This window comes from Equus asinus, chromosome 8 (assembly GCF_041296235.1).
Source record: "Equus asinus isolate D_3611 breed Donkey chromosome 8, EquAss-T2T_v2, whole genome shotgun sequence".
Lineage (NCBI taxonomy): Eukaryota > Metazoa > Chordata > Mammalia > Perissodactyla > Equidae > Equus > Equus asinus.
In genome coordinates, this window is record NC_091797.1 from 60,560,108 (window position 1) to 60,632,196 (window position 72,089).

Genomic DNA, 72,089 nt, shown 5'->3' on the forward strand with positions numbered 1-72,089 from the left:
TAAAATTAAAAATAGATCAAGAAACTAGTCAGCCCTGTTCCACTACTCCCTATATATGCACTAAGGTTGACATAGACAGCCAAGCGCTCTTAATAGGGAAAATTGTGCTCGTTCAGACTGTTTCAGTACGGAAATGGTGCTGCTTAGGTCTGAAATATTTTTTACATTTTCGGATTATTTTTAACTCAAAGAATATCCCTTTTATTTCTATTATATTTATCTGTCGGTATGTAAGAGATCTGTAACCATTCACCACTGCCTGCAAGCATGAGCTGCTGTTGGCGCTGCTGATCTCTTGGTATTGCTCCTTCTGTAGGGAACTACGTGACTGAGAAGGAGCAGTGTGAGCCATCAAGCACACCCAAGCCTCGGCAAGTCTGATCAGGAGCATTGTCTGGAAGAGGGCATGTCAGAGTTGGGAACTCTAAGAGGTTATTTAGTTCTTGTCTGCAGAACAGGAGCCCCTTGTATAAAAACACCCCAGAAAAAGACCATTCTAATCTCTGCTGTGCACTAAGACAGCCCACTTCATGTTGGAAGTTACTAAGCTTGAAGTCAAGGGCACAAGAAAGGATGCATTATACATCTCAGTTTGGTTCTAGTTCTGCCTTCAAGAATCATATAAGTCTAATTTCTTTTTGTAAAATAGACAATTACTTATTCTAGGACAGTAATTGCATGCTCATTTATTTCAATGATTCTTCATTATGTTGTAATTTCTACACCCTTTAATAACATAGTCCCTATGTTCTTCATTAAAATCTTTGTTTGAAGCCCAAAATTTAAACTTATACCATGCCTGCAAACACTTGTCCTATGCCTCCCTCCCCCACAATCAATTTGAAAGGAACAGTTGATCATACTGGACATGTCATGATTAAATGCACAATGACTGAATAGACCAAAAATATATATAATGTAAATGTACATGAATAACACATAAATATAAGAATAATAGATATAAATAAAATATAAATATACGTAAATAGACCAAAAAGAAATTGTATGTTTTATATAACATGAGGTCCTGTTTTGGCTAAATCTAGTTTTTTCAACCATTTCAACCTAAGAAATCCCTAATATATACCATTGGATGAAAAACACCAGATGCAGAAAATTATATATTATACAACCATCTTAAGCTTTTAAAAATGAAAAAATAGGTGTGAGTGTATATACTTCTCATGCACATAATATTGCTAGAAGTATACTAAGATACTGGTAACATTGGTTGTCTTACAAGAGGTGAACTAAGCGAATGAGGCCAGGAGAACGTGATCAACTTTTTATCAACATGCTTTTGCAACTTTTGAATTTTTAACTCTGTGGATACATTTCATAATCATAAATAACATCAAAACTTGAAGACAATAAAATTTGAAAACATATAGACATTTAAATAAAGAATTCCATGAATGCCAGAATAAAACTCGTCTGGGGCATTTTCTCTGACCAGTAGTCTGAAGCATAGCCTATCAATTAAACAAAAGGGAAAATGAAATAATCCCAGAGTTGAGTTCATCTCTGAATTGTTGACTCTCTTCCAAGGTTCGGATCCAGATGAAGACCCATCCCTACATACATGTGGAAATGGAAGAGTAAAGTAATCCTCTTATTCAAGTCTCAAAATCACATTTCCATATTAAGTATTAAATATTTCCATACTAAGTATTAAATATTTCCATATTAATCATTACCTTTAAATTTTCATGCCTTTGGATAGTTCAGCCATCCAGAATTACACTGCGCATGTAAGTCCCGATTGGACGTATCAAGAAAATTTAAAACTATGCCATCGCTGCCCATTTTAGCAATGCTGGTGACTAATGTGTTCAATGATCTGATGAGGTTATTAACCAGAAATACATTTTTTAAGGTATGGTAAAATAACCTTCAGATTGTACTGTTTGTTTCATGAACAGCTGTAAAAAAACATTCTTCCATTGATGAAGTTCAGAATGTGACTGAATGACCATAAAATATTCCAATTATTCTTAATAAGTCACAAACCAATGAATAACACATCTCGATGTCCATGGCAAACCCAGTCAATCCTGGAATTTGTAATCTGGAATAATCCACTACTACATTTGGGAATCCATTTGCTCAACTAAATTAATTACAAACCAACTGTATTAAATAACTGTACCAACTAAATATCAAGTTATAAGTAGAAATCTTTGAGTCATTAAAGATACTCTCTTCCAGCCCCTTCATATACTAATCTGTTCATTCGGGACATATTCACTGAGTGTCCCCTATGTGGCAAGCACTGTATTGGACAGTGAGGATAAATATGGTCACTGCCTTCTAAGAGCTCACAGCCCAGTAAAAGAGAGAGAAAGAGAGAGGGAGAGAGAGAGGCACAAAAACTGCCAAACACTGTGATTATTGCTCTAATAGAAGCTAACATAAGTGAGTATAAGAATTGCGGTGGCCCAAGAGAGGGAATTCTTAATCTACCTGGCAAAGAGGAGAATGGTGAGGATGCTACTGAAATGCTGTGATGCTACTTCTCACAATGAAAGAGCTTGATGGTGGGAGAGCCTTCGTTCAAATTCAGATCTCTGGATTTGCAGGTGGTATTCATTTGCTAACACTGTTCCCTTACAACTTGATCAAAGATCATCAATACTGTAGCTATAGCACACAAGCATATTAGTGAGAGTGAATTTAAGCAATGTTTTAAAGCCATGTCTTGCTATCACCTACTTCACAGAATGAAAAAAAGACCTTTTAAACAATTCTAACCTTGTACCAAAAGATTTCAGCACTCATGCACGTGCATAGTATGATATATATATGTGTGTGTATCTGTAGTTTCACATAGAAATTGAGATATGCATAGCTAGTGATAAGTGTCATTTCAAATCCACAAGTCCAATTCAGTTTATTTACAATCTCTTTGGTACCAAAAGCTTATTAACTAGCCAGCTGTCACACTGTGTTGCTAAAAAACTCTTATCCCAGCAGGATACTTAGATTGGAAGCAAGGATGAGTCTTTTCATTATTGCCGTCTCTCTTATTTAACAGAACATGTTTCAGAGGGATTACCTTATTTAACGTAGCTAACTCAATACAAAACTGAGCTGGCTACTTACATTGTCCAAATACCCTATCCTCTTCAAATGTGTGTAAAGTAATTAAAACCTCTGATGTCATGTTTAAAGCAAGCAAAGTGCTCGAGCACACCAATTGTCAATTCCCACAAGGAACAAAAGACTTAGCAGATTTCTCATCAGAAACAATGCAAGCAGGAAGACAGTGCAGCAACATCTTTAAAGTATTGAATAAAAAATATCTGTCATCCTAGAATTCAAAATCCAACAAAAATAACTTAAAAACAAAGTCAAACTAAAGACCTCATGACATAACCAAAAGTTAACTCAAAATAGATCATAGACCTACATGTAGAACCTAAACTCTACAATTTCTAAAAGAAAATAGAAGAAAAATCTTTGTGACACTGGGTCAGGCAAAGATTAATTAGCTATGACACAAAAAGCACAATTCACCAAAAAAAAGTAAATTACAAATTGAGCCACACCAAAATTAAGAACATCTCTTCTTCAAAAGACACTGTAAAGAGAATGATAAAGCAAGCCTCAACCTGGAGGAAAATATTTTAAAATTGCATTTCTGATAAGAGGACTTACATCTGGAATGTATAAGGAACTCTCAAAATGCAATAGTAAGAAAACAAGAAACCAATTTTTTTTAAATGGGCAAAATATTTGAGCAGACACTTCACCAAGATATAGAGAAGACAAATAACCATATGAAAAGATGCTCAATATCACTAGTCACTAGGGAATTGCAGATTAAAGCCACAGTGAGCTACTACTACACATCTATTGAAATGGCTAAAATTTAAAAGCCATACCAAGTGCTAGCAAAGCTGAGGAACAACTGGAATTCGCATCCGATTCCGATGGGAATGTAAAATGGTACAACTACTTTGGAAGACAGTTTAGTGGACCCAGCCATTCCACTTCTGGGTATTTATCCAAGATAAATGAAAACCTATGTCTACACAAAGACTTGCACATGAATGCTCAATGGCAGCTTGATGAATAACAGCCAAAACCTGGAAACAACCCAAATGCCATTAACAAGTGGGATGATAAATTGTGCAACCCATATGATTGAATATTACTCAGCAATAAAAAGGAATGAACTGTTAATAAGCATAAGATCATGGATGAACCACAAAATAATTTAGTTGAGTGGAAAAAGGTAGATCAAAAAAAGAGTACATAAGACACATTTCCACTTATTGACAAGTCTAAAAAATTCAAACTAATCTATAGTGACATGAAGCAAATTAACGGTTGCTTGCAGAAGAGGTAGAGGCAGGGATGGGTGGGAGCCATGGAATATAAAAGGACAGGAGGAATCTTAGGATGTACTAGATGTGTTCATTATCTTGATTTTGGAGATTTTTGTAAGGATATATCTATATATCTCAAAACTTAGAAATTGTACATTTTAAGTATGTGCAGTTTATGCAATTATTCCTCAATAAAGTTTTTAAAAACTGTATCATCAGTATTAAATTGGTTATAGCTCTTAATAGCTCTTATTCTTGCTTTATAGTTGTAAATTCTTTTGAATTTATCTTTGTTATTGACTTCATTGCTATGGATCTATTTAACCCTACTGCATATAATAATGAATATTTTTTCAACAGTTTGTTTGGGCTATACATGTTTTCAAATAATAACACAAGTACAAGCATACCTTGTTTATTGTGCTCAGACACGACATTTTTTACAAGACCCTCCACCGGCAAAAAGATTATGACTTGCTGCAGGCTCAGATGATGGTTAGCACTTTTTAGCAATAAAGTATTTTTTAGTTAAGGTATGTACATTGTTCTTTAAGACAAAACACTATTGCACGCTTAATAGACTACAACAGCGTAAACATAACTTTTATATGCACTCCGAAACCAAAAAACTCATGTGACTTGTTTTATTGCGATATTCCCTTTATTGTGGTGATCTGGAACCAAATCTGCGATATCTCCAAGGTATGCCTGCATGTGCATGCATAGCAATTCTAATATGAATCAGGCATATCCGTGGCTTAATCAGAACCCCCAGAAATGTGTCGTGCAGTGATCCTACAGCTTTATCACCAATTTCTTCAACAATTAAATAAGATCGGTATGTGAGCCCAGGGCTCTTCTGTCCATTCAAAGTAGGATGTGGTCGTTTGTGTTCGAGCCTTTCTCCTAGACCTAGGGAACAACAAGACAAAACAGCCTGGAATGTTAAGGATCCTATAAATTCTCTGTGGCTGGGGTTGAAGGATGTGAGGCTTCTGAGGAAATCACGGTCAGATCCTAGAAAGCCTTCTATGCTCTGCTAAGAAGAGAAGAAACAACGTGAGCTAAAGACAACACATGGGAGATTATAAACTGATTAGACTGGCTGAAGGAATGGGTCTCCAAAAATCAGAAGATGGGAGATAAATCTCCAGATTCTTGAGAGTCTTAAAAACCAGGATGAGAAAATCAAACTTTTCTTCACAGTTAAGGGAAAGCCATTTATGGTTTGAAATCATAATGTGGTAGGTAGAAATGTGAGATGACTCCCAATGACCCTCACCCTTAAGTGTGGGCAGAACCTATGCATACGATGGGATATCACCCCAGGGACTATGTTACATTATATGGCAAGAGGGATCTTGCAAATGTCGCTATGCTTACTAATCAGTTGACATTAAATTAGTCAAAAAGACCTCCTTGTGGGCATGAATTAATCACATGAGTCTTGAAAATCTAGGTCTAAATGTCGAAGACAGAGCAAATCAGATTTTGAAACATGAGAAAGATTTGACATGCCATTGCTGGCTTTGTACATGGAAGGAACTGCACAGCAAGAATGACAGATGGCCTCAGCTGATGGCCTGCAAGGAAATGGGACCTATGTCCCAAAACTGCAAGCAACTGGATTCTCCTAACAACCTAAATGAGCTTGAAGAAAGACCCCAAGCTCAGATAAAATAACATCTCTAGCCAGTACTTTGCTTTCAGTCTTTGTAAGACCCAGAGAACCCAGTAAACCCATACCCAGACTTCTGATCTACAGAACTGTGAGCTAATATATGGGTGTTGTTCAAGCTGCTAAATTTGCAATAATTTGCTTTACAGCAATAAAAAATGAACACACATGGTAAAGCTCTGATGAAAGAAGTCTTATAGAAATATCAATATTCATCTCATAGCAATTTGTAGGATGGGGTAAGTCAGGAGTAGCAGACGTTGTTGGTGTCTCACTGGTCTTGGCTTCACCATTCCAGTATGTGACCATAGTACTGAGAAATAGAAAAGCAGCCCCTGACAGCTGGGAGCTGGCCTGGGACCACCTACTAGGAAATGGTGTCCTCCTGTTGAACATAACCAATTTCACAGAACACTAACATCATACAAGGCCACTCAGTGATCACAATGGACCAGGACAAAAACAAGACTACTCAGCAATCATGTCTGAATTCAGACAAAAACAAGAACATTTTCTAAACTCCAAAAATGATCAAATATGCCCCTATCTGGGCTAATCTAAGTGACAGCTACTTCTTTACCAATTACAGCTTTAACTTTCCTTTGTTCCTCCATCCATCTAGGTAAGAATTATGAAGATACCCTATCACAGAGTGATCTCTGTTTCCTGGCAACAAATTTCTCCTGGAGTTCCCAGAGCAAGCGCCTGCTCTGTGGAACCCTCCCCCAGTCACCTGACTGATAACCCGAATCCTAAAAGTTCTTTCTAACATTCCCTTACTGAGATGCCCCACAGGTCCCCCTAACATTCATTCTCCCGCATTGCAATGAGTCAATAACAGAGTGTTGTTCAACTACACACACGTTCCTGGTGGCCTTTGGCTGGAGGGCACTGTCAGTATCCTACTGACCCTCTGCTGAGCACTTTCTCTTGGCTTTGCTTGTTGGCATGGGGAAGCTGGACGTGAAGTGCTAGGACATAACAGCCTTAGGAACGTCCTCGTCCAACGGGAGAGGGTTGGAGGATAAATATCCAAGCTTCCTCACCCTTTGAGGAAAATAACTCAGAAGTGTGTTCTATACTGTTTCTCAGAGGTCCCCAGGGGAATGGAGCCTCCAGTTGCCCACAGAGGTAACCTGCTTGATAACACACCCTTGATTGGTTTACTTCCCTTCCCTGTCTTACTTCCCCATTTCTCTACCAGTGTTTCCGGAACTACCTTGCAAATAACAACTTTCATGCAAACTCTTGTCTTGGGGACTCCTTCTGGGGAAACACAATCTAACGCAGTGGGTAAGATTGATGTCCAGAAGTCCAGTCAGGGCAAATGTACAGTTACTGTAGTAAGCGGAACAATAGCCCCTCAAAGATGCCTGCGTCCCAATCCCTGGGACCTGTGAATACATTATGTCACGTGGCAAAGGGGAATCGAGGTCACAGATGGAATTAAGGTGCTAATCAATTGACCCTAAAATAAATGATTATTAGGGTTAACATAGCAGTTAAGTTCGCACACTCCACTTCAGAGGCCCAGGGTTTGCTTGTTCAGATCCCAGGCGTGGACCTACGCATCGTTTATCAAGCCATGCTGTGGCAGGTGTCCCACATATAAAGTAGAGGAAGATGGGCAGAAATGTCAGCTCAGGGCTAATCTTCCTCAAATAAATAAATAAATAAAATAGTAAAATGATTATTCTGGATTATCTGGATGAGTCCAATGAAATCACAAGGGTCTTTAAATGTGGAACAGGATGCAGAAGAGTCAGTGTTAGAGAGATGTGATGTGAGAAAGACTCAACTGATCCTTGCTGGCTTTGAAGATGGAAGGGGACCATGAGCCAAAGAATTTGGACCACCTCTAGAAGCTAGAAGAGTCGAGAATATGAATTCTCCCCTGGAACCTCCAGAAAGGAATGCAGCCCTGTTGACAATTTGATTGTGGCCCCGTAAGACCCATTTCGAACTTCTGACCTCTAGAGAAAGATAAAAACTTTGTGTTGTTTAAGCCACTAAGTTTGTGATAATACATATGTTACAGCAGCAATGGGAAGCCAATACAGTTTCCTCTGCACAAAATGGACCAAAGTGTGCTGACAGTAAGTACAAAGAGAAAGAAATAGAGATGACAAAGAGAGTTTCATGGATAGCAATAGAGAAGCGAGGGGAAAAGGCTGTTTGCTGTGAGTTACTGCGAGGCTTAGGGTGATCACAGGCGATCTCACTCCACCCAATGTCTAACAAGCAATTTGAGAAATGAGTCTAAAGCATAGGTGAGCAGTTAACTGTACAGGGATAAAGATAGGAGACAAGTTTGTGGCCTTAAATTGAACTTATTTCGTGAACAGGAATTTATGCAAAGAACAGAGAGACAAAGACTGAAATACAGTATGTTTGGAGGCCAGAAGGCGGACAAGGAACAAGTGAGGTAGGAGAAGTGGAAGTACCATCCTATAGAAGTCAAGGAAGAAGAAGGTTTCAAAATGAAGCTGGTTCTCAACAGTTCTTGTTGCAGCCATCAGAAAAAGAACAGGCCCGAGAAAAGGTGTGTGGGTTGAACAATAGTGTCATCAACCCTTCAAGAACTACAGTGCTAGAGGTGTGGGGGGAGGGATGTGCTTATCTTGAGCAAAACAGGAGAGACCAGTTCCGCACCCACTTGCCCCTGAATCCCGAGGAGCAGTCTCTATTTTTACCTCCCACCAACCTGGCCACAGAATTTAGCCTCCTTTAAGCTCACCTGAAATAATCCACCTGCACAGAGGCATGAATGAGCAATGCAGACTTTCTAAATCTTTTTAAGAAGATAGAGTGGTGGAATTACAAATTAGCTATTTAATTTACAGTTAATTAACTCCAATGAGATACTTAGGTTTTCCCCACAGCCATATCACCTGATGGTCCTGTTTTCTCTCTCCTCCCTCTATCCACCTTTGATCCACGTTCCTGGATTTTCCCTAGCACTATAAACTCAGTTTCTCTCCAAATGTACCCCCAGAATTAATAAAAATGCTCTAAAACTGTGCTGTCTAATGTGGTAGCCAGTGTCACATGTGTTATTGAGCACTTGAAATGTGGCTAGTCCAAAGCGAGATTGTTGGAATTGAGAGTGTTGGAAGTGTGGAACTCACACTGGATTTTCAAGACTTCATGTAAAAAAAGAATGTAAAATATCTCAGTAATAAGCTTTTATATTGATTACATGTTGAAATGATAATATTTTATCTATAATGAGTTAAACAAAAGATAGTATTAAAATTAATTTCACTTGCTCCATTTCCCCTTGTTAACATAGCTAGCAGGAAATTTTAAATTGCCTATGTGGTGTACATTATATTTCTATTAGACAGCACTGTTCTAAGTGAAAGGAACTTCATGTTAACAAGACCAACCCTCCACAAAAAGCAGTTTAGAAATAATCTTCTAAGAGGTTTATCAAATTACTTCTTACCAAAAAAGTGTTTTGTCCCAAAAGGGATTCTCAAATCAGTGATAAAAGAGTAAAATATTTCTCCATCTCCTTACATGTGCTAACTCTTTATGTAGAATATTGCACCTCACAAATTATTAGTGCTGGGAAAGAAGGGGAGTGGGGGCTGGTGTCCACCAAGTGACCCAGCTCCACTAACCTCTGTGCACTTGAAAGAAAGCCAAGAAAAGCCTATAGCCCTAGAAGTCAACCGACCTACAGGGGAACTGAATGTATAACTATAGCCTCATTAGTATAGTTAGAGCTCCTATCACATCCTGCAGCTAATTCTCTTATCATTGACACTAATCACATTGTAATTACTTGTAAAATTAATTGTCTCCACCACAGGACTGTGAGCTTTGTGAGGGCAAGGATCCATATCTGGCTTATTCATCAACATGTCCACAATGCACAGTAGCATGTATAGTAAGTGCTAAATAAATATTTATTAAATAAATGTTTAAAGAAAATTGAATTAACTAGTCTTTCTGCTCAGGGTATCTGGAACCACACATTCACCAATGAACTGCCTAGCTTGGAAATGCTATATAAGCAATTCTTTATGGCAGAGATAGGAAAGAAGCAACTGATTATAATAATGTGTAAATGATGGATAATGTGTAATGGTGGCAAGTGATATCAATAAAAATATTAATAGCTAACATTTCTGCCAGCCATTTAACCATATTTAACCTTTTGTCACTTAGTCATCACAACCACTAGCCATATGAGTACTATTATCATTCCCATTTTACACATGAGGAGATAGACTTAGAAGATTTAAGTAATTTTCCCAAAGACACTCAACAAAAAAGTGGTGGTACAAGGATTTAAATTTAGTCTCACTCTAGAAGCTAAGTCTTAACACTATGCAAGATGATTCTCCAGGACATCCTGAGAACCTGAGGAGCATGGAGAATGCCTCCCAGAGTTGCCCGCCTGAGGGATAGAAGGCAGGAGCATTTATCCTCAGGTGCCCATCTCCCATTGGTAGAGCATCGCCTAGGAGCGTTAACTCCCCCAAACTTTCCAAGGAGCAGCTGTGTGTGTGTGTGTGTGCGCACACGTATGTTGGGGGTGAGGGGTAATGAGCTCCTTCAGGCCTCTGAAGCATTAGAAAAGCAGAAAGCAAAAAACACATAATGCAAGCTTGAGGCAAGACAACGTCAGCAAGAAGTGATTGGGTGAGATCCAGAAGATGCAAGCTTTACAGAAAATTTAACACCCAAGGTTTAGTAGAATCAGCTAGAGATCTTACTGCTGCAACTTGTCCCAAGGCTGTTGTTGATAGACATCTTCCTCTTCCACCATCCATTCTGGATTTATCTCACCCTTGTTCAGCACTACAGCTGATTGCTTGCATAGAGGGGTAACTGAGACATTGAGTCTTTAGTTGCTTTGCCCTTTTCAGCCTATTGTTGCTGCAATTTCTCATTCATCAGTTTTGCTGGGCATGAAAACACCAAGAGACACCTCAGTGAATTTCCTAGCTTTGAAGACATATATCCTCGTTGTCCACACAATGGAGAGCAGCATTCGTAATACTCAAGATCTATTATGTAGCAGGCCCTGCGAAGAATCCAAGTCTCTTCTCCACCTGCTTGTCCACTAGTGTGAGGCACCCAAATGATCAGCTGTCATCATAACTTCAGTTTCAGTGGCCCCTATTATATTCCCTGGTAGAAGAGTTCTTCCATGCAGACCAGAACCTCTAATTAGTAGGGGAACTGGAAGCACAAATTCTGCAATCAAGTTACTAGGAGGTGTTGTAGAGGGGCCATTATTTCCACTTCTTGATTCCCAGACTTGGACTCATGTATTCCAGCTATTGGAGACACAAGATCATATCTATCAGCTGTTGGTTCTGTGCATATAAATATCCTGGACAATGGCTTCCCAACCCTATTTGGTTATCGTCTTTGGAAGAAGACTTGATATTCACTAGACCATGTCAATGTTCTATTAGGCCAACTGCCTCCAGGTGTTACAAATATATGACAGGACCAGTGGATTCCATGATCACATGCCCATTGTTACATCTCTTTTATTATAAGTGGGTTCCTTGGTCAGGGCAATATATCAGGAAATCAGGTGTTTTATAAGTCCATCAGATTATAGTGCTTGTAGAGGCTTGTAGAGGCACTGTGAACAGGAAAAATTCATATCAAGAGAAGTGTCGATACCATAAGGACAAATCACTGCTCTCTCCAAGAAGGAAGGGCTCTTATGTAATCAATCAGTAGCTGGCTGCTCTCTTTTCGGGATTCACCATCAATCTTTGCTGCTAACAGGCTGGACATTCCAAAAGGTAGTAGTTACACCAGCTTTAGTAAGCAGGAGCTTTAGCTGCTGGGCCAGGCATGAGTCCCCTCCTTGACATCATGGCTATTCTGTACATAAGCAAATCAGGCAAGCACTGAAGCAGCAGAGAGCAAAGGCTGAGTAACACATTGGACAAGTCCTCCTGCCTACTCCCTTATTGTGTGCCTCTTCTGTGATAAGGGCTCTATAGAAAGACACAAAAATGAGACAGAAACATTCATGGATTTTGTGCCCACACCCTTAGATCTATTCACATGTCTCTTACCCAGAGCTCCTTGTCTCCAATCTTCTACTTTTGCTCTTTCTTAAACCCTGACCAAAAGTAGTCACTATTCAGGAGGGAGGAAAGACGATTTCAGGAGCTTCCACTCAGCCCATCCTACTGTAAGAACTTCTACCACAGATGGGAGAGAGCTCTATAAATTGCTAAGCATGTCAACATCTATACTTTGGGGATTCCATAGACCCACTGGACACACTATGAGACACACTTGGCCTTTTATCACCTTGCCCCCATCTTGAGTGCTTGGTATCAGTGTCAATTTGGTCCCCATGTGAATCAGCCCTTGAAAATCTGGTGATTCACTTTCCACAGTGTGCTCATCCTTGGGTAAATGGCTTTCAGTCCCTTGGGGGATGTTTTGGGGAACACTTATTGTAGATAATTTGTGGTAGCATTGCAGGTTCTTCCTCAAGGGACTGTCTATCCCTCAATTGGTGGCCCTGGGTGTGAGGTTACTCTTATTAAGGCAGTTAATGTCAGCCTTTCGATCATCAGTTCTTCTGTTTGTTTGCATTTATGGTTATTCAAGGCAAACAATATGCTTAGGACACACATCTGCGTCACCCTTAGGAATACTTTATGAGCCTGCAGGCCAAGACAACCTGGTCGCCACTCTGGCTTTGCTGCTAGTTATGGTAATTACATCCACCTTGCTTCTGTTGGCTAAATACTGCCACTGGGTTTCTACTATTCCGGAATCCTATCACCCTGGTCATCCCTAATGATTATTAGGAATCCTAGTTCCATGGAAGCATCTCCTACTACAGCCTTGGCTTACAGAGAACACCAAGCTTCTCAAAGATACCAATGTCCTTGTCACCCGTGTATTCCTCATTGCCTTTTTGAAGGCAGTATCCACCCTGCCTTCCCAGGGAACATGGTCAGGTGTTGGGGTCTTTGTTCTCAAACAATAAATTTACTCCAAAAATATCTCCCTGAAGCTTCTGATCCCTTTCTTGATATTCTGTCCAGGCCATTTGCCACCTCTACTTCATTTACTGTAGGCTTTCATTGCATTTAAGCTTCAAGGAACTGTCTCAGCAGGGCTGTAGGTGTCCTCACCTGGCTACTAAATTCTGAGTCATGGAGATTGCTCCTAAGTGATTGAATCCTCCCTTATCCAGCTTATATCTTGTCCCCCCTCCCCCTCCCCACCTAGTCCAATATCTGCAATATCCACTCCTGAATTCTGGCATGTGTTCTCTCAGTTGCTGCCAGTTCTTATCAGCTATATCTAGTGATTCTTTGGGTGACAAAACTGTTTCCTCCCAGAGAAAGGACTGTACCTCCCCACTCAGGTTATACTGAGGGCTGACCCTCATTCTTCATTTGTAGTCTGGAGGCAATGAGGGGAGGTCTGGGTAGATCTTGAAGACAAGCATGATCTAGTCACGCACCTGTCTCTGATGAATTTTTTCAGGGTCTTCAAGGGAGGGGAGGTTGTCCTCCTTGAACAAGGGGAAGGGGTTGCCTCCACCAACCCAAAGGGCTCAAGGGAATTTAGCGGTTCAAGGTTCCTAGGATCATCCACACAACTGTCCCTTTCCTAGATCTCAGGGTCCTTTTCCTCTCTGATGAGGGCCCTGACTTTAGCATAGAGACATGTCAAGGATATACATTCAATCACCTTTGCAGCTCTGCCACCCTAATAAGAAATCCTGAACCAGATGTTTAGCTGTCTGTCCTGCAGCTGCAAGAGATGAGGGTCCCTGTAAATGTTGATATGGAGTCTTTCCAGCTCTCACAGTGAGCCCTGAGCTAATAGCTGGCTGACCATGAAAGTTAAGGGGAAAAAAAAGCTATCAAATTCTGTTATCCCTATAAGCACCATTCCTACCACTCCTCCTTTCCCATTTAAGCTCCTGAGCTACCATGCAGACTAATGTTTCATCTTCATCTTCTCCCCACCACAGGTAAGAAGAGCATCAGTAACTGTGATAACACAATACAACAGGAGGTATTCCTGTTTCCATCTGACTACTGAATGACCCACGTCCACAGAACTCAGGGCCTGCATTTGAGACTTTCTTGTTACACCAACTTTCTTAGCTTGGTTTCCCCCAAAAGCATAACCTAAGACAACTACTTGTATGTCACCAGGTCATTTGGGAAGTGATCCTAATGAAAAGCAGTGAGGAAGTGGGGAGAATGACCCCAGAGTGTGTACTGAAGTTGCTGCTGTGGGCGACCAGAACTCACTTTCACCAAGACCTCTTGAAGGCACCCAGAAAGGCCTTACAAAACTGTCTTGCTAAAGGGTAAGAGGCAGGAGACTTTATCCATCCATTCCTGTCACCTGTTGGTTGAAGGTTGATGCAGGAATGTGAACTCACCAACCCCTCAAAGCTGTGCATGGTGTGAATTGAAAGAGCTACTGTTGGTGGCATCAGCCAAGTCAGAGGAGCCTCAGGGCAGAAAGCAAAGCAGTCTGGTAAATGCTAGAGAAGAGAATCTCTCAGGGAAGTGAGTGGAAGCTTGCTTGAAACTGTTCTTCCAACCAAGTCAGAAATCAGAGCGATGCTCAGAATATGAGTCAGGACACCAAAGGCTTTTGACACAATAGGACTATTCATTTCGTAGAAGTTGATAATCAACTCATAGCTGCACATTTTTAATTTTGTTTACCACAGCGATTATCACAGAGTAAATGCGCTGTAAGGTAACGGAATCAGTGGCTATTAAACACCTACTCTCCAATAAGTACTACCCCCAATACTCTCTTGTACATCTCACATTTGACATGTAAAAATATTTCACTGATTGTATTACTTTCCTAGGACTGCCATAACAAACCACATGAGTGGTTTAAACAACAGAAATTTATTTCCTTACAGTCCTGGAGGCCAGAAGTTCGAGATCAAGGTGGTGGTAGGGATGGTTTCTTCTGAGGTCTCCCTCTTTGGCTGTCTCCTCACCTGGTCTTCCTTCTGTCCATGTCTGTACCCACATTTCCTCTCTTTACGAGGACACCAGTCATACTGGATTAGGCTCACCCTCATCACCTCATTTTAACTTAATCACTTCTTTAAAGACCCTATTTCTAAGCACAGTCACATCCTGAGGTCCTAGGGGCTAGGATTTCAGCATACAAATGTTGAGGGGGACACAATTCAGCCCATAACATTGACCTTACACTAAAAAAAAATTATATTATATTAAACTACGTCTTATTTGAACTAATACAAAAATTACCCTGGATTTCTAAAGATCATTTCCTATAATAATAATATAATATTTCATATCTTTATAATATAATATATAATCTTATATTATAATCTTATCTTATAATATAATATAATATGTCTTATCTTTTGATAATCTTTGATTATCAAAAAGGGTCAAAAGTCATGTTGATCTTTATGACTAGATTTATGAAAATTATTAATGACTAGACCCCACTTATCTAATTATAGTAACAAAAATAAGTTTGTATTTTAAAAAGTGGTTTAAACCCTTGTGACAAAGATGTAAATAAACATAACTTTATAATGAAGCACTGTCATAGTTGAAATTGGGATAATTTTAGAAAGTAAAACTTTGATTTTTTCTTTGTACATAAGAAATATCTCTGGACTTCCAGAGAGAATTACAGGGACATTTAATCCAGCTGTTTTTTTTATGCCCTATTATTTTATTTGTCCTTTATGTACATGAGAAATCTTAAAATGTGCATAGAACTTACACTTTATTTAAACATTTAATTCTATGTTATTTTTAGTATTGTTTTCTTTTTCATAGTTCAAAACCAATTTCAACTACTTTCTAAATATATTTGCCAGTCAGTGTGGAATTGACAGTAGTTGATAGATACAATCTATGGAAGGATGGGATTTGCTGGTAAAGAGGAAAATGATAAACTAGCGCTTGGTGAGGTGAGGTGAATTTTCATAGATCAGCTATTAGCAGTTTTCCCATTTTAGTTATACTTTTAGAGGTCGGTATATTAGCATTACTGTAGATCTGATAACCGACTTGTCTAATGGCTCTGTTTATTTTGGTTGACTCTGCTTGGACCACCCTTCCCTCCCCATTTCCCCATTCCAAACCACCTCCCCCGCAATTTGAATCTTCCTCATCATTTAGGTTCTGCCTTCCAAAGGAAGCTTTCATAAACCACTCCAGCCAATATTTTACTTCTTCTGAATTTCCACACTATTATCTTAACACTCCTTTATCACTTAAATCTTAGTCATTCATTCACCAAGTATTTATTGAGTGCAGACTACGTGCCAGGAACTCTGTTCTAGATGATGGCAATACAGCTGTGAATAAGAGAGACAAAACCCGCTCTCATGGAACAAATGTTCCAAAGGGGCAAGAAAGGTGGGGGAGACATAAACAACAAATATGTGGGAAGTCATCATAACTGCCACGAAGACAAGCAAAGCCAAGTGAGGACGGTGTGCGTATGTGGGAGAGTCAGCTCTCCTAGATAGGGTAGTCAGGGAAGAGCTGTCTGATCACGTTACATTTGAGCAGTGACCCAAACAGAGTGAGGTAGCACATCCCGTGGACATCTGGGAGAGCAGTGTTCCGTGCAGAAAGAACAGTGAGTCCAGAGTGCTGATGCTTGGTATGCTTGGAGAGGGTTAGATGGGCTTTGAATAGTAGCTGTCAAGATCTTTCTTAGAAGCCATGGTAAGGGTTTTGAACTTCAATCTGAGTAACAGGGTAAACCATTAAAAGTTCTGAGCAGAGGAATGCTATATTCTCTTACAGTTCTAAAACGATCTAAAAGTTCTAAAAGGATCATTCCAGCTGCTGAATGAATTTCAGATGTAAAGAAATAAGGAGGAAGACGACCTGTTAGAAGGTTGCTGCAATTATCCAGGCATGAGTGAATGGTACCTTAAAACGCCTCTTGTATAATGAGTTGTTTTATACTGACATCTACCTTTTCATGTGAATCCAAAACTCCTGGAGGGCAGGGAGTTCGTACTTCTAATTTGTGGATTACGCATATGACCTATGCATATGGCTATTTAATAGGTGCCTGATAAATAACTGTCGTTTAAATGTCTAACAGTAATATTAAATGCACGTTATTCAGCTAACAGTATGGCATTATCGAAAGACTTTGTCATTTACTATTTCTTTATGAAATTTAAATTCGCTGAGCCTTAGTTTCCACATTTGTGAAATGCTGATAACATCAACCTAACCAGGTTGGTAAGGATCAAATGCAAACGCTCAGCCAGACCCACCACTTCCAGTAGGAGCTAACTGCTGTGCTTCAGTATAAACCCTCACATCCAAAACAAAACACAGATGCCGCCCTTGCTGTAAAACGTCTGTGAAATTTTAAGAGCTGTACTTAACCGACTGGATTCTAACGTATATGAATCCAACTCTTCCTTGCTGGGTAGCCAAAGCATGCACTCAAAAATGTTCCAGCTTCCTTATAGTCATCTCTGCCTTCCATATCAATTTGTGTTACCTAAAAGCGACTCATCACCTATCCTATCTTGGTCTTTACATCATTACAACTGTAGATGTTGTCCTAGATGCAGGGTAAATGTTTGGGAGTTTTGATGGGATTTACATTCTGAGCAGTTAAGTGGCACTGTCAAAACAAGGCTGGAGACACTTTCGTCATGTTGCAAAGACCGGGGTTGCTGTAGCTACAAGCTGAATTATAACGTCAGAGGAAACCCAAGTGTTCCTTCAGCCCACCTACACCGGAAAGCAGGTATGAGGCGGGCGAGACGCAGAAGCAGAGGAAGGTAAGGCGACTGATCCCTCTCATTTGGATCTAGTAGAGGGAAGACAGAACCGCAAGGGTTTCTACATCAGGTTCAACATTCTCCACCTGGCCTCGTTCTCAAACTTCAGAGCAGGGCCTTTCACGTGAAGGTCTCCCCGAGGGGCGTGGGCGTTCACCCGGCACAAGGGACGGGGGAGTACCCGGCCGCCGGAACCCGGGGGGCTGCAGAAGCTCACAGGCTCAGGAACAAGGGGGCCCCAACAGGAGGGTGAGAACATTAGACCCGACGGCGCCCGCCGTGCCTTCGCCAGCGTTAGCAGGCAGAGATGCGCAGTCCTCGCACCGCGGCGCCCACCTCGGCCGCGCTGTTGCAGCATCCTCAAGGGCACAGAGCGTGCGCGAGAGGTAACCGTGCAAACACCGCCCGCGGCCGGAGGCCGGCGAGTGGGCGGCGCTGTGCAACTGCGCACGCGCATGGGGACACATAGGCGGAAGTGGCGCGCGGGCGCCGGGGATGCGAGTATCCTGCGAGGAGGCGGCCGCTGCTGTGGAAAGTGGAAGAGTGGGCGAAGAGGAGAAGCACCAGGAGGTGATGGCGACGCGGCTGGGGAGGGGGAGACGCTGCGTCTGGCTGAGGCGCCATCCAGGCTGAGGTCACCCTTCCAGGTGACACACCGGCTCTGGAATGGATGTGTCTGTCCCTTGGGCCCTTCGCCGTGTTTGGGACCCAGACTCCCTCTCCCCAGAGAACGGTGACAGTGCCCATCTTCCTTCTCCATAGCGAGCATGCGGGGAGAGGATGAGGTCGGGATGGAGGGCACCGGTGACTTTCTTTTTTAAAGGACGGGAACCTGCTGGCACGGTTTCTAGGGAGGAGCATCTGCTTTTCCTCTCCCCCTTTCCGCCCCCCGGCTGGCTCAAATTCCCTCAGGCTCCCGTCTGTGGACCCGCAGGCATGAGGCCACTTTCAGGGGGTCTTTTAGGCCACCTAACCTGTGGAGAATTGTCAGGTTCACCGAGACTGCATTTTAGTTGAGTACTTCCGGGTTTTGCATTAGCTAGCGTACTCTGGTTCTCTGCTGTCCGTTTGATTTGCACTGCAAGGTGATTGTTCTTGCCAGGTTGTTAAATTTATGTCGTAGACTTCCACTAGAAGTTCTGCAAATTCCTCCAGTCTTTACTGTTTAATTCTCTCCCGCACCTTTTTATTTTTCTTTTAAAGAAAAATTGAAGGCGGAATGATTTGGTGTGCTAACAGAAGTTTTGTGGTTTTTGTTTGTTTTTTACTGTTGGTCATAGGCATTTTTTCTATAGTAGAATATCAGAACTTTAGAATTGTTTTTTGGATAAACGTTTTTCGAAGTGAATTGGGATAGTTTGGGACTTGGAAGGGAGAGACAGCAACATTTGGAAATAATTTAGATGTGTTATTTGTACTTAATTTCTTATTATAGATATTAAATCCTAATTTTAGTTTTCTCCCTTAGAAAAAAAGGAGTAACCTTTAAAAATTAGCACACAGTTTCTTGAATTTTGTGTAATGAAGTATGTACAAAGAAATAGGCCAGAATCTTTTCTGTTTTATAATCATACTCCATAGGTTATGGTTAATATCCAGAGTCCAGTTAATCTAGGTATAATAGAAATATTATTTGTAGTATTGAATGTGACAAAATAGGGAATCAAGTTTTTTCAGGTTACTCACACTGTAATGACATGTTTTTCTCATATCTTACCTTTTTGTAGTGGGAGACTTTTTTTCTGAAGGTTGGAAAAGACTAGATTAAGAAATTAACTGAAATCATTTTGACTTCATTAGATGATTGTAAATTGTTATCACAAGTTATTTATAATTTTTAAATTTCACTGTGTGCTAGAAATGCTACCTTTTTATTCCATCTTAGCAGTTATTTGTACCTTCAAGTAATTAAAGTTGAATATCTCTACTGACTTTAGGAAGAGGCCTCAGGCAGTGATTCACACCTGTAGGTTTTTTGTGTATTGGTTTCAGGTGTTTCTATGAACTTCTAAAACAAAGCAAAATGTTGATCATTTAGTTTGAAAGTTAATTTTAATTCTGTGCCTTATTTTTTTTCCTGCAGTACAAGGACATTGGCCCAGTTTTTTCAGGTGGTAATATCAGTTATTAACGTATCCAAAGGAAGGGATATGGCAAACATGCGGGATCCCAGTTATTAGGTATCAGAGCTCACAGTGTCTTCCTTCATCACTCGCTTCATCTGACCAGTGATGTTCTGATTCCTAAAACTGCATTCTAAATGCAAGGCTTTAAAGGTCAGGTTTTCTTGTGCAGGTGCCTCAAGTAAGCAAAGGAAATGAATTTATTTCCATGTTCATTTCAGATGCTTTGTGGTAAATCTCAGGAGAGATGTCAATATTTTGGCTTAACTCCGCATGTCTAGCACAGATATGTGGCTCATAAGATTGCCTCATAAGTGTGTTAGAAATGGGAAAGTGTTGGAAAGGAGCAGAATACTTTTGATTAAATGGTGTTTACTAAAGTACAATAGAGTCATTTAATATCTTACACTTTTTGTTATGTTCTAGAACATCACATGAAGATGATGTCTCTTCCGTTAAGGATTTCATAAGCTTGTAGGAGTAGCAGACATAAAAACAAAAAAGATATACCATTGTGATTTAGGTATTTATAAAAATAGGTATAAAGTGCTATGAGAGTCCAGAGGATCGACCAACATGTAATTTATAGGACCTTAATGAGAGGTACACCATGGTCAGAATCCACGTTGAGCAGTGTGAAAGATGGATCAGAAAGGGAAGGAGAGATTATTAACAGGCTAGTAATCTAGGCAAGAGAAAGTGGCTGCTCGATGGTAGTGTGAGAAACAGACTTCAGGTATATTTGTGGATGTAGAGTCAAGAGGAATCTTGGCTAAATGTAGAATGTGAGGAAAAAGAAAGAGTCGAAAATAATTTCCGGGCTTTCAGCTTGTGTTTCCTAGTAGATACTCTTAAGTGAGATTGAGGATATAGGAAGAAGAGCGGGTTTGTTTTAAGGGGAAAATAATGAGTTCAGCTTTGGACACTTTTAAAATGAGGTGCTGGTGGATCTCATGAGTAGAAACGTCAAAGAAGCATTTGAAATATAGATGTGGATCTCAGATGAGAAGTCTGGGTCGGAAATCCAGATTCATATTTCCACCTGCACATCCGAGGGGTGAATCTGCTTCAGCACACCATGTCACCTTAGCAATGTTTCCAAAAAGTAGAATAATGATAGCTTACGTTTATGGAGTACCAGGCACTTTTACATTTATTTCATATAGTCCCAACAAAAGTTCTATGATCGGTACATTTTCTACCTCCGTATGAAAGATACAGAACTTAAAGTTCAGAAATAATTTGCCCGAGGCTCCTCAGCTAATAAGTCATAAAGCCAGGTCTTGAACTCAGATCTGTCAAAATTCCAAAGCATGGAGAAAACATCATGCTGTGCTCCTTTCTCATAATATTAGCTGTAATTTTATTGAGTCATTACAATATGCCAGGCATTTCACTAAATTGCAGACATCTCAGCAGAAGGTGATTCCAGGAGAAATTTTAATACCAATAAAAGCAGGAAAGAAAGGTCTTGTAGAAGTTTAATTTATTCTCTCTGTGTGTATAAATGTATAGTAATTATTAGTACTTTTCTCCCAACCTCTGTTTAATATAAGATTTTTAGTTTTACCCACAAGGTTTGCCAACACCACAGTATGTTTGAAAGATCTTATTCAGGCAGAGGGTGAGTGATTGCATGCTGAGGTTTGAGGGCATCCAGAAGAAGGACCAGTTTATTTGGTTCCCTGGAATGCTAGGTGCAGGGTAGGCCAGATAGCAAAGACGTAGACACAAATAAGATTTGAGTCTTGCTTTTCCACTTCTCTTCCCTCCCAACTGGGGGAATTAGGAAGGGTGTCACAAAGGAGGGAATGTTAAAGCTCGTCTTCAGATCCTGAGCCAAAGCAAAAAGATGTCAGGCTGAAAGAACATGAGCATAAAGCACAGGTGTTTGAGAGTCCATGGTGTGTGTCAGGAGTGGAGTAGTAGTCCGCTGTGGGCGGTTTAGTGCTGGACTGAAAGAAGTGGAGGGAGAGGAGGCTTCAGATTTATTTGCGTGGCAATCTGTATCCATGCCTACACATATGGAAAATAGTTGCTAAGTTTTTTGTTCTACATTCGCAGACAACGTTTAGGGAATATCATTTCAAGCATGGTTTATAAAAAAAGTCAAATCTCAAGGGTATCCTACAAGATGACTTAGGAAGTCTTGCTCAGAGATGACACTGATTGAAAGGTAGTAGCGGAAGCAAGAACAATGTATAAAGAAGAAACAGGTAAAGGAAAAGAAATACAGTAAAACTTCTTAAAATTACACATTTTCTGTGTGGAAATATGGCAGGTACCCTGTAAAACAAATGTTCTTTGATACCTGAGTGTTGTTCGTTACAAGTCGTATTCAGGGCCTTGACCCCCAGCTTAAATTGCTGAAGCGGATCTCTGTGAATCAGCAGAGTAGAGGGAACAGGAAGAGTGACTCTAACTCTTGCCGTTTTAAACCGTCATATGACAGTTTCTTTTAAAGACTTCCAGAGCAGAGTTCACTATCAGAATCGTCCTTCTCTATCCTCTTCCTTCAACTAGAGTCTAAATTTTAGTTCCTGCTGGCATTGTAACAGACAGCGAGTCTTTTCTAGGAGGAGAATTTTTCCTTTATAAGTTTGTTCTGTTCCTTGTTAAAAGTTCTTCCGCCTTTACGTGGAATTCCTTTTTCAGTTTAAATAAATCCAAAGAGAAATAAATTGACAGTCATCTATGGAGCTTTCATGATTTTTTTCACAGACTAACAAAAATGATGCGTTTTCCAGCTTTTTACAATCCCAAAGACTTATTTATTTATTTTTTTTAAAAAGCTTTATTAAGGTATCATTGACATACAGAAAAAACACCGCACATGTGTAATATACGCAATTTGATGAGTTTGGACATGTGCATACACCTATGATACTATCACCATGATCAAGGTAATAAACATATTTATCACCTCCAAAAGTTTCTTTGTGTCCCCTTTTGTGTGTGCATGTATGGTTAAGAACACTTAACATGAGATCTGCCCTCTTAAATTTTTAAATGGAGAACGCCATGTTGTTAACTATAGGCACCATGTTATATAGCAGATCTCTAGAACTTATTCATCTTGCGTAACTGAAACTTTATACCCATTGAACAAGAACTCCCCAAAGACTTGAAATTAAAGTGCAAAATTCTTCTGCAAAAGAAGAAAATATTTTCGTTACCCAAAGGGATGCTATTAGTAAAGCATATCATCCTTTCTATAGTCTCTGATAAATCTAGCTCTTTAAGTAACTTGGAGTTGTTTGACTTTATTTTAAAATGTCATTAACAAATGTATTTTACAATTGTCTTAGTATTTAAAGGAGCATTAGTTCTTTACTCTTCTGCAGTTAAAGATTGACTTTAATGTTGAAGATGTTATGCATGAACTATCGTGGGCTTTAAAAATTATATCCTCCCTACATATAAAAACATAGTAAAGGTATATTGCTTCTTTAATGGAATAAATACAAGGCTAGCTTCTGATTTGCTGCTCTAGAAATAAGAATGGTGTATATTTAAGTCAGTGGTGTATGTTGGTCTTTATCAGGTGAAGAGATGTTATCTACAGGAGAGTAGATGTACTGTTTTTAGTTGATCAGAAGCTTAAGTAGGGGAATTAATATATTAATATCCAGGGAGAATGAGACTTACCTGTGTAATTACCTGTGTAATTTGAAATATTTGGGGTGTAGTACTTTATGATCTAAATATTTTGCTTTAATTGCTTATTTCCTTCTCTAGGACTTGGCCCAGCAAACAAAAGAAGGACTGAACAAAGGAGAGGAGACCAGCAAAGATAACTTTGGAAGCTCTGAATGCAGCAGAACAGGAACAATGGATCTCAAGTTCAACAACTCCAGGAAATATGTTTCCATCACTGTCCCGTCCAAAACCCAAACAATGTCACCACACATCAAGTCAGTAGATGACATTGTAGTCCTTGGCATAAATCTCAGCAGATTTAACAAACTTACTCAATTTTTCATATGTGTTGCTGGAGTTTTTGTATTTTACCTAATTTATGGATATTTACAGGTAAAAAATGGTTATTTGTTTATAATATTTAATTATTTATAACAGTTGAAGTCAATATGAGCACTTGCTAATAGTTTTGTCCAAGATATTTTCCTTTATAGGATACCAACTTATTTGCAGATTTGAGTGTTTTAATATAGTAGTAGAAAAGGGCTTCTTAAAAGTAAGTGCTGAAAACAGCTCAAAATTTCAGAGTTAAATAGTTTAAGTGGGGGTAAGGAGCAGAGATAATCTTAAAAAGTTAAAATTATGAAAAAACTTAAAATATTTAACAAAATGTAGGTAATAATTTCAACCATATATTAGTTTCTAAAAGAGAATGATTCAAGTATTGGTTGGTATTTTGGAATATAATTCTCCAGTAAAACTGAATGATAGCATAAAAGCCGTATTCTGGTTCATTCTTGCTTCTTGGAGCTCAATAATACAAGGTGATTTTTGCAAAGGTATCTTTTTCCAAGGGTATCTCTTTAATCCTGTAATATTTGAATCATTCTTTTTTTGGAGCACCTATTGTGTTCTCATTCTTGTTTGTTTCCTCTTCTAATCTAACTTTGCCCAAACCTTATTTTTCTGTGATTTTTGCCTGTGCAAAAATTTTCTAACATTGCTGCAATTTATCTTATATTTGCATTGTATTATGGGATAGTTGTATACATTTGACCAGCAACAAATTCTTGACCTCCAAAGATATGAGCTGGATAGGTGAGTATCCAGGCTAGTGTAAACAGGATGTTTGAATGGGGACTAATACCATTAATGGGCAGTTTATTAGTGATTATTTTCAGCCGTTACCAACTTTGCTTTATTTATGCATCTCCCTAACATGAAAGAGCATTTTATAATTCAAGAAAAGGAACGTGATATGTTTTCTTAAAACACAGATAATATTTCTGGTATTCTTTAGTGTTAACCAGTTAGAATAATTTTAAAAATTATTGTACTCTTTTCCATTATAGAGATGAAATATAAAAGTAAGTATAAAAAAAGACGGTAGAATTGTGACTATTCCTTAGCTTGTAAACATGCTATGAAGAGTATTAGTGTAAAACAAAAACATGAGTTAAAAATATTTATAATTATAACTGATTTCTCCACTAGAAAGTGATATAAAAATTCAGATATCACAATGAAGAACAATAAAAAATAGTAAACTTAATCAAATAAAGGTTGAAATTTCTTGTTGAAAGTCATTTTTTTTTTTCTCCTTCAAAATGCTATTCTTACTGGGGCCGGCCTATTGGTCTAGTGGTTAAGGTAGGCGCACTCTGCTTCAGTGGCCCAGGTTCAGTTCCTGGCCATGGACCTCCACCACTCATCAGTGGCCAGGCTATGGCAGCAACCCACATACAAAATAAGAGGAGGATCAGCACAGATTTAGTCAGGAGGAATCTTCCTCAAACAAAAAGAGAAAGGTTGGCAGCAGATGTTAGCTCAGGGTGAATCTTCCTCAGGGGAAGAAAAAAAACATTATTACCAAATAGCTTGGGAGCAAAGCTAGCCATTACAAAGGAAAATGAATTTGAAATTTACAAATTTCATTAATTTTTTCTATTTGATTAATCAGAGCTCTTCATTTATAGCTAATATATTCAAAGTTTATTTTAAAATTAGATAAACTGCTGATGATTATGTTTGTAGCATCACTTTCACTTTGTGACATTGCTGTTACCTATAACTGCGTATTAAAATAGTTTAAAGCAAAGGGTTGAAGTTTTGTAATGAAGTTGGCTATATATATAAGGTTCAAAATTTATTTAAAATACAGTTGAAATATATATTTGAGGGGAAGTTTAATTTATTCAATTAAACCAGATAACTTTGTTAGAATTCCCTCTTAATGACTTGTTAAGAGTGGCTTGTTGTTGCCACAACTAGAAGGACCTGCAGCTAAGATATACAGCTATGTACCAGGGGGCACTTGGTGAGATAAAGCAGAAGAAAAAAAAGAAGATTGGCCACAGTTGTTAGCTCAGGTGCCAATCTTTAAAAAAAAAAGAAAAAAAAAGAATGGCTTGTTGACAATTAATGTTACTTCATGATACAATGTTGTATTGAGGCAAAGTAACCATCCCCCGCCCCCCCCCACAAGGAGAAGTTTTATATAGTCTATGACACAAGTATTCCAAAAAATAGTATTACTGATTTGAACTGATTGTATTTCTATAGATAAACAAGCCTGAAATATGAGACTTCTAATGAAATGTGCTGTTTATATAGTAAATGAGTTCTTCGATCAGCCATCTTTCTCATTGTTTTGGGCAACTCTTAATTTTGGTCTTTTAAAAAAAGAGAAAAGCATGGATAACGTGGCTTCCTAGCCATCCCTCTCCCCCTCTGTTTTTCTGCTGATGGTTCTACCTGGAAATCTAGTGTCAGTTCTTTGGAAAGGCCTCCTCACTTCTCTAATTATACCTATGGGAAGCCTTGTGATTTCGGTGTTTTTTGCTTTTTATTTGTTGTTGTCATGGTGGTGGTTATTGTTGGGGGTGAGGCCTAGCTTCTTTTAAAATGTTGTGCTATAGGAATTTTTTGAGGAAATTGGTCTGCCCCTAGAACTTAACGGTATTTATGTGTCTTTTGACAGGAATTAATATTTTCAATGGAGGGGTTTAAGTCCTATGGCTGGTACCTTACTTTAGTGCAGTTTGCATTTTACTCCATATTTGGCCTAATAGAACTTCAGCTTATTCAGGACAAAAGGAGAAGGTATGTGGTTTGTTTGTTTTTATTTTTTTGACAGTTAAGTTTACTAGTAGTAGTTAAATTTTTTTTATATTTTGGGCATATGGAGTATATTATATGTGAAATATAGGTTTCCCATTAATAAAACATATCTAATACCCCAAAATTTTTATCAGTGTAATCAACTATTAAAAAATATTAAAGGGGCTGGCCCGGTGGCATAGTGGTTAAGTTTGCACACTCTCCTTCGGTGGCCCAGGGTTCACAGGTTTGGATCCCAGGCACAGGCCTACACATTGCTCGTCAAGCCATGCTGTGGTGGCATCCTTCATACAAAACAGAGGAAGATTGACACAGATGTTAGCTCAGGGTGAATCTTCCTCGAGCAAAAAGAGAAAGATTGACAACAGATGCTAGCTCAGAGCCAGTCGTCTTCACACTCACACACAAAATACATTAAAAATGATACTCCCGGGGCTGGCCCCGTGGCCGAGTGGTTAGGTTCGCGCGCTCCGCTGCAGGCGGCCCAGTGTTTCGTCAGTTCGAATCCCAGGCGCGGACATGGCACTGCTCATCAAACCACGCTGAGGCAGCGTCCCACATGCCACAACTAGAAGGACCCACAGCTAAGAATATGCAACTATGTACCTGGGGGCTTTGGGGAGAAAAAGGAAAAAAATAAAAAAAATAAAAATAAAAAAAAAAATGATACTCCCGTTATACACTGAAAAAACAGATCTCCCTTTAAATGTAATGTTATCAAATAAAAAGCTGTAGTTTAGACTCAATAGTAATAATAATATCTTCTTAAAGCAGGAGAAGGTAGTCAGATGTACATATGAGTACATAGGTGTTATAAATTTCGCTGAAATATGTGTGATTACTGAAAGATTTACAATTCTACTAATATCAAAGTGGTAAAATGAAATATCAATACCTGTTTTTATAGTGGTCTTTAAAATGTATAGTTAATGTTTCGTTTTGTGGGATATATTCCACTTAACACTGTCATGTTTATGATGGCCAGTAGCTGTGTTTGCATTCTTAGAGAAATTTCATAATGTTCCTTTTCATCAAAACTAAAAGAACTTGTTTGAGGTTTGAGAAATATCTTGGAATATTTTTAATGGCATATAGAACAATATGCAATAAAAAACTAGTCTCTTCCACTCATATGTGGAAGTTAAACATGTAGACAAAGAGAACAGATTAGGGGTTTCCAGGGGAAAGGGGCGGTGGGGGGTGGGCACAAAGGGTGAAGTGGTGCACCTACAACATGACTGACAAACAATAACGTACAACTGAAATTTCACAAGGTTGTAAACTATCATAATCTCAATAAAAAATTTAAAAAAAAAAAACCTAGTCTCTTATGACAGAAGGTGGTTAGGAATTTGAATGTAACATTTTCTTGGTAAATATGTGGTTATCCTGTTATAAGGCCCTAATATGTGAATTTTTCTAGTATATATTAGGCAGATCAAATGTAATAAGGAGCTATAATACCAAAATTCTGTCTTCATTGATATTAATGTTTAATCCTTTAATAAAAATAAAAAATTTTCACACCTACTTTTTTTTTCTTACATGAATGTTTTTGATGTTTTTCTGAAGGTAACTCTAAAATCTTAAATATTTAAATCTGTACACCAGTGTTTCTTCACAGGTCTAATTTTACCTCTCAACCTCTCTTTATTGCCAGTAAATTATTAAAGGATGATATTAAAAAAATTTGAATCTGAGGATATCTTCTTCATTATTTTCATGCTCTGAGACTCTACAAGACAGCCATAGGTGGTAGAATAGAAAGTAATTAAATATATCTGTTAAGACTAATATATAAGGAAGTCCAATGATTCGTTACCCAGTGCAAACTGCTGGGCCTTTGCTTGTAAAGTAGAAGAATAGAATGCTGTCTTTATTAAATGAAAAGTGACACAAGACACTACATCTCCAACCTGTTAACTTTCAGAAGGTACACCTCCCCCTCAGCCTTGCAGATGAGACGAGATGGGGAGTGGACCGCAAGCTGTGTTTATCCCCTCTTTAAACCACGTGACCATCACGTTTAAAGATAAAATCATTTGTGCTTGATTTAAACATAAGTGAAAGATTTTGGTAGCAGAATTTCTAGATCTATAATAAATATAACATGAACTCAAACTTTTCCATTCCAAGGCACATTAAAAACTTTTGTAGAAAAAGTCTTTAAAGGTCTGTTACAATAAAAATATGCCCAATCACATATTTCTGGATGTATTTCTGAGTATATACCTCTCCCTGAATTTAAGTGGCACTGCTGTTTAGACCTTTAGTTAGCCAAACTCTGCTTAATTTTTTGCTCCCTATCTTTATATGAATGCCAGTATACTTGAGAGAGTGCAGGATTTGGAGTCAGAAAACATGGATTCGAGTCTTGTCACCACCTCTTATTAGCTCTGTCAAGACTTCAGAGAAGTTTCTTAAATTCTCGGTTTTATTTTGGGGATCAACTGTGGTAATGTGTGATGAAGCACGTTGGAAACTGTAGGACCTACATATACTACTACTTCCTTTTCACCGAAGATCACTTTGTAGCTTTATCATTAATTGATATGAATTTTTAATAAGGGAGATCTGTCAAATTGGCTTTAAAGGGACATTTTAAAGTTATCATTTTCCCACCGTATCTAAAGAAGTAAGCAATCAGGGTATTAAAATAGAAGCAGTGAGAATCCGAGAGGCAAGAGGATGAAATCTGACTTCCTCGTTTTAGCAGTGGGAAGATGGGGACCTGGAGGAGTGCCGGGATTTTCATGAGGCAGGTTACCCTCAGAGTTGGGCCCTCTTGAGTTCAAGGTTCCTGAGTTTCAGGCTGGTTTTCTTTCTACCTGTATTAATGCTGCTTTTTTAATCATCATTCCTTGCGAGTTTTCTGACGAATTTTTATTTTCTGGTCACTGTTTGCCATTCATTTATGAGGAAACTTGACTACTGTGACTTATATCGTTACCTGGAGAAGTGGTGCTGTCCTCCTTTACTGATGATCTCCCACTGAGGGTTAAACCCTACAAACAGCATGAAAATCAGTGTTTGTGTACACTGCTGCGTACGGTCGTGCCAGATTATTTCCATGTGGATTTTGAATGTTGACCACGGTATTAGTAGTTAAGTAGGAAAGGCCTCCAAATCCAAATGGAAGTGGAAATGATGCATTTTTATTGAATTTTTTCCAGTAAATTATTTTGCCTTATATCTAGCCATATAAAAAATACAGAAGAATTTTGTTGCCTTGATTTAAACATGAACACAAATCTCAAAGTGGAAACTAGATCTAAGTTTGCAACATAATCTGATTATGTGAATAGCGCTTCCTGGCTTAGTCACACCAGTGTACAAGATGATTCTTTTAGACAATTAAATATCTAGTCAAAGTGAGCATATGCTTGCAGTTATAGCTCAAAATTCTAAAGATGCCAAATTAAGAATCTCCTTTAGGAAATCCAGATAGAACCCAAAGTAAAAGACTTGGGATCATGAGGAGAGAGACTCCTCAAGTGAAGTTGATTGTTTAACACTTTATAAAATATGGAGTTGGGGTGAATCATAAGATGTTCTGGTAATAGAAATCCCATCTAGAGTTTAAACCACTGTGGACTTTTTCTAGAGAAATTCTGCTCAGGTTATTCTAGCAGAATGGACACATGTATTTTTCCTAATGCTAGATGGAAATGTTAGGAAACAGAACAAAAAATTTAGAAGTTAAAAATTAGGTGACTTTTACGATAATAGAGGCCAATATTTTTTAAAAATCAACTCTTTTTTTCTAAATTTAGTCAAGGATTTTTATGTAGCTAGGCCTGCTGTTGAAAACCTTTCACCGGCATTTATACCTTCAGTAAGAATCTTAGTAACTCTCAAATGCCACTCTTTCACACAGTTGAGAGTTCTCGCTTATGATTGATTAAATCAGGGTAAATTTTTATTTTTACCAACATTCTTTCATACAAGTGAACAGTGTTATAACTTCTAAAATAGTGATATTTTACTGATATTTCTAGAAATATTAAATTAGAAGAGTAACTAGACATTTACACACTGTAAACACGTTATCTTACAATAGTATGAATTGAGTCCCAAAATGAAGATTTTAAAAATTGTCTTTTACAGAATACCAGGAAAAACCTACATGATAATAGCTTTTCTAACTGTGGGTACTATGGGGTTATCAAACACTTCCTTGGGCTACCTGAATTACCCTACCCAAGTCATCTTCAAGTGCTGCAAATTGATTCCTGTTATGCTAGGAGGAGTTTTGATTCAAGGTATAGTAATGATGTATTTTCCTACTGTTTGAAACTAATAGGATATGTTATGGCATCTAGCATTAGGAAAAACATTAAACTTTGATTAACATTTCTAGTAAACATTCTAGATATTCTAACAATTCTGAGATATATAAAAATAAGCTATTATAAAAACTCTGATACTTCTGTGATATACCTCAGTCTCTGAAATCAATAATTTGGGATCGGGGAAAAATAACAGTATTTTGTTTTATTCATTTAGTCTAGAATGTGCTGCGTTTCTAGAAGTGCTGTATTCACATACTGAAGACCTAGCTTACAAGTGCCTACAAAGCTGCTTTTTCCAATTCTTTCATTCTTCTGCTCTTCAGGCTTCCACTCTCTACCTCCATTTTACAAATGGACAGTTCTCATGTTGAAGCAAAGCTTAACCTGGGCAGAACTGCTTTTTTACCAGCTCTGCTGGCTTACTGACTTCCTAGAGCCCCAACTAAGTTAAAAGCTATGTGGAAAAAAGTGAAAGCGGAGGCAGTGATGGTAACAAGCAGTGGAACAAGTTTTCGTTGCTGCTGTTCATATAACTGTCATGAGGAATAGTCATGTTTTGATAATCAAGTGTTTCTGTATCACGAAAGTTCTGACACAGCCTGACTTCATTTTATGCATTAGATGCCTTCCCCAAAAAAGCCTTTTAAAATGAAAGTGTGTATGTCAACTACTTAAATATAACTTCAGAATAACTCTTCACACAGGAAAAAATATTGACCCAATCCCTATTAAAAATCACAGTTAACATTGTGATGGGCTGGGCACATATAATATTTCCTTACAAAAAATTACACTACATGATTTCATTATTTAAATGTGGATATTTTAAGATAAGTTAATTGTCACCAACCTAGAAGTTATCTGATTATGGTATGTACAAACAAATAGTTATATAGCCTGATAATTACTCTGGTTACTTTGTAAACTTAGAAACTATAAGAAAATTCATAGCCTTGTGTTATACATAAAGTAAAAGAGGCACTAATTTCTACAAACTTTTTCAGTGTTCATTTACTCACTACCATAACAGATAAAGTAGAATTTCATATCTAACTTACAAAGATGTATTGGTGCTCCTTGGTAATTTAATTTTCAGAAGCACCCCTTTGGTGACTATGCCGTGCCTTGACTGAAGAGTTCTTCCTGTATTTTTGTCATCGGGTGTAAAAGCAGGTCCCTGCTCTACTTGGTTAAACATGTAGATCTAAAACTATGCTGAGAGAGTATTTGCATGAGGTTGACGTCCACTTATTTTACACAGGAAAGCGCTATAACGTGGTAGACGTGTCTGCTGCAGTGTGTATGAGCCTTGGTCTAATATGGTTTACCCTCGCTGACAGCACGACTGCGCCAAATTTCAACCTGACAGGTAAGGAATTTTATTGTATCCCAGATTTTGTAGGCATTTTGGTTTAGAGTAAGAATTTTTACAATTTCATAAGGATTTTAAATGATGATGTGACACCTGTGAGTCTCATACCTAACATAAAGCTTTCAGACTTTCCATATGAGATGCAGTAAAAATATTACAACTCTGGAAATATAACGGTTGTTTTAGTACTCTTGTATTTTGACATGACAAGGGGCTGTTTGCCCTCTCAAAATCTTCTGTTATCAAGTACATAATAGATCAATTTCGTATAGGCTAAATTTGAAATATACACGAGTTATAGGAGAATCACAGTGGTAATTTTTTTATTCTCATTTTTTTAAAAAGTTGAAATTTGCACATTTACTTGTCATTGTTTTAGCTAAAGAAGGAAAGTTATGCTGTTCTTTAATATTAAACTATGTAGTAAAAATGTGGTCGTAACAAAGTGTTTAGCATTTTCACCATAAATAGTTTCCTCATAGTGTGCCATGTGGAATTTTGTAAATTAAATTTAGATTGTTCACAAGCAGAATAGGTATTATAGTATGTTTAGAATTAAATAAGAATAAAAACTGTGCGTTGGGGTCGTTTTTATTCTAAAGACCTTACAGAAAAATTGTTTATGTATACAGTGTGTCGTCTTAAACTATTTAGTTTTACTCATGAGATTATTTTAGTATTATCCCATCTCCTAGCCTGACAAATAATATTTAAAATATCTAGGTCATCAAAGGAACTCTGAGAGAACAAGGGAGAAAAATGTGTATATATGTATGAGCAAGTACAAAGTATAATTGTGAGAAAAAACAGTTATGACGTAATGAAGACAACCATTTACATCAGCTTTGCTGTTCTTACTATGTTGCCTTCCTCACCTGGTTAGCAAAGCTGTGCTAATGGATTTAAATGTAACCAGTTCAGCCTCTTAGAGCAGCCCTTGGACAGCTAGAAGATTCTGGGAGAACCTGTTAGGTCTATTCTTTCACCTTTGGTCATTCGGAATGCAAGTGGTCATTACTTCAATGAGTTTTACTCTGAGAAAGCTTATCGTTGCAGCTGTTTCTAACATGGGTTAGATTCTTCAGGAGCACTTCGTTTTCGTGTCAGCAACTCTAAAAGGAAGATTATATTTGAAAACTGAGGGAATTAACTCTTCTACTTATGAAAAAACAGCTTTAGAGAAGGCACAGAACTTGCAGTCAGAGATTTGGCTTCAGATTCTGTTTGAATCACTTAAACATATAACCATGGGTAAATTGCCAGACTCCTTTGTGCTTCACCTATAAAACAGAATGATGGTGACAGCTCGCCTCACACAAAGATAGCAGGAGGATAGAGTGAGATGATGGAACAATGGGCCATATGTCTGGTGAGGTGGGAGTAATGGTGGTGATGAGAATGATGGAAAGAGGTGGTTCTATAACTTCTCATTATAACTTACAGCCCTTTCTGGGTTCCCTGGAAATATTTTTTAAGAGAATTAGCACCTAACCATACTTCATGATTAGCAGTAATTGATGAGCACTCATCACAGTCCCTCATCTATAAGAGTATATTTTGTAAAGGAGATTAGAGTACTTATTAAGATGGTTATTTAAGATAGACATAAACAATACTTTGAATGTGTAAAGTGAGTATGTCAGAATTTACTTATTCAAATAGATGTCTACCTTTAAAATATTCCCCTTAGGATGCAATTCAGGTGTTTTCATGCTGTTGCCATTGTTCAGAACATTTTTGGAATGTCTTTGAATAGCATTTTAGGAGTTAGAACATTGTTGTTTTCAGGGTCTTCAATAACAACATGTCTTTTGAGGACAGATTTGTTATTTGGAACAAGTAAAAGAACATTCAGAATCAAGTTTGGTGAATAAAAATGTTAGATTGAGTAATAAGTACCAAAGTTAGATGCTAAAAAGTTAAATTGAAATATAAGTATGAAAACTTGAAAATTCTCAATTAAGTGCATACATGTGTCCATGTATTTTTCTGCTACCTGTGATTGCTTATACAATCATGCACCACGAAATGACATTTTCCTCAATGATGGGCCACATGTACGACGGTGGTCCCATAAGATTTAATTCCATACAGCCTCGGTGTGTGGTGGCTGTACCATCTAGGTTTGTGTAAGTGCATTCTACGATGTTCGTACAATGAAATCACCTAACAACGCATTTCTCAGAACCTGTCCCCATCATTAAGCGACACATGACTGTATTTTGAAAGAAAATAGAAGGAGAAAACTCTGTAAGCCCAGCAGAGTCCCACAGATGTAACCAGGGCTGCTCTTTATTCTTTCTGTAAAGCACCGTGCCTGGTGACCAGTGCCCTAAACACTTACAGTTAATAGCATGCTTCTCAGGGTGACGTCCACGTTTGTGAGTATGTTGACTTCCAGCTTTGTTTATACCAGTTGTACCTGTTGTTATGATTATGCAATAGTTAAATATTACTTAAACTATTCAGAAATGAGTTTGAAGAGAGAAAAAATTGTTTCTGTGAAAACTAAGTTAATTGAAACAGTTGACAAGGTAGTAAAATCACCATTGAACTAGGTGTGGGTGAAACAACTATAAGCACTGAGGGAGCTCAGAAAAATCTGAAAAGATTCTGTACTCCAATTGTTTCAGGAGTTTCTGGTGCACACTTTAACAAAAACTTGGAAATCATAGAGAATATGCTCTGAGTGTAGTTTATACAAAAGCAAAAGTGCAGAATTTTAGTTAGGACTCATACTCAAAGACATTGGCCACTGCACGCATGTTTATGTGTTTTAAATTAAACTTTTTAATAATAAGGCAATTTTCTTTTGGTTTCCGTCTTCATCTGATTATTTTCAATTAAGTGATTAAATACCAATCCCAATAGATCTAAGAATTTCTTCTATATTTGTTTATTACAGTATTCCTTTCAAATATATAATATAGTTTAAAAGCAGAACTATTATTTGACATGATAGTGAAACACACTAACGGTGGCAGCATTAGCACAGTTTATTAGTGTTACTTTGATTTATTAATATCATCATCTATGTGCCTATTACAACTGGTTGTGGATAAAAATACTCAGCTTTACTGAGCAAATGTTATTTAAGATGTACTTTTATTTTTTAACGCAATGAAATCTCATAAATTTTGGTTATCGCTCATGTTTAAATAAGGAGGTTGTTTTTTTCTTATGCCTTCTTGAAGGTGTGATCCTTATTTCCCTGGCCCTGTGTGCGGACGCTGTCATTGGAAATGTTCAAGAGAAAGCTATGAAGCTGCATAATGCTTCGAATTCAGAAATGGTAAATACTCGAGTGCTTTTTCTTCACGCCAGACAGACTCAAAAACGGTGATATACTTAGTTTTATGAAGTAGTTATGGGGTTAAAGACATCCATTGTATTATTAAGCTAGTTTATCATCATCACTTTCATAAAGTAATACATTCAAACATTAAAGGAAGGTAAGAGGGAAAATACCACTGCCCCTGCTTATTGTATAATTATTTCCGTTTAGAAGTTTGTAACTTTTATGTGGTCCAGTTTATGTTTTCCTTCCTGGCTTCTGGCTATGTACTATGACTGAAAAGGGCTTTCCCAGCTCTGTAAGATTTAAGAATTTTACCCATGTTGACTACTACTCTTATGACTTCCTTTTTTATCAAATCTTTGATTCAACCAAAACTTTTTAAAAATTTTCTTCCTTATGCCTATTCACTATCATTTATTGAATAATCCACTTTCCCAGCTTATTTTAGGTGCCTTCTTTATCATACCATATTCTAACGTAGGGTTCAGAATTGTATTCTTTTGAATTTATTTCTGCACCAGAACCATGTGATGACTGCAGCTTTCTCAGACATTTACCGTCTGTTAGGACTAGCCGCCATTGTTCCTTTTGTTTTTCAGAATATTACTACCAATAGTTATTCTTGGGTGTTCATATTCCAAATAAACTAGAAATCCCATTGGTATTGTGATTGGTATGGCATTGAATTATAAATTAATTTAGGGAGAATGGCATCTATACAGTTGATTCTTTCAGTCCAAGAATAAGGTATGACTTTCCTTTTATTCGAGTGTTTTTCTTTTTAATGTCCCTTGGATTTTAAAGTTTTCTTCTTATAAATCCAGCATATCTCTTATTGAAGTTATTATTCGGTGTTTCATCTTTTTGCCATTGTTACTGCAAACAATGCCTTTTCTTCCACTGTGTCTTCTAACCGGTTGATGTTTTTGTACAAGAAAGTTATTGTGTGTTTGTTTACATTAATTGTGTAGCCAACCACCTTGCTGGACAGACAGGGCATGCTGCATTAAGGATCTGTGGGACTGGTCTTTCCTGTTGCTTTGTCAGCAGAGTGGGGAATCTTTAAGGAGTCCCCTAGGAACATAGGAACTTGAATCTTGGTCAGGATTTTCTTGATCATCATCACTACTTTTCCTAGTAAGGTAAAGATCAGAGAATTAAGGAAGTGTAGGTAGTTAGAAAGTTAATGTACTACGGTGGTTAAGACCGTAGGCTCTGGCCTTCGATAGTTTCAGTTCACATCCCAGTTTTACTAGTTCTCTTATCTGGGGAAAATTACTTAATATCTCTAAGTTTTAGTTTCTTCACGTGAAAATTGGAGGATGATGATGAGAGTACCTGTCTCATAGCTTGGTTGTGAGAAATAAATGGGATAATCCATATAGAGCATTATTAGCACAGTACCTGACACATAGCACATATTTAATTTTGATGCTGATTCTACTGATGAGTATAATAAACTGGGTTAGAAAGATTGCTGGAAAATTGGGAAACCAAGCAATAGATATGCCATTTACTGCTTATTTTCACCATGTTTTAATGTCTTGCAAACAATGTTTGGGTTTTTTGATGTTTAATAAGTAGCTTTAAGGTTTTTTTGTTCTGCTTATGTATGTTTTTAGAACCCCAACATTAAAATCTGGTTTGAAGTCACTAATTAAGCTAGGCAAAATGAATGATGATGTATCCATATACAAAAAGATGAGTGCCACTGTGTTATGTTGTACTTAAAACCAGGCGTTGACTTATAAGCAGTTAGGGTCAACCATCATTTCCAGAAAGTTAAGCTGTATTGAAACAATGTTATTACTTTAAAAACAGTTCATTTTACAAATTTAATTGATTAATTGAGCCATATATCAAAAAGCCTTCATTTTCTGCCTTTAGTTTGATAGCACTTTTTTCCCCTGCATTTTTCTCTATTCTAGGTTTTGTATTCGTACTCGATCGGTTTTGTGTACATTTTACTGGGATTGACGTGCACTAGTGGACTAGGCCCTGCGGTCACATTCTGTTCAAAGGTAAACACTGATCACGTTTTTTAAAGTAAACATCTGCCATTAAATAATTTCATGTATATTTCTAATTCCTCTTGTTCAAAAAGACTATATTATATGTAATGTGATAACTCCTTTAACATAATATATGCAGATCAGAAATGAAATGATTTATATTTAAATTTATCCTTGCTCTACCCTGTAAGTTCATTTTTAAGCTGTTCATAATGTAGAAGTTGGGAATTTTTAATTTCATCATTGTTTTTCCATTAAATCAGAGCTAAATAAGAATCTTTGCTTGACTGCATTGTTGAATGGCTTATTATTGCTCAGAAAGTTGATTAAAATCTGTAGCTTTATTTCATTTGTAACACCTCAGGGTTTGTTTTGCATTTTCCTAACAGGCTTTCTTTATGTGTTGCAGAATCCAATTCAGACCTACGGTTATGCTTTCCTTTTTTCCCTCACTGGCTATTTTGGAATCTCCTTTGTTCTGGCTTTGATTAAAATTTTTGGTGCACTTGTTGCTGTAACAGGTAGGAATGATGTACTTGCTTGGATTATGAAATAAGCGCTTAAATTTTCTCTGATGCTCTTTTCCAACAGATAAGGGCATTATCTACTCTTCATTAAAAAGAAAATTGTCATATTTCACCAATTTATTCCTTAACTTTCTTTAAAAGCCCATATCTTTCCTTGGTATTTCTTTAAAATTCTAAAGAAAATAATGTTTGATCTTAATTTCTTATTTAAAGGTGTAATTTTAAAGTCAGATGTATACATGTATCTAACTAGTAACTTTTAAATATATTAAAAGAACTTTTTATTAAAAAGTCTGATGGGCTGAATGCCTTCAGAGAAAACTACTGCCTTTGTACACTTGTAATTTATAACTAAAACTTCCAGTTTTGTTGCACTTAAAGTATGGCAGGTGTATCTTAAACAAAGTCTTTGGGACCTTTCATTTGTATCCTTTCTAGGACGTCAACCACATTAGCCTCTCTTTTCACTAGTAGTTATTATGCGCCTGCTCTGGGCGGAAACTTTGCCTGCCACTTTAGAGGAATGGGTGGTGTATTTGTCCTGCTTTGGAGGAGGGAGAGGGACAGATGAGGGGCTGCAGGGGAGACCTGGCGAGGGGAACAGGTGACTCAGTGTGCTACCTCATATCATTTGCCAAAGGAACGGTACACATGACAGACGCTCTCAGCGTCTCCCAGGTGGAGAGAGTACTAAAGCCGGGGTTGGAAGCCTTATAGCCTGTCATGAAGAGCGCCGGGTTGGCTCGCCAGAGAAGGCAGAGCCCAGTCCCAGCTCTGATGTTTAGTGATGTGTGACCCGGGGAGTAGGTCTCCTCTGGGCTTCATCTCTCCATCTTGCGAAGGGGCTGAGTTTCACTTGATCACCTCTATCAGAGATATGTAGAATTTATATCCATAGTGCATATATACATTAGTATTTTACATGATTTTAATTTTTCATGGTTTTAGGGGAATACTTATTTTAATTCCACAGAGTAAATTAAACAAATTAGTAAATACCTCTCTCTTTGTAAAAGTATATTTGCTTCCTAATTTTTCTCCTTGTTTGCTAACATGTGACTCTCCGTTTAAAAGTTTGTGTCCCTAATGGTAAGTAGAGGGAATTCAAATGTACATCAGGCCATATCACTAAGCTGTCAAGTCCTCTCATGCTATCAAGAAAGATTGCAAATTCATATACTTAGCTTGGGTTCTAACTTTGCTTGTAAGATAAGTGTTCAAAAAGGGGGTCTGATATCACTTGGTGTGTATCAGTTGAGCCCTTTGGTTGGTATAAAGAAGCGTGAGATGCAGTCCTTGGCTTGAGGTGTGGGCAGGTTTATTTCTCTCTCACGTAAAAGAAATCCAGAGGTGGTAATAGTAATAGCTGACATGTACATAGCCCTTATTATGTACCAGGTGCCACTTTAGGTATTTTGCACATATTATTCATTTTAATCTTGCAATAATCCTATAAAGTAGGCTCTGTTATTGTTCCATTTTACAAAAGGGTAAACTAAGACACAGGGAGATTAAGTGACTTGCCCAATAGTCAACCAACTAGTAAGTTGCAGAGTCAGTATTCCAACTGAGGCAGTCTGTCTCCATACCTGTGCTCTTGACCCATATGCATACTGCCACCTGATCTGGTGTGGTGGCCCCATGCTTGTTAGGAACCCAGGCTCCTCTGTCTGCCCTGCCATCTTCATCCTCATTCCAGGCATCGGGATGGAGAGAAGATGAAAGACACAACCTTTTTCTTTATGGAAACTTCCTGGAAATCAACCTCCTAGAAACAGCACTTCTGCTCACATTTCATTAGCCAAAAGCTAGTCACAGACCACACCTCGCTGTAGGAGAGGCTGGAAGGTATGCTCAGTTAAAAATAGGCATCCTTTTACTAAGTAGAAGGAAAAATAGATTTTTGGAATGGGGCTGTAACACGTTTCCAAAAGAGTTTTTTCATTTGGTATTCATTAATTCATGCATTGAATATTAATTACCAGGAACTATGTCACATGTATATGTGGATGTATAAGACATATAAGGATGAATAAGATAAGGAGCCAAGTAAAGCACACAGTTTGGTGGGAAGATAGCAACTGATAATGCAAAGTTGGGGGAGAGGCTATAATGGAGATCAGTGCAGAGTTCCTGTCTCTGACTGGGTGCGACAGAGAAGGAAGGTTTCAAGCCTTAACGCAGACTTCGAGGTAATACTTGAAGGACAAGCACAAGTTAATGCAGACATGTAAAGAGGATTGTTAAGATTACTTATAGTCTTATCAAGAGATGAACGCTATTAAGATACTAGTATGTCCTTAAGATGACTACTTGTAGAGAATGACCTCTGCTCTACCTAATCATGTATTCCTTGGGAAAGCCTTTCTTTCCTGCCAAACTAAGTCAGTCTCTCCAAAGGATGGCACACTTCCGCGGTGTCACGGCCTCCACCAAGTCCCTATGACAGTTGTACTTTAACCGTTAGCAGCATCCTTTAATGTCTGTACCCCTGCTGGACTGTAGACTCCACAGAAGCAGAAGCAGTGGCTCTTTAATTTTGTTTCCCGTTGTTTCCTTGTCCCCAACACAGATCCTGCACATAGTAGGCTCTGTAAATATTTGTATGATTTCCAAAATATCACCAGGATGGTAGGCTCATTCTAAACCAACCTTTTTCTCCCTACAGTGACAACAGGAAGAAAAGCAATGACCATCGTACTTTCATTCATATTCTTTGCTAAACCATTCACATTTCAGTAAGTACTTTTTAATTCACAAGTTTTTCCACTTTTAGATACTTTGTTTCACATTTGCTCTTAAACAGCCTTAGTTTCTTTATAAAGAATCTTTTTCATCTTGACCCCTAATTTATTGATGTTTCTTCTGCTGTTGTAGAAATGTATGTAATTATTTTGAAGAAATCATTTTGCACACTTAAATTGCTAACCAGAGTCCCAGTGCAGGTGTGACCCTGTTTCCAATATAGAGTGTGAGTGTGCGTGAGACGAAGGGGTTCCCCCTTGCCCTAATGCAAGTATATATATTGTATACATATATATATATGGTTTTTAAAATTGTTGCTTTATTGTCTGCCTTTTCCCGCAAAGGATTTGAGGTAGAGAAGTATTCTGTAAGTTGTGCCCTAATGATTTATTTAGTTTGTGGCTTCTTGTGAAAGTATTTACTGTTTTCTTTACTGTCTAGTGTTTACTGTCTAGTGTCTATGTTTGAAATTAGCATCATTTAAACTTATGTTGGTTAGTAATTGAGAAGATTCAAACCTAGAAATTATTGACATGTAAGCTTAAAGGTACCCACAAAATAAATTTCCTTCAATGTATTGTTTGTTTTCTATAAATTAGTTTCTCTTTCTGCATGTGCTAGGTATACGTTCTAGTAATCGATGCTAATTCCCTGTCTTTCTCCAGGTCCCCCTCTTTCTCTTTATATTCTACCCAACTGGGATAACTAGTTCAGCTGCTACATTGTTTTCCCAAGGTGGCCGTTGGCAGGTTGATGCATCCAGAACTTTAAAAATATTCTTAAAACTTTGGTAGGAGTCGAACTTCCAATTTGCTCTTATCCCCAAAATTCAAATGAACTACATTATTTTGTAAAATATCCTCTTTCTATGTGTAACTAACATAACAGATGTGGAATTCTTTCTAATCTGATCTAAAAATACTATTTTTATTTTAATGCTATTATTGTAGGCCTCCAATAGCAAAATTTTATTTTATTGCAGAATAATTATGAACTCATCACCAACTTCTGTGGTTAACAGTAAGTTGTTACCTTGATATTAACCTTTTTTTCTTATTTCTTTCTCTTAGGTATGTATGGTCTGGTTTTTTAGTTGTCCTTGGTATATTTCTCAATGTTTACAGCAAAAATATGGATAAAATAAGACTACCGTCACTATATGATCTGATAAACAAAATGGTGGAAACGAGAACGTCAAGGACATTGGCACAAACCGTATAGTACGTGATTTGTCCTATTTAAGGTAGACTTCTAAGGAAAAAAATCATCAACTAATTAACTTTCCAGAGGGATTATTATAAAAACTAAAGGCTCTGAAAGCACGCCATCCATTTGGGCTGGATTACAGAGGACGTCGGCCCTTTTCTTCAGAACACTGACTGACTACTGAAGTGATCAGGAGAGCCGCATCTGGCACACCTTAGAATAAAATGTCAATATGAAGGACTGTAGTTCTTAGCAGTTTATTGAGAATTTCACTGGAAATGGACCATGTTGCAAGACTAATTGGGTATGGTTATGACATATCAAAGACATTGATATGTAACAGCAGCTTGTTTTGTCTTCCTTCCATTTTGGTGGCGATATTTAAATTGATTCTCTGTTGTAAGAATGAACTGATGATTTAAAGTCAGGAGAGAATAACTTCATTATAAATAAAATTATTCTGTGATTTTCTTTTTTTAAGAATATGTTGACAGACTTTTGTTGTGAAGAGGGCGGTGAAGGTTGGAGTAAGGCTTTACATAAATTTTAAAACTGAAGCTTTTCTCTGATCGTTTAAAAGTATTCTTTAGAGAAAACCTGTCCTCAGTCATCTGTGGGCTACAGGCAGTAGAGCGGGAGGAGCTGTCCCCCTGCGTCCTGCAAGCATACGGCACAGGAAGAATTTGCTGCTGTTCATCAAAGAAGTGCTCAAAGTTTGAATGATTTGGATTTTTTAATTGAAGGGAAGATCATTGATGTTTTAAATTACTGTAAAATAATCATAAAATTGTCAATTTTTCTCATAAAAGTGAAATTTAATTTGGCAGCTTGAAGATGAAATAGGATAAATTTAAGAAACACAAGTAAATTTAGCAAATTTGTACCATATGTTGCTTGCACAGTTTTGTTTTGGCCTATATTTTTTAGCAGTAAGTTTTGACATTGCATCCACTGTATTAAAAAATCCTGTTAATCTTTATTTTCAGTGTAAGTAACGTTGGTTAAAACAGCTTAGTATCTATGTTGTCGGTGAGAACACTTACATTTTGTGAGTATAGTTTACTTGGGATACTTAATCTCTTTCTTAAAATTCAGTTGTACTCTGATGACTTTCACCTGTTATGTGCCTATGTGGGGACAGCAGAGCCCGTGGTAATTTAAGGATCTGGCATAAGGAGTTCTGACTGGTTTTCATTTGTCATATGTTAAAATACCATGGGGTTTTTTCCCCCAAATGGTAATAATCATTTTTAAGTCTTCATATTTTAAAATGAAAGGAATCTCAATTTGTACTTTATTATGCTGCCTTAAACTCTAAGACAACAAGGACTTGTGCTTTTAAAAAAAAGTCAGTTTTCCCAAATCCTTGATAAAATATAATAATTTAACTTATCGAGGCATCCTTTTACCTTTACCCCCACACTGTTCTAATTTTTTACCTCTGTCTGTTACAAACTCCTTATCCTACCCCCCAATTTTAAACATTTTAGCACTGTTTAAAAATCCTTTTGCCAGCCTAAATAACCCTTTGTACTCCATTACCTTTTTTTACTTGCCATCAGATGGAGGTAAACTTCATCTCATTTGTATCCATGGAGTATTCTTAATGAAGAGTCTAAAATATAGGATAATTCCTAGTAAAGGAAGTCAACATTTGAATGTGTACTTTGTGCCAGATTTTATAATATGGTCTTCTTTCATGAATATTATCTCGTCATCCCAACAACCAAAATAAGTCATAAATAAAAATGGAATTAAAAATAATAATTGCAATCAGTAATATATAACTGCTTGTTAGGTGCCAGGCACTATTATAAGTGCTTTATACGCAATAACTTATTTAATCCTCACAACATCTCTATGAGGGTATTATTATCCTCATTTTACAGATGAGGAAGCTGTGGCCAGAGGGATTAAGGGACATTGCACCTTCGAGAAAGAGCCAGAGCCATCTGCCAAGCAGTCTGGTTCCAGAGTCATGCTCTTAACCACTGAGCTGCCTCTCTAAGTAGACGTGATTATTCTTGTTCACAGTTTTGCAAATACGGAAGTTGAGAACCAGGGTAAGTACTTACTAGCTCATAATCACATAACTAGTATGGAACAGGACTGGATTTCAAACCCAGTTCTGTCATCCTCCGAGGCATATTTTCTATCCATTGGACCCCACTATGAACAGAGTAACATAATGAGTGATAAAGTGTTCCTAAGTAAAGAATTTGTGGGACATGCTTAAATGAATAGGCAAGGATAATTTGATTGGAACATTAGTTAAATGCAGATAGATGTATTTCTTTTAAGCAATGTAAATATCAGTTGTTCAGCTGTGTTCACATTAGGTGTCTGTCACACAGTAGGCACCCAGTATATATCTGTGCCATACAAGACTAATCAAAGAATATCATTAGATGAAAAAGATATTGGATAATTGATACTCTGAATTCTGTCTTATTATGTCCCCTTTTCTGGCATGATATTCAGTACAGCAAAATAACATAACAGCAGAAGAACTGGCCAACTCGTGTGGATCACTATATTAAGACTTGACCTAGAGGTAAGCCAGCCTAGCCAGAATCCTCAGTAAGTCCATGTTATATAATAAAGAATTTGTACAGCTTTTGTTCTGGTTTCTTGATGGGTAGCTTCTAATTCTTGCGATTTCCCAAGTGATAGGAGCGTCCTTGTTTTTCATGGTGGCCCCTAGATAGTTCCAGGGTCAGGGCTGACCATGCTGGAAAGACCAGCCATGTGACTATCAGGTTGGGGTTTTGAGTGACATATCAGTTCAGCCTCCAGGGAAAAGGTATGGAGAAGAAGTTCAACTGTGTAGCCAATGATTCAGTCAATCATGGCTGCATAGCGAAACCCCAGTAAAAATCCTGGACAGCAAGGCTTGGGAGAGCTTCCCTGGTTGGAGGTAGACATTGGTGTGGCTGGAGGGTGATGTGTTCTGCAGACGTGGCAGCTTCATGTTGTAATCCTCCCGGACCTTGCCCCACAGGTCTTTTGTCTGCTCCCGGTCTGTATCCTGTATAATAAAACTGTAGTGGAACCTGTGGGGCTGCCCTGAGTTCTGTGAGTTGTTCTAGCACACTGTTGAACCTGAGGGGATAGTGGGAACCCCTGAATTTGTAGCCAGTTGGTAACAAGTGCGAGCCACCTGGGAAGCTCAGAGCTTGCAGCTGGCGTCTGAAGTGAGGGCAGTCTTCCTGGAGATTGTTCCCATAACCTGTGAAACTAGACCTGACTCCAGGTACTTAGAATCACACTGCAGGCTTTATGCTCAACAAATGTTTTTAAATAACTTTTAGCATTCTCTGGACTGTTATCTAACTCCCTTAGTTTTCTCAAGTGATTTTTATCTTAAACCTACTTTACATTCTAGATTCTTTGTCAAAGAGCACAGAATTCTAGTAAAATTTTATCAGGATGATACACCAATAATATGGCTTAGCATAATGAAAATATTTATGCATTGCAATATCACATTTGCTCTTCACACAGTTTCAAATTATCAATTTCTGCATATTGATGCTCAAAAGCTTTGTTGTGTGCTTCCTTCCATGACAGTTTTTTTCCTATTATGTGTTTCATATTTTCCCTTATTTTGCTTTTCATGTATCCTTATTGAATGTCCTTGTACTTGCCCCTGGAGTCAGCCATCTTAACCTTTTTAATAGGTAGTGTAGCATCACTGACTTGACAGTTTTTACTTCAGAATCATTTATTCATCCATCCTCACTGGCCCAAATATGTGCCAGGCGTTATGCTAGATGCTGAGGATGCAAGAAAGAATCAAATACAACCCTTGCCCTTAAGGACACCCATTCTATAGATGATGTGCTATGATCTCTACATAAAAATGCATAAACTATGTTGGTTTCCTTCCAGTCATAGGGTATCTTTTTAGCCCTAAGTTTTCAAAATAATTCCCCACGGTGGGAGTGCTTCTAAAACTTTAATGTGCATATGAATCACCGAAGGATCTTAAAAAATCGTTAATTCAGTAGGATTGGCTTGGGGCCTGAGGTTTTTGCTCCAACAAGATGCTGATACTGCTGGTCCACAGGCCACACTTGAGTTGTTGAGGTCTTAGAGTACAAACTCCAGATGTTTTCAATATCAGGACATCTTAAATTATTTGAATAATTTTCACCTAATTTCCTTCCATTTGCTTTTCAGACTTCCCATTCTGTGTGGCCTGACCCGGTTTAACATCTCTCAGAGTCCCTTTGTTCAAACTGAACAGAAATCTTACCATGTGGCAGAGTTGCTGGCATAGTGAAAAGAGTTTTTTCATCATTATAGCTGTGTGAAAAATTTAATATTCATTACTTTCTCCATAAATGTTACTTTTTTTTAAATCTTCACAAAAGTAAGATAAACCCATAATTTCCTACCAGTCATGGTCTGTTGATTTAATTTCATGGCCTGTGGTTAGAATACTTTTTATGCTATTTCATGGTGACATTGTGAAGAAAAAGTTCGCTTCAGTAATTTGCTGCTCCTGCAGAATGAGCTGTCTTCCTGAGGCTTCAGGAAGTAGGACTTCACCCTGACGGAATTCCGAGACTTTAATCACAAAACGTGTGTTATTAAATATCTTAATCCTAGGATACCCCCGAATTTCTAAAACATAATTAGGCCATCTTAATCAGTTTAACACAATTAATAAGATTATGTAGATGAAATAAGTAAAATGTGGATAATTATTCACGATAGGTAGTGATAGACATGAGACCTTGGAGTCTGATTATCAGAGATTTCCTTGCAGGACTCCCCTCCCAGTTGTTTCTCCTAATGCCAGTCATAACAAAAGGAATAAGAAACAGATCAATTCAAGTATATATCTTGTTTCATTTTTCACTCAACAGAATATTAGCATTTGGGAATTGATTTTTTTATACGTTCTGAAAAGTTCATTAATGTTTGTCTGAATATTAATTGTGTAGGATGTCTTTTGTATATATACCCAGAGAAGATGTGTAAAGGCAGTAATCATCTTTTCTCCAGTTTTAAACTACATTTTAATTGACCTAGTGTTAGTCTGAAAAATCTGTGCTAAGCAACACAAATCATGAAATCTCAGGACTGTTTTGATGTTGGGATACCTGTCATTACATCAAAGGAGTCAAATGAAATGTCTGCTCTTGAGAAGCTTTGATCTAATGGATAGGGTAGGGTAGGGCTGGGAGGAAGTTACTGTGAAATGCCTACAGAGCATGACCGCAGCCAGTTCGAGTCATACAGATGTCTGTCCTTAGACGGCCAGGAACCAGGGGAGCATCACAGCACGTTGACTGACGTGGGGAAGGTCATGTACCTGGTCTGCAGGTACGGGACCAGTACCAATGGGCACTGTTGTCTCTCTCAATTCTGAGGGCTTATCTGTTTACAAAGTTTCTGAGAAGCTCTAATAGTTTGATTATTCTTTTTTTCCTCCCCTTCTGGGACTCCTGCAGATGTTGGCAATTCTACTTTCATCTCACGTATCCCTGAGTTGTTCTTTCATGGTTTCTGTCTCTTTATCTTTCTTACTGCTTCTGGGAGAGTTTCTCAGTGTGATCCTTCAACATTTATTTGTTCTTCATCTAGTAACCTGCCATTTGCCCTATTCTTAGTGTTTTGTTTTTTTATATTCCAACTATTATATTTTCATAATATTTCCACTTGATTTTTCTAATGATTTCTTGATTTTGTTTTATGTTACCAGTATTTTCCCTTATTTCCATATATTTATCATGGTTATTTTAAATTCCTGGGCATGCTATTCTAATGATTCTGATGGTAGACATTTGTAGTCGTCTTTCTTTTACAGTCGTTATACGCCTTGGCATGGCCTCTTTCCCAGCAGCCCTCTCACTGCCGTCTACACTGTGCTCCTTCCTAGACCATGCTCCCTCCAAACCGTGCTCCCTCCAAACCATGCTCCCTCCTCTGCTTCTGTCCATACTCCAAAGTTAACACAGCCTCAGTCTCCCCAGGACAGCTCATTTTTTGGTATTTTTTTTCCCCCTAGAATCCACATGTCAGTCTGTCTGCTCCCTCTTTCTCTCTGTCTCTCTCTCCCATAGTTTCTCCAAGTTTGTTTTGGAAAGAAGCCGGCAGCCTGTGCTAGTTCACCATCTTGATGGGAGCCAAGACTAATGAAAAGGGAACTTCTCTCAATTTTCATCTTAGTGATTTACACTAGTGAGTCTCTGATTTAACATTCCAATCCATATAAGAGCTTGCTGGCTGCTATTTCGATTCAATTTATTTTTAAAATACTAGTGCATTTATCAATTTAAATTGGTAAAAATTCAAGTTTAAGCAGTAAGATTCAGAATGTTTAACAATTCAAGAATAGGTTTCAAGTCTTTTGTAAGGAAAAGTAAGTAATGGAAATATAAAATAGATTTCAGTCATTACAATAAACTTAAATTTCCTATGATGCTTAGTTAGATGAGACTGTTTTTAATACATATGTATAATTCTTTGAGATTGGAAAACTTTACTTCACTTTAAAGTTTTGATTATTTGAGATGATACCTTGTAAGATTTCCCACTTCTGCTGTTGTCTAGTGCACAGTGCAGAAAGCATCACTTATACAAAACCCTGTGAAATAGGCAAGGCAGAAATCATTTCTGTTGTGCACACATGGGAAGAGGCCTCAGGAAAATAAGGTTCATGTGCAGTGAGCAGCAGAGCAGCCCTGAAGCCAGGTGCTCTGACTCTGGATCCTAATGCCTGTCTGATAACCCGCCATTCCTTAACCTCCACCTTTCCAGCCAGCACACCACCAGGTGAGCACTGGCATCCTCGCCACTGTTTGTGTGCTCGCTTTGACAATCCTGCTGGTGTGCCTATTAACCCATCTCGGGAGACTGGCCTCCTCAACCAGGCTTTAGGAAGGATTCACATACAGTGATGAAAGAAGCAGTGATTTTCTGCCTGTTGTCCCTGATCAGCTAAATCCTGCTCTGCATGAGTGAGACAGCCCATTTTGCAGGTAGGCCCTTAGAGTAGTTTACCAGCAGGTAATGGGACTCAACCTTAGGGAGAGGTCTTATGGGCAACTGGGGTGGGAGACAGAATCAAAGCACTGGTCAAGATCTGAGTTTCAATAGAAGTGCTGAGCAAGGAGCCGAGGCAAGTGTGGTCAAGGCCAAGAAGACATCACTGGAGATAGAACATATAGCAGAAGCTTATTCACAAGGGGAAAAAATAGAGAATGTAGGCTTCAATGTTGGCAGAGAACCAAATGGAATCTGACTTGCAAAGGTGTGAACTGCAAGGTCCATTTGTCTCCCACAGCAAGAGATCCAGGTGGAACTAAACCAAAAGCTGGTGAAGGGATTAAAGATAATTAACAACGGGAATTTTAAAAATATGACATGTAAGAGCCGCATCAGAAGTTATACTTAATGATTTTGTGATTCTTCTTTGTTAGCTGGAAACATTGTTGCCACCATAAGAAGGGAGAATCTAGAATTAGCAATCAATACTCCTGAATTATTGTAATATGATGAGATTTAGCATAAATTGCTTGACTTTACTATACTTAATCCACCATATTGAAAAAGGGATGATTAAAAACACCCCCACTTCACAGAATTTTCTTTCTTATGATAGTTTTGTTAAGTGGTGTATAAATTGAAATTTTAATATTCAAAACTCAAATTGCCTGATGCTAAGCTTTTCTAAGCATACAAATTCAACAGTATTATGATTTGACTGTTATCTTCCAAATAGACATGACTATTCAAATGAGGTGGCTATAATGTCAGAAGGCTTCATTATAACTGCATGAACACAGACTTTTCTGGAGAGCAGAGATGATCATAAATGGTTCAGCTCTATCTTAAAGTGACATTGACACAGGTCCACTCAAATTAATAGTCCCATCTGAACTAACTGGCTTTTCAGAAAGGTTAGTAAATAACAAGCCATGGACCCATGTGACCCCTCTGCAGAAAAGTATAAATTACCAGCAATTGTAATAAGTAATGGGAAAATAGTAAGCTTTCTTTTTTGTTTGATTTTTCCTGATGACATCCATTGACCCAAATGTCACATTGCTTTATCCATTCAACAAACATGTGTTGAGCAATTTGCAAGGCTCTTAGAACATATATTAGGGTATGTATAAATGCCAAAGCCCCTTCGCTCAATGATCTCACAGTGAGGAGAGAGGCAGGCATAGAGTGATGGTGTAATAATTTCTAATACTGTGGTTACATATAAAGTGTAATACAACTATTCAGAAAGACTTTTGCAAGAGGTAGTATTTAAGCAAGTCCAAGAAAGAAATGAGGCCCTAAATAAGCACGCAGTCGGGGCTGGAGAGGCTGGAACCAATATTAGCAATATTTAGAAGGTGATTAATATGGGGGCACAAGAGAAAGGAAGAATTCTATGATAACTTTTGGGGTTCATTCTACAAGATACCTGACCAGTCCTTTACAAAAGTATCAAGCTTGTGAAAAACAATAAAAGACTGAGAAATTGCCACAGATTGAAGGAGACTAAGGAGAGAGGACAACTAAATGCATCATAGTATCCTAGATTGGATCCTAAAAGAGAAAAAGGACGATAGTGGAAAAACTGGTGAAACCTGAATAAACTGTGTAGTTTAGTTAATAGTATCATACCAATGTTAATTTCTGAGTTGGATAAATGTTTGATAAATATGTTAATACTAGGGGAAGCTGATAAAGTGTATATGGATGTTCTCTGCACTCTTTTCCACTCTTCAGTAAATGTGAAGTTAATTCAAAATAAAATTTAAAAACTAAAAAGTCCTATTCATTACAAAGATATCACTAAGAAAGTAAAAATGCAAGCTGCAGAATGAGAAGAGAAATTACCACACATATAACCAGAAAAGAGCTTGTATCTAGAATATGAAAAGAACTCCTACAATCAGTAAGAAAAAGGACAGCCCAATACAAAAATTGGGAAGAGACTTGAGGCATTTTACAAAAGGGGATAACCAAATGGCCATAAACATGAAAAGGTGCTCAACTCCATTAATCATCAGGGAAATACATATCTAACCCTAACTGAAAATCTACTACAAACTTAGCAGAAAGGCTAAAATTAAAGAGATTGTAACTACTAGATGTTGACAACCCTGCAGAGAAGGAGGAATTATCATGTACCACTGGTAGAAATGACGGTTGAAAACAGACACTCTAAGCTATTTGGCATTATTTACCAAATTTGAATATATGCATGTGTGATGACCCAGAAATTCCACTCATAGGCATATACAACAGAAAAATGTGCACATATATATAAAAAGAAAGAAGAATATTCAGAGTAGCACCACTCATAAAAGCAAAACTGAAAGCCACCTAGATACAGTAGCCACCTCCAGTAGAATGGGTTAAAAAAAATATAGTGTATGCATATAATACAGTGAATATGAAAGACTCAATTGCTACTCATAGCAGCAAGAGTAAATTTCCCATTCGTAATATTGCATGAAAGAACACAGACACAAAAGAATAGAAACTGTATGAGTCCACTTAGGCAAAGTTAAAAAAAAGGGGGCAAAGCAAAACTATAATGTTTAGGGAATGCATGTTTTGATGGTAAAATTGTCAAGAAAAGCAAAGAAGTGATAACATAAAAGAAAATTGCATTTGGGGCAAGGGAGGGAGGAGGAATGGCAGAAGGGGGTTTGTATGGTGCTTGGCAATATTCTGTTGCCCAGTGTGGTGATTACGCTGGTGTGCCCTTTGAGATAAATCACTGGGCTATATAATTTTATTTGATGCAGTTTTCTATATGAGTATTACATTCCAGAATGAAAGTGTTCTACAAGAGGAAATGGGAAAACAGAAAACATGGTCTTCAGAGGATGACTCAGAACCTCTCTAAAAAGTGGGGCATCTTGGACCAACCTAAACTTATTTCTTTGTCTTAAGTCTTGTTTTTGTCTTCCCGCGGAATATTCATTGCTTCTTTTTGGACTGCGTCAGATATTTTTGATAAAATATGAGAGTTTCTTTTAACAGTGCCTTCTCTTTATTGCAGTATCTTTAGCAAGCTAAGGGTACATGCTGAAACAGTTGTTCTTTGCTTAATGACAGTAGCAACTGATTAAATGGTTGGAACAAACACACCCATGTTCACCTACATATATGTATTTATTTTTTAAACTCTTCTTCACAGACAGTATATTTGACTTTAAGGGATGTATTCAGTCAGGAGACACTTTTTCATCACAGGCTGCATTAAGTGTTTTCCATTTAGAAGACAGATCTAAAACATTAGCCTTATCATTCTTTGGTTTGCAATTTAAGTATGAAATCTTGCCAGTGTTGCGTCCATTAAACTAAAACAGTCTTGGAAATTAAGTACTAATTTCCCCCTCAAATGGCTGTTTCTGGGTTTTTTTCTTTCTAATTACCACTGTAATGAAGTGGCCAGTATTACGGTAGGAAGTGATTTCAAAGGCAGCAATTTCTTATTATGAATCATAGGCTTTATTTCCCCCTAATGTGAGTGGGCCCTACTTATATAAAATGCATGTGCAAACTCCATCTCTGCTGGGACTAAAATAGTTTTGGAACAGCAAACCATACTTTCAGCTCGAAGAATAGGGCTTCAAGCACCGTGCTAAAACAAAGAGGAAGAGGAAAACCGTTATACTGTCACTAAGGATCATCTCTGATCACTAATCTGTTGCTCTCAGTAGCAGATTTTCAATGTCTTAAAACACTGCTATATTAATGACACATCTGATAATGATAAGTTGTATCAGACTAGATATGAGAAAAGCCACTTAGAAACTATAAAGCACTATCAAAGTATTAATTTTGTGAAGTTCTTCCATTGGTCATGCCATTCACTCTGCTTCTAACAGGGGTTCCCCTTTTTATTTCCCGTAAAAGTGAGGCTTGGACAAAATATCTAGCTTTCATCAGTTATACAAGAATTTCTCTTTTAACTTTGATTTTGTTCCATGTGGACTTCTGATCTTTCTACAATGGAAAGTCATTTTCCAACAAATGGCTGTATAATGTGGTCAAACGAAGGTCACGGCTTCTTGCCTGGGAATTGTGCACAGTAGCACTCAGAGTCATGCGCCCAGCTTCTAGCTACTGGGTCAAACTGGTATTTGTTTACTCCAAAACCAAGAGTGTTAAGTATGCACTCCATTCTTGGTATCAGCACTATCATGTGTAAATGGGAGTGGCATCTAGAAACGGGTTGTTAGGGTGTCTATTTGAAAATGAGCAGTACTGAGGTCTGCCGTCTGAACTCTCACAACTGGGGTTTTTCTGGATGGAAAATGCAGAAAATGATAATACTGACCATTGCAATAGCCTAATTTGTATATCAGATTATCTTATCATTGTCATATGTAAGAAATTGATAACCTCTTACCAAGCTGTCCACATGACTGCTGGTTGCAATTTGGTGATTGACAAGAAAAGTCAATTTCCCTCGTGGGTATTTCTGGGTCTATCTGGACCCCATTTATCGCCCAGGGTCTTTCTTCCTCCTACAGCTTTAGTTGACCAATGATGTATTCATCGTAGGTTAATGGGAGGACAAAATGCAACCTGGTCTTTGAAAAAAACTACTGCTAACTAAAAAAGTTCAATCTGTGAACATTTCCTAACTATGCAAAATAACTTAAATTTCATGAAGATATTCTTTCTCCTTTTTATGAAAACAGAAAGAGGTCTGCCTAAAAAGGTGGTGAAATCTTTGGCTCAAAATATAATGTTGGGGCAAAACTGTGGTGACATTGGAAAGATCAGTGGTTGCCATGGGTTGAGGAGGAGGGAGGGAGAGGAAGGATGAATAAATGAAGCGCAGATGAAACTATTCTTTGTGAATCGTGATGGTGGATACACGTCCTTATGCATTTGTCAAAACCCATAAAATGACGCATCACAAAGTGTGAGCCTTAATGTACACTATGGGCTATAGTTAATAATAATGTATCGATATCGGAACATTAAATGTAACAAATGTACCACACTGTGAAAGATGTTAATCATAGGGAAACTATGTATGCAGTGTGGGGGTGGGAGTGTGGTGCGTATATGGAATTTGTGTACTATCTGCTCAATTATTCTGTAGATCTAAAACTGTTCTAAGAAATAAAGTCTATTGATTATTTTTTTAAAAAGAGGAAGAAGAAGGAAATGAAGAAGCTCAGTGTGATAGGCAAGGAATGCCCTAATCTCTTCTTGGAGAGCGGGGAGTAAATCCTCAGCCCCGGAGCTTGCTTCAGGATGGTGTGAGTTACACAAAAAATTGGAAGCCTTGTAAATGTGAATAGACTTTAAAGAATAATCACTTTTTTGAAGTCTTACAATTCCTATATTCATCTGAACCATATCAGAAAAATAAAGAGAAAGCAATTACTTATACATAAGGTGTTTTAATAAAGGGTAGATATTTTAATTTAATAAGATTTGCTTGTTCCTTGTGAAAAATTGAGTGGGGAAAATGTGGAAACAAGAAATAATTTTAAATGTTTAAAAAGTATATGTAACACTTGCTGAAACTATCCATAATGACAAGGACGTTAAAAGCAAAGACCTAACACCCAGCTGTAAGAGGTTGGGCGGAGGAGAAGGAAAAGTGAATAATTGAAGCTGATTAACAGCAAAGGGCGCCCGGATAGCTGCAGGTAGTTCATTGCGGCTGAAACTCGGATTTCAAGTAGCTGCAGAGGAAGGTGGGGGAAGCCTTAGAGCCTGGGTTTTGTCTTTTGGGAGTGGAAAGCCATTGTGGGGCTTTCAGCTGGAAGTAACGGGATTCAGCCTTGCACCTCAGGAAGGAGAGGGGGCAAAGCTGAGGGGCAGAGGAGCGGTGAGGAAAGGAATTAGAATAATGCAGATTAGCCTTGAGGAAGGCTGCGATGAAGGCGTAGGAGGGGAAGACTTTGAGAGACAGAAAGGAGGCAGAACAGTGAGACTGAGTGAAAACCGGCATGTGAGGAGGGAGGGAAAGGACTCGAGATGATTCCCAGGTGCTATTGATGACATAGGGAACGAGGAGCCGAGAAGGTGCAGAGCAGAGTGGAGGCAAGGCGTTGAGTTCCATCTGGGGCATGTTGAGACGGTTATCTGTGGCTCATCCAGGCAGTGCTGTCCAATAAGAAGAAATGGGATCTATGGTTCTGTGAGACAGAACGGTCTGTACCGCAGATGAAGTCAATGGTCTACAGATGTAGTGGACACTGAATGCACGAGATCACCTAGGAGATGTCATATACGCTAAGAAGGAAAAAGGCCCAAGGACAGAACTCTGAGAAATGCCAGCATCTAACAGGCAAGCAGAAGGAGATGATCCCACCGGGGGGTCTACAAAGAACTGGGAAGAAAGAGAACCAGGAGGCTGGTGCCATGGAAGGCAAGAGAAAAGAAATGTCATGCTCTGGTGAAGAATGTTACCAAGTATTTTCCTTCCTCATTTCTAGAGTATTTTCAAAAGTCATAAAAGGGGGGCCGGCCCAGTGGCATAGTGGTTAAGTTCATGCACTCCACTTCAGTGGCCCAGGGTTCACGAGTTTGGATCCCAAGCCTAGACCTGCACACCACTCATCAAGCCATGCTGTGGCAATGTCCCACATACTAAATAGAGGAAGATTGGCACAGATCTTAGTCCAGTGACAATCTTCCTCAAGCGAAAAGAAGAGTGGCAACAGATGTTAGCTCAGAGCCAGTCTTCCTCCCCAAGAAAAAAAAAGTCATAAAAGAAAATAAAATTGTTTGCCATGTATCTCCTAACTCCGAAATAATTAAAAATGTAACTAAGTTAAATCAATCTAATGATAATGGAATGCCAAGTAAGAGTTAATTTAAAAATTGTTATATTCAACTTAACAGCACTAGAGTCCAAGGGAAGGAGTGCTGCTGGCTTCTCTTGGCGTGAGTTACCGCAGCATCACGGCTTCTCCATTTGTGGACTTCTGAGAGAAAAAGGAAAGCAATCCATGTGCACTGGCCCTGGAGTCAGAAGACCTGAGTTCAAATATGATTTCTGCCGCTTACCAGCTGTGGGCAAGTCATTTCACCTCTCTGAGGTCCAATAGGGAGATGGCAAATTCTGGAAATTAAATACATTGAGTATCATTTTTTACAATTCAATTCATATTCCTCAACTCTTTTGTATTTGCTGTGTACTTCCAAATACTAACCAATTTGCTGGCATTCTGGAGATCAGCTAATATTTTCCTTTAGCACACTACCTGCTTAGGCACACAGGCAGTCCTGACATCATAGAAGTTCCTGCCTCGTTTGTGAACATTCTGGTTCAAACACATACAGAGGCCAACTGGCTGAGAACAACCTAACCATGCCCAGTTTAAGTGCAAAAATTGGTGTTCAGTTTCACTTCTTAATTGGATCTGAAGATCTTTTTTAAATTAAAAAAATTTTTTTTTCATCTCACAGGTTGTCTGATGTATAATAGAAGCGTAAGTCCTCCCTCCCCCTCTATCCCAGTCTGTTAGTACCTCACTGCAGCTGGGCGGGGCCCTCTCCGTTTTATCCTGAGGCTGTGTGATAAATAACGGTAGGTGCTGAAAGCCCCTCCCAGCAGCAGATAGAGTGACACAATAACACGCTGTCCTCTCAGAATTACCACAGCAGGAAAGACTGGCAGCCCACTTATTACATTAGTTGTTTTGAGGAAAAAGAAAAGATAATTTGGTTCCTAGAAATGATGAAACAAAGCAAAATACATATACCTTGGCCCATGAAACTGGAATTTTGTTTGTCTTTATTTTTTCTTTTTAAACAGGTTTATTGATGCATCATTTACACAGTAAAATTCACCCTTTTCATATGCAGTTCTATGTATGTTGACCAACACATAGAGTAGTGTACATATAATTACACTACCCAGAAAATTCCCTCATGCCTTTTGTAGTCAACCTCTCTTCCCTACCAGCTTTTGGCAACCAATGATATGCTTTCTGTCTCCATAGTTTTATCTTTTCCAGAATGTCATTTAAAATGGAATCAAATAGTATGTAAAGCCGTTTGAGTCTGGCTTTTTTCACTTAGCCTAATAATGTATTTGAAATTCATCCCTATTGTGGCGTGTATCAGCAGTCTATCCTTTTTTATTGCTGAGTAGTATTTCATTATATGGATGTACCACAGTTTATCATTTCAGTTGTTGATGGACATTTGGCTTGTTTCTGATTTTGGTGATTATGAATAAAGCCACAATAAACATCTATGTACAGGCTTTTATGTGAACATAAGTTTCATTTCTCTTGAGTAAATAAACACCCAGGAGTGGGAACTTTGTGCCATATTGTATGTGTATGTTTCTGAGAAGCTCCCAAACTGTTTTCCAAAGCGGCATTCCCATCAGCAATGTCTGAGACTTACAGCTGCTCTGTATACTCACCAACACTGGGTACTGTAAGGTGTTTACATTTTAGCTATTCTAATAGATGTATAAATGTATCTTATTGTGATTTTAATAAGCATTTCCCTAATTATTATGATTTTGAGTATCTTTTCATGGGCATATGTTGCCATCTGTATATCTACTTGGGTAAAGTGTACATTCAAATCTTGCCCATTTTTTACTGGATTGTTTCCTTATTATTGAGTTTTAGGAATTCTTTATATATTCTGGATACACGTTCTTCATCAGATACAAGTTTTGCAAATATTTTCTCCTGGTGTGTGACTTTTCTTCATTTTCTCAACAATGTTCTACAAAGAGCAGAAGCTTTTAATTTGGATGAAGCCCAATTTACCATCTTTTTCTTTTATAAATCATGCTTTTGGTCATTTCCAATGAATCTTTGCCTTACTCAAGATCACAAAAGTTTTTCTTTTATGTTCTCTTCTAGAAGTTTTATAGTTTTAGGTTTTACATTTAGGTCTGGTTATCCTTTTTGAGTTAATGTTTGCATATAATGAAAAGTATGTCAAAGTTCATTGTTTTGCATATGGATATTCAACTCTTCCAGCACCATTTATTGGAAAGAAGTTCCCTTCTCCACTAAACTGTCTTTGCACATTTTCTCAAAAAACAATTGACTATATATGTATGAGTCTAATTCTGGACGTTCTAGTCTATTCCGTCAATTTATGTGTCTGTCTTTTTGCCAATACTACACTGTCTTGATTAGGACAACTTTCAAATAAGTCTTAAAATCAGGTAGTGTGGGTTCTACAACTTTGTTCTGCTTTTTCAAAATTGTTTAGGCTAATCAACTTCCTTTGTCTTTTTATGTACATTTTAGAATTAGCTTGTCAATTTCTTTTTAAAAAATTGCTGCTAGGATTTTGATTGGGATTGAGTTGAACCTATAGATCAATTTAGGTGAATTGACATCTTAACAATATTAAATCTTCCAATTCGTGAATATTGTATTTATCTCTATTTATTTAGATCTTCTTTGAACTCTTTCGTGAATATTGTATTTATCTCTATTTATTTAGATCTTCTTTGAACTCTTTCATCAGTATTTTGTAGCTTTCAGCATGTATATCTTAATTAGATTTATGCCCAAATATTTCAAGTTTTGGGTGCTATTGTAAATTGTACTTTTTAAATTTCAATTTCCAATTATTCATTGCTGATATATAGAAATACAATTGATTTTTCTATATTGATTGGCATTTTATTTTCAGTTACAAGATTCCCCCTGGATGTTAGATGTATTCTAGAGCAGTAGTCGTCAAACCTGGCTTAGCCTCAGAATCATATATGGAACTGTAAATACCCGGACTCCCAGACCTCATCTCCCACAGGTTTTTATCCCATAGTTCTGGGATGAGCCTAGGAATTTATGTTTAAAAATCTTCCCTGGGTAAGTCTCATCTTGTGGTGTTTGGGAATCACCATAAAGCATTTTTAGATGTGAATTATTTCATAGATGATATATGACAAGGACATAATTCATTTCCCATACTGACACTACCAACCTACACTCATCGGGCATCATCAGTTGAATTTCCAGTGACAGATTTTCAGTGGTACTTCTTTTCTGAAGCTTAACTGCTTCTTTATAGCCAATGGCATGCATTTGCTAGAAATTGTGCCAGATTACTACCTGGGGTTAGAAGCTCATTAAAATTCAGTCTATGGTCATGCTTGGCCAGATTAGCACAATACTGTTAACTATAGAGTAAACTATATATGATTGCTTTTGTAGGAGAGGCAAATAAGCTGGAAATAAAGCTGGAAAAGCAATAAAAATGTGGTTAAATTCCAGAGCAGTTTGCCAAGATGAAGTATAGTGATAAAGGGATTGCCGAGCACAAGTTCTACACTACAAAGTCATAGGTGAGCAGTTTTGTCAAGAGGCTGGGAGTGGATTTATTACCAGGGCACTGTGGTGTCTCTTAGGAAACTCAAGAGCAGGAATTGCAAACCAGACTCCCACAGGACTGGAAGAAGGACGAAGAAAGCCATCAGGATCCCAGGCGGTTCCTCATGTTCCTTCTGTCCACATAGCTATTTCGTGCTTCTCTCAGGTTTTCTTCCTGCAGAGCAGCTTTCTAAGCTCCCTCTCCATCAAGAATATCCCTAAAGAAGTTCCCATCCCCGACATCTACGTGACCCCAGAAGTCACATCAATGTCCAACTAACCTCACTTTCTAGAAGAGGAGATGGAGGCAGGACTGGTTGAGTAGAATATAGGGTTCTGACTCCCAGCTGAGCTACCTTCTGTGAAACCATATGTTTTGCCTTAAAAACTCTAGGCGAGAGAACAATAACAAAAGCAAGCTTTTAAAAGCCAAGCCTGTTGTTCTCCCTGAAGAAACAAGCCTGAACAGGGTTTCTTCAGCCCTCACGCTGTCACTGATTCCCACATCTATCTGGTTATATTTCTTACCCTATTAAACCTCTTCTCCACCGTCTGGGCATCCCAGCCTAGGCTTCTTATCCACTGCTTCTATTAGAATGTTACTTTAGTCATTCTAAAGTATGATTTAGATGAAATATCATGGTTTAGATGAAATATGAAATATTTCAATGTTGCTGATATTCTTATAAATAATTCTAGAATTTACAAAAGATAGCTGGTATAAAGACGTGACTAAAAATATTTATATATAAACACATAAGAAGAAGAAAGTGTCTTAGTAAGAGTTTTAAGCACTTCAGCTGTGGGTTAGCTCTTCTCAGAGTTGACATTGATAAGTGTTATGGACTGAATTGTGCCCCTCACAAAATTCATATGTTGAAGCCTTAACCCCAATGTGACTGTATATGGACATAGGGCCTATAAGGAAGTAATTAAGGTTAAATAAGCTCATAAGGGTGGAGCCCTAATCCAGTAGGACTGCTGTCCTTATAAGAAGAGGAAGAGACGCCAGTGATCTTTCTCTCCGTCTGCACATGCACAGAGGAAAGGCCATGTGAGGACAAGAGAGAAGGCGGCCATCTGGAGGCCAGGAAGAGAGGTCTCACCAGAAACCAACCTGGCACCTTGATCTTGGACTTCCAGCCTTCAGAACTGTGAGAAAATAAATGTTGGCTAAGCCACCCGTCTGCGGAGTTTAGTTATGGCAGCCTGAGCTGACTGATACAATGAGCAAGGCTGTAGACTGTGTTGCGGATGGTAAAATGTCTCCCGAACTCCTACGCAAGGCACCTCTAATGAAAGAGGTAACATAAGCATATCTCCAGAACTTATTATAATATATAATTTTAAAAGTTTATTTTCATTTTCCAGTGTCGGAACTTTTAAACATTATTAGAATGTAACATAATTGTGTGTGCTTCTTTCTAGTGTGACATTTTGCACAATTTTTTTACATGACCTAAAACAATTTGAATATGTTTTATATTTTTTATCGTATGGTTATTTCAGATATACTGTGTACTAACACTTTTCTATTAGATCAACTTTCACATTATTTTTTCCAACAGTTGCTTTGGGGACTTTACCAAATATTGTGACTCTTAATCTACTTTTCCTAACTCTTAGGTACTAGGTTTAAAAAAATTCTATTTTTCCATTATATAAATTTTACATTATCTGAAGTTTCTAGGCAGTTTAATTTTCATTTTATCTTGATCTTTTAAGATTCCCTGAAAATAAGCTCTCTCATCTGTTGCATATATCTGTTAGATTAAAGAGATATTACCTGCCATATTTTTCATCACATCCAGACCCCACTTTTAAGTTGTAGGAGGATCCATACTGACAATACATATTTACTCATTCCTGGAAGATATAAAGTCTCTAAATGACAGTACATTCCATTTTCACCAATAAATCCTGAAGTCATATAGAAAGTTGCCATTAGTTGCATTATCCATCCCTCGGGCATTTGTGTGGGAAAGCTTTAAGGGCATTTTACAGGCTGGTAAACTGAATGGCAAGATCCTGTGAATTTATTTCCAGAATCATGCTGAAGGATCACAATGAAATATGCCACTCTTACTCTCTCTGGTACATTTCCATTTTCCATTACCTTATTGTTCAAGACCACCCAAATATTCTTTATTGATTGAGATCAAGGAAGGAAGACAATGTCCACTGACTTTTCACAGTTCTAACAGAGTGCTAGGTAAATCTACTGAAGATTTTTGAATCTATAAATAGGGATTAAAAGTACAAAAAGAAAAAGGACCCGTTATGACGTTCAAATTCACTGAGCACATGTTATTTTATGCAAAGAATTTAAATGCATCAGAAATTGTGACAAAGCATTATTTGAGAAGGACAGGCACTAGTTGAGATCATTAAGAGCATAACATTAATTTTCCACTTGTCATCATCAAGTGATGTTAGCTACATCAGAGAGTGCGATGTCAATGGCCCCCCACGCAGATGATCTGGTTTGATTATTTTGACTGCATATTATCCTGTACATGAAACTCACATCAAATGAAGCCTCACAAAAATAAATGCCAGAACAAGAACATGAACCTGCAGTGACCACATTTCCTCCCAGCTTGAATCCAAACTTCTTGAAAGACAAGTCATCACCACTTCCCTTCTCTTTCCTTTCCAAACTCTCTTCCTTCTTTTTTATTAACCTCTAGAGAAGCGTGTGTTCTAACCAGGCCTTCTTCCTTCTTGCTCTTCTATGAGCGTGGTGTTTGTTCCCTGCCACCTTCAGGGTAAACTCAGAATCCTTTAGTACGATCTGCCTGGTTCTCCTTAGCCTGGGCCATGCTTGTATCTCCAGCCTCATCACTTAGTCTCTTGGGCACATGCATCTCGCTCCAGCCAAACCGAGACGTGTGATGAGCTCTCTCTTCTCTCTTTCCTGCTTGCCCTCACCAAATAAGCCCATCTGTCTGGAATGTTCTTCCTCTCCTTCTTCTGCCTAATCCCTTCTTGTCTTAAAAGTCCTCTTAGGCATGAACGACTCTGGGAAACCTTTCTTTGTCCTCTCGTTCCTCCCCCAACTGTGTCATGTAGCCCTCCTCAGAGGTCAATGAACAGACTATGCTTAGCCCTAGCATGGCACTTACCACTCTGTACAGCAATCTGCTAGGGTCTCTTCTCGCTTTACCTCTAGAATATGGACCATGTCTTTCATCTTTGTGGCTCCCTCACCTAGAACAACACTTGGAACAGCAGATGTTTATTGCCTGAATGCTCAGCATTGTGCCTTTGTTCACATTCTTCCCTCCTGCCCCCAATCCCCTCCTTCCTTTGGTCCCACCATCTCAATCCTTCTTTTTTCCCAAAATCCCACTTAAGCCCCATCCCTCTCTGAAGTCTTTTCCCTTCTGTGTTTTCCTAGAGCATGTGGTTTGTACATTTAACTATTTATTTTGTGCCAGTCTCATACACCCAAATCAGACTTCGAGACAAAGGTTGCATCTTTATTACTTCTGCACAGCCTGATGCTGGACACACAGAAGGTTCCTAATACTCATTGATTGATTTGCCTGAATGGGAAATAAGGCGCTGAGAAGTGGGGTAGAGGGTCAACCTGTTCAAAAGAATAACGATCTGTACAAGACCAAGACACGCCTTTAAAATAAAATAATTCCTTTTCTTTAATATAAGCACTATTATTATTATTTGCCAAATAAAACACATCTATCCTGAAGCCAAGAAAAGCAATAAGACTAGTGACATGCTTTGAGTGCTCTTATTAGTCAGAACACTGGTCTATTACATGCTCAAGTCTTTAATATGCATGAAACAATATTCTCTGATGCAACAGATGATTAAGAAATATATTAAAGCATTCATTCTGAATGAAAATACATGGACAAGGTAATTCCCAAGGCTCAGAGAAACCACAGGGAGGAATATAAGCTGAAGTAGGTCGTTTCTCCCCAGAGAAATTCTACAGAGATTGCTTTCAATTTTGGTTTTAAATCTAAGAAGTTGCGGCATAGACAGTTGAAAAATAAGGTTTCTGGTTTGCTCACATGCAAGTTCTGCTTTTTTGTTCTGTTTTGTTTTGGGTTTTTTTTAGGGGTGGGGGGCGGTAAGAGAGTCTTTTCCTTTTCCTCCTGTGAGATCACTCACTGACAAGTTCATCACAGGACCTGTTTATCATCAAATGCCAGGAGCCTCCTACTGGCCCTTCTAGCCTGCTAGCTCGTTAGGGGCCTTGGCTAAGCCTGTTGACCTTGGGGTTCTTATCTTTCATATAGGAGCAATAACATCTTTGCCCACCCCACACTGTTGTCGGGTGGAGCGGGGCTGGGAGGTCAAATAAAGTAAGGAGTTAGAAATTTCAAAGCAAATTCAAAGGCAAGGCATTAAGATTTCCTCTTTCCTACAGTTTTGGCTGCCCCAAACTGAGTTCACAAACACCTATATGTGCTCAAATATGTGCTCAAATATATGCTCGAGGCAGCCTTAAAGCAAAATCTACTTTGCTTCTCTAGAAGCAGGAGAATTCTTGGGCTAGCTAGCACACTGGCTGGGACTATGAAGACCTGAACTGAACTCTTCTTTCAACCAATCAGTCAACAAACATATACTGAATAACTGGTATTCACAGGCAAGTATGGTGGGCACTATATAGAATTTTCCCAGTATCCAGAATTATAATACATATTTGAAGACATATGGCGTTAAGTGTGTTGAGTTAATTTAAAAATGCACCCAATGTAGTTGCATAGGGGGACAGGGCAGGGGGATCAGGTGGCTGGAGGAGAAAGCACTTGAGCTGACATCAAGAAAGACAGTGTATTAGTCAGCTAAGGCGCCCTAATAAAGACCACAGACTGGGTGGCTTCAACAACAGAAATTTATTTCTCATGGTTCTGGAGAGCAGAAGTCCAAGATCAAAGTGTTGACAGGGCTGGTTTCTTCTGAGGCCTCTCTCCTTGGCTTGTAGATGGTTATCTTCTCCCTGTGGCCTCACATAGTCCTCCCTCTGTGTGTCTGTGTCCTAATCTCTTCTTATAAGGGCAGCAGTCACATAGGATTAGGATTCACCATCATGACCTCATTTTAACTTAATCATCTCTTTAAAGGCCCTATCTCCAAATACATCCACTTTCGGAGGTACTGTGCATTAGGACTTCAACATATGCATTCTGGGGGAACACAATTCAGCCAATAACAGTATAATTCAGATGCTTAGAGGGAAAGGTGGGAAGGCACGTGAGACGGAGGGAATGTTCAGAAGCAGAAAGGTGTGTGGGTGTGCATGGACAGTGAGTAACCCAGTGTCATATGATGCAAATTAATAATATGCTTCACAGTCACCAGAATGAAATGTTTTATTTCATCCTCACAACAGTTAAGAGAGAGAAGATCATTCTTTACAAACTAGAGAATTGAGATTTAAGCGGCTTGCCTCTCACCTCGCTCCTGAAACTTAGTGTGCTTGGGGAATCTTGTTCAAGAGCAGATACTTATTCACTAGGTTTGGAGAGGAGCCTGAGACTCAGCATTTCTAACAAGCTCTTAAGTGATCTTGAGGCTGCTGGTCTGTGACCACACTCTGCGTAGCACGGGTGCAGGAGAGAGTAGAACAGAGTAGTAGAAGGTTGTGTTTGAAAAGAATATGGCGAGAGCAGGTTACAAGTTCAACTTGACCCTGTGGTATTGAAACTGCTCTCTCGGATCATGAGTTAGATTAGGTATCACCTTGGAAAAATCAAACAGGAGTGATAGTTGTTCAATTTAGAAAAGTAAGTTTGTGAATTAGGTGGGGTTTTTCAAAATTAAAGTTTTTCTCTCAAAAAATTTTCTTTAAGCATTTAACATTTAACTAACATGAAAATACAAGCAGCAAGAAAATTCCAGAAAAAAATTCAGAAACAGCCAATCATGCTTAATTTGACAGCATGTTCTTAAGAGAGAGCTGCTCATGTCTGTGATTTTTGTATCATATGCAATAGAAAGTCTTCCTCCTACAAATATTATTACTCTGTGGTGCTCTTGAGACAGCACCTAGACTTCCAGGTCAATAAGCTGGAAATAACTCTGCAGGAAAAAGAGGACCACTAAGGGTTATTGACCACGGGGTGGTTTGATGAAAGCTGTGTTTGGGAGGCTGACTATGGGAGCTTATGCAGGATGGGTAAGAGGAGAAAGAAAGGTGGAAAGTAAATGAATTCAGCTCGAAGTTACAAAGCTCTGAGCAAGAGTGGAAATAAAAAGCAAAGAATGGAGGCTGAATTGTCCAGCTTAGGGGCCTGAGCTCAGTCTGACAGCATTGCAGGCCCTGCGCCTCCGAGGCCTGAGTGCAGTGCCCACTGGTCATGCTTCTCCAGAGACCTCAGTTAGGAAATTGACACCAGGGAAAAGTGCTTCATAAGATTTTAAGGTATATTAACAACTCATGGTTAGAATGAACCTGGGAAATGAATACAGTGGAAATATCCTTGTAAGGAATTGTAAAACCACTTTCTAAATCACTATTCCCCCTATGATAGGCTCCATAGAGAAAAGAAGTGGGGATTCAGAGGAGGCATCCATGATCAACTAAATTTGGAAAATGTTAGCTACTATAGCCCCTCTTCAGAGATTTGCAATGCACATGCATTTATTAAAAGTTCTAAGAACCCCACTGTTAACAAACAAGTACTCTACAAGTCCTGTTGAGCTCTAACACAGCGTTTCCTTGATTGACCACATAATTCTTTTTTCGATAAACACTTCACTCACATCAGGCTCAACCAGTGTTTTAAGAAACATACCTTAGAAAACATTGTTCTAAATTACCTAGCTAAACACTTTTGTTCTCTGTAGTTTGTAAACTCTTATATAATTCCTCCACACAATGATTTGGGAGAAAAACTCACTACTTGTAAAGTTTTATTAAGAAATGAGACCCTAACTCATGGGTCTTGAACTCTCGTGCAGGTAATGGACCTTCTGATGAACTTCTAGTCAGCCAGTCAGTCATTGATCACCCAACACACAGGTACTGGGGATTCACTTTTGTGCAAGGCACTGTCCTAGGCACTTTGGTGGCATCTACTAAAGTACAGCTTTGTGTTGAAAAACTCTAGAAGGAAGAAGAGAAGACTGTAAATAAGTATAACCAGGAGACAAAGAGAGGAAAGAAGAAAGATGATGTGTCTTTGGAAAGGGATAGATCATAGCCAGTCAAGAGGATCAGAAAAGGCATCACAAGCAGGTGACATCTGAATGGGACGGTTTTGATGAAGGAAATTGGAGGAGGTGAGGGTAAGCTAAGCATATAATGTCAGCCAAACCTAGATACTTTTGAAAGTAAAAGGGGGTACAAATGATAATTACCCCAGGAAAATAGGCATAAGCTGGCCACTCTAGGTGAGGGGGAAGAAATGAGTCAGACCTTCCATTGGCAGGGTCCCCTGGGGAGGGCAGAGAATAGAGAATGGTCCAACCCGGCTAGGACATTAGACAGGTGATCTGGCCCCCCGCTACCTCTCGACTTCATCCTTTACCCCTCAGTCTTGCCCTCACCGCTGCCCCACACACGCCAAACAAGCTCTTCTTGGGGCCCTTACACTTGGGTCCCTCAGATATCTAGATGGCTAGTGCCCGTACTTTGTTCATGTCCAAAGAAAAAATCCTTACCATGAGCTTCTGAGTGTGATGATACATCATTAAAGGAGGGATGTGCACTGGCTTATTGTTTAACAGCATCACTGTGACTATCATGTGGGAAGTAGAGTGGAAGCAGAGACCCAGGGAGGGAGGCAGTGCAGTTGTCCAGGTAAGAAATGCAAGATTTACTCTAAGAAGATTGGTTTAGCAACAGCATGTGAGAAATGAAGAAACAGACCAGTGGGAAGACTGGCTCATTTAGACAAGAGAGATGGAAACCTGACTTAGGATTGTGGAAGGGACATTGGCAAATGAAGGGGTAGAAGTGACAAGCTTGGCATTTGATTGTATATTAGAGAATGGAAAAGTGGGGAGTCTAAAATGACACCAAGACAACACCCTCCAAATTGTGTTCCTGAGAAACGCTCCTCAGAGCTGTCAGTCAAGTCCATTGGGAAACACTGCGCTCCAGACCTCCTCCCGGAGAGTCACGACGCACAGGAGGAAATCCACGGTTCTGGGAAGTTCCACTGTATGCAAACTCTTTTTACTTGATTTGTCTTTACAAACGTGTTTGACAGTGGAACACTTCTTTTAAAACAAATTAACACCTATGAACATCCTGTTGGAGCCAGATTTTATCAGCTAGCAAGAACTGGTCATTACATTTGCACCAGTTTTGCAAGCCACAACCATTAGTAACTTGGAATCAACCGTGGTGGGACTATTTACACCAGGGATCAGCAAAGTACTGCCTGCCTGGTTTTGTACAGCCGTGAAGTAAGGATGGCAGTTGAAAAAAAATTAGAAGATAATATTAGAGGATAATGACATATTATGTGACAAAATTACATAAAATTCAAATTTCAGCGTCCACAGATAAAATTGGAACAAGATGTGCTCATTCACCTGTGCATTGTCCGTGGCTGCTTTCACCCGCAGCAGCAGTTAAGTAGTTGCAACGGAGACCACGTGGCCTGGAAGCCTAGAATATTTACTATGTGGTCCTTTATAGAAAAATACTGCAAATGAGGGCTTTCGGGTGGTGCCCGTTACCAGCACACCATGGGAATAGCTCTCCTAAGATTTTTAGCCCAGGTGATTGGAGAAATATGGTAATGCCATAAGCAGAAAAGTGAGAAGCATGACTTGGTCCAGGAACAATGTGACAACTTTGGTCTGGCTTATGACAAGATTTTGTTGCTGGGGCTAGAAACAAAAATTTTGGAACCCCACTCACACAGAGGTGATAGTTGAGGAAACATGAGATGATGAGCTCTGAGGGCAAAGCTTTGAGTCACAGCGATACGTGGGGAATTTGGGGTGAAGAAACAAAAGGGTGCAAGGAAAACTAGTGCCTCTGATTAGTGTGTAAGAAGTGTTTGAAGGAAGGATGAGAAAACCCACGAGATTTGGTGATTAGTCTTTTTGTGACGTAAACCACGTTTCAAGACATCGAAGAATAATAAAGGAGGGTCAGCAAGCATGGACTGTTTTTTCAAGCAGTGGACAAATGATGATGATAGCTTGAAGGAGAAGCTGAGTTTAAAAAGAAAACAAATATCCAGTTGTGGGGATACCTGAGTTTGCTTGAAGTCTGAAGGAAAATTGTTTATGGAAAGAAGGAACTTGAAGAAGGGAGAGAGATGCGACAAATGATGGAATGAAGTCTCAGGGAAAGTGGGTACAAGATCAACACACATTGTGGTGGGGTTAGTTTTGGAAAGCAGATATTCCTTCCTGTGAGACAGGCGGGAGAGGGAAAAAGGCAGGAAATATAAGCAAAGCTGACCGTGGAGAGGGTTGGAGTTAAGAATATCCACATATTCTCGAAGAAATGACAGGTAAGGTGGTTTGAGAGGAGGAAGGAACGACAATGTACCTTGTATCTTGCAGTGAATGGAGAGAGTGGGACAGCCCCAGAGCTCTCAGGGGAATTTATGCTCCAGCATATATGTTGTTAGTTATCCATTCCAGGATGCAAGCCTGGTTCTCAGCCAAGTGGGCAACACTGGGGCAAGAGGAGGAGCGAGAAGCCGCAAAGGCTTGCTGATTGATTTTTCACACTCGTCAAAATGAAGCCTGAGGGCTGAGTAAACTAATCAATCCCTCACTTACAAAGTGATTGGTACCAGGCTGGGCCCTGAAGCTACAAAGACAGAAATACGTACAGTCTTCACCCTCAGGAAGCTTACAATTTAGTCAAAATCTGAGCCCAAGCATTTGCTCAGGTTGTCAATGATTTCCCATAGAATTCAGTGCTCTATAGATAAAAGCCGTCAGCAAAACTGTACGAAGGAATTGCATTAGCAAATCACTGGACGGCAAAGCCAGACATCGTGACACACAGACCACCTAGACTGTATGTTTTTTATAGGTATGCCTTTTTTTCTTTGGTGAGGAAGATTGGTCCTGAGCTAAGATCTGTTGCCAATCTTCCTTTTTTCTTTATTTTTTGTTTTTTCTCCCCAAAGCCCCAGTACGTAGTTGTATATCCTAGTTGTAAGTCATTCTAGTTCTTCTGTGTGGGACGCCACAGCATGGCCTGACAAGCGGTGTGTAGGTCTGTGCCCAGGATCTGAACTGATGAACCCCAGGCCACTGAAGCGGAACATGTGAACTTAACCACTCAGCCATAGGGCCAGCCCCTACACTGTATTTTTATTAGATATTAAATAATGGCAAGTTAAATGTACTGATTTGCGTTGCAACTCAGCACAGCTATTTTTTAAATATGCTATAAACAATGTTATCTCTGCTATCCCAACCCTCTTCACTGTAAATTATCTCTCTGTGTGCTTCCTTATTGCACAGTAGAGTGATGTAAGTATCAGGGTTCAGGTCTGTCCTTTGTTATTGTGGATGGCTATCATTTGGTGTTTTGGGGGTTTTTTTAAGATTTTATTTTTTGTTTTTCTTCCCAAAGCCCCGCGGTACAGAGTTGTGTATTTCTAGTTGTGGGTCCTTCTAGTTGTGGCATGTGGGATGCTGCCTCAGCATGGCTTGATGAGCAGTGCCATGTCCGCACTCAGGATTCGAACTGGCAAAACCCTGGGCCGCCGAAGAGGAGCACGCAAACTTAACCACTCGGCCAAGGGGCTGGCCCCTATCGTTTGTTTTGATGTAGAAAAGTTAAACTGAAAATAGCCCTAAGAGTGAATCATGAATTGACTAGCCATAAAGTGCCTCCTGATTTCAAAAAAATATGTATGTGAACAAGATAATTACATATTTAAAATAAATATAAATCTGTCCAAATATATCCTTTTCCTAAAAATAACTGGCAAATAAGAGAACCACAATAGAAAGTGTTAAATAGGAATGAAAAATGTTTACAATGTTAGTCTGTAATGATGAGTAATTTCTGGTTAATCAAAGACCCATTCTCTTTTTCTCAAGGAGAAAATAAATGTATTACCTATTTTTCAAGAAAGCAGTTTTAGACACACTATAACTTGAAGGAGGAATGCCCCTGTTTTGGGGGGCACCCATTGTGTATAATAATCTAAACCATGGTATGTTCAAGTGGCAATCCTTCTGGATCTTCCCAGACCAAAAAGAAACATTATAAATTAAATGCTGGTAAGATAACAAATTACTTTTCATATTTATAGGTTAAGTCCCTCTGGGGTGCTATTGCTAGTGACTTTGGAATTGTATTTTCTGAGGTAGAAAGACCTAACTTGTTTTTACACCAGGTTTAAAAACAATAATAGTAATAATAATGATGATGGTACAATGGTGAGGATGACGATGATGACTTCAGAAATGACAAGTGCTCTAGCATTCCTTGCTTTGCTCCAAGTTGTTTAAGAAGCAGCCCATCTATGCTTGTGTTTTTGCAGCAAAGATTTATCATCGAGTTTGGTCAGTTGCCTTGTCAGTTACCCATACACAACCACACACACATGCACACACAGACAAAGAAACAAATGAGCTCCCCACACTCCATTCATGTCAGAACTCAACAGCTTGAGTAGCACAAATATTCTGCAGTCACTCATGAAAAGAAATTTTTAATAATAAATATCTAACAATTAATGGGCTGGTAGCTGCAATTGTCTTCAGGGCATACTATCTAATTTCCTTGCAATGTTTCATATCCTTACTTTTCACGCTGCAACAGTCTATCATTAAAACCAAATGCAGGTTTCTATCACTTTTATTTATTTTTCAAATCAACTTATAAATCAGTGCCAGGCCTTGTTACAGATGAGTTCCAATAAATTATCAGCTGTGGACAAATTCTGAATGTTAAACACTTCCCTTGTCTTCTTCCGCCCCTGGTCTCTGTCTGTCTCTCACTCTATTGTTTTTCCTCTCTCCACTCAGAGACGATGCTTCTCCACACCCTCCAGGCCTCCATAGCTCGCTGGCTGTGCTTTGGATACAAGTAACAGAGAGCCCTTAGTACTTAATTATGTGCTATTTAAATAATGCAAAAAGACATTTATTTTTCAGAGAACAATATCAATACAGGAGACAAGAGTCATTTTACAGTCCTTGGGAAATTTACCTTTCTGGATTTCAAAAGTGAAAGCATTCTCGTTAGAGGCTTTTTACATCCTTTCGGCAGCCAGAGACTGAGGACCTGAGGTCTATTTTTCCCAAACGTCAGTCTAAGCCGCCCTCCTGCCTTTCCCAAACTGCCCAGTCACCTCTGAGAAGTCCTTTGGCATGCTGTGCCGGGATCCTGCTAACTCTCCATGGAAGGGTCCCGGGCACAGTGTCCAGGTTTCTGCTCCCACTGACGTGGGGAAACTTGAGACACCTTTCCTGTAAGACTAAGGAACAAAGATTCTAAAGAGACACAGTCTGTTGGGATAACCAGTGACTGTCTCATGCTCATGCTCATACACACATTCACAAAGTGTGTCTGAAATATTCACATCTTAGCTGGAAACTAAGAAAAGTGCTTTAAAATCTTTAAAACAGCAAAACCCTTCACTGAAAGCCATCGTTGAATTTATCTACCTTGTTGCATTGTAAGTAGATAGTGCAAAGCATTTCATCACCTGTCTTTGCCATAATTTTGACTACT

The 72,089-nt window shown here is 38.5% G+C and overlaps 1 protein-coding gene across 4 annotated transcripts; it reads left to right on the plus strand.

Moving 5' to 3' along the window:
* Positions 1-18,243: 18,243 nt before the first annotated feature.
* SLC35B3 (solute carrier family 35 member B3) lies at positions 18,244-42,623 on the plus strand. 4 transcript variants are annotated; one of them, XM_014864310.3, is made up of 10 exons: positions 18,244-18,376; positions 23,668-23,961; positions 26,549-26,670; positions 30,796-30,950; positions 32,242-32,349; positions 35,547-35,644; positions 37,579-37,671; positions 38,072-38,183; positions 40,858-40,927; positions 42,005-42,623. In XM_014864310.3, exons 1-10 carry the CDS (start codon positions 18,302-18,304, stop codon positions 42,153-42,155), a joined length of 1,278 nt encoding a protein of 425 aa, XP_014719796.2. In that variant the 5' UTR covers positions 18,244-18,301; the 3' UTR covers positions 42,156-42,623. The 4 variants fall into 4 exon arrangements, with proteins under 4 accessions (XP_014719796.2, XP_044629199.1, XP_044629197.1 ...); XM_044773264.2 differs by having other exon boundaries at positions 18,267-18,591; XM_044773262.2 differs by having other exon boundaries at positions 18,270-18,539.
* Positions 42,624-72,089: the final 29,466 nt, after the last annotated feature.

Excerpts from the sequence above, each read along its gene's own strand:
- SLC35B3 (XM_014864310.3), top strand. The coding sequence starts at position 18,302 with ATGCGAGTATCCTGCGAGGAGGCGGCCGCTGCTGTGGAAAGTGGAAGA. Across the intron at positions 30,951-32,241 it reads AGGAGGAGTTTTGATTCAAG|GAAAGCGCTATAACGTGGTA; the intron begins GTATAGTAATGA and ends TATTTTACACAG. Across the intron at positions 32,350-35,546 it reads GCCAAATTTCAACCTGACAG|GTGTGATCCTTATTTCCCTG; the intron begins GTAAGGAATTTT and ends GCCTTCTTGAAG.